This window comes from Nuphar pumila, chromosome 5 (assembly GCF_984573655.1).
Source record: "Nuphar pumila chromosome 5, dmNupPumi1.hap1.1, whole genome shotgun sequence".
Classification (NCBI taxonomy): domain Eukaryota; kingdom Viridiplantae; phylum Streptophyta; class Magnoliopsida; order Nymphaeales; family Nymphaeaceae; genus Nuphar; species Nuphar pumila.
In genome coordinates, this window is record NC_143253.1 from 98,360,327 (window position 1) to 98,432,415 (window position 72,089).

The following is a 72,089-nucleotide window of genomic DNA, read 5'->3' on the forward strand; positions in this document are numbered from 1 at the left end:
AGCCTATTCTGACACATGAAAACATTAACTAAATATGGAATAACTGAAGATCTAAAACAGAAGAAATGAACACTTAATGTGAAAAAGATAAAAGCAGCACGTGGCCGCAAGTGCTACAACACTAAATTTTCCTGTTCTATTGTATGAAGCTGTCAGTCCTTGGCTGAATGCCCACAGGCCCGACTGGGTCTGTGTAGTGGCTGCCAGGCCAGCCGACTCAGTCGGCTGGGCTGGAGCAAAACCCCAACCAGTCGGAAAAAAAGAAAAAAAAAGAAAAGGGGAGAGCTTGTGTAGCAGGGGGTGTGTCCTGCTACAACCAGCTGATTGGGTTCAGCTAGGTGGGGTTTGAACCCCAGCCGACAGGGACGACTTGGCCTGCATCAAGAACATGCACTTTTAGCACTTGGCTTGTGAAATCTGGAATTTTAATCTCTATGCATGTTAAATTTCAAGAATGTGTTATCTACATGTACTTATGTACTTTGCTACATGTTAAGATTGGAATTGTTTATATGTTTGATGTGACATGCTTAAGCATCATACTATGATAAAGTTTGCTTCAAGGGCATCGGCATAGAGTATGCTTTGTATGTACATAAATGCATGAATGCTCGCTTGTCCAAATTAAGATGATTCATGAATGGAAACATGTTTGTGAAATAGTCACATAAAGGTACACGCACATGCATGCACAGGTTAAATTTGCATATATGAATGTGCATTTAGAAAGCATGTGGTTTATTTCCTATATGGCGTGTTGTTATGGTTTTTGCATATGGTGCATCGATAATCGAAATGAATCATCGTGGGTTGGGTGGGCCTCGAGTTGTGGCTTGCTCTTTTATTTATTTTAAATGCATCGCAAAAATCACATTAATATTTTGCACTGCATTGCAATGTTCTATGTGTTTTCACAGGCGAGAGTCCCGTGATGGCTCTCGTAGGGGTAGATGTGAGTTGTTGTCTTTGTTTGTATGCTGAATTGCAAATTAAAGAAATAAGATAATAATAATCTAATAAAAATAAAAGAACAGTGTAATGTATTTTCTAAGATATCTCATCGAGAGTATGAGACTCTTGGAGTTGCGGCTTTGGGAGACCACGAGGATACAAAAACTCAGTGTGCGCTATTGTTACCCTGAACCCGATATTGAGGTTCATTCTCCTAGCCACGGTTTTATGGAGAGTTCGTCAGTTTGCCTGGGGGTGGTGTGTAGATACAATTATTGTTTTGGTATACCAAGAAAAGTGACACTTGTGAATGGGTGGTCCCTGATGTCCCCGACAATAGATGGCTGGTCTAATATTCCGAAGACTGTTTCGGTCGAGAGTTAAGTTTGAAACCCATTAATAAAATACAAATTGTGTGCTAAGCTTCCCTGGGAACCTAACTTGACCTCGAGGATTTTACCCATTTGATGTATCCGCGGGCAACGGTAATTAAAAAGAGAAACTTAAATTGTATGCATTTAATATGGACATGCATATGAAAATAAAGTTCTAATAAGCGGTAATAATTTACTCATGCATTGCACTAAAGTCATGCATATTCCTGCTATGCATTAGATCATGCATGTTTACTTGTTCCCTTAACTGTTAAATGTTGGTGAATGATACTGTTGTTTCTTAATATATGTTAAATGATTGTGTTGCTTAAATTGTGATCCCTGTTATTTATTAAATGTTTTCTCATGCTTAATTTGTCTTTGATGCATAAATGTTTAATTGAATTACGCATTTATCATAATGGCATACCTCTAAGATATTGCATGAATTCTTATATGTATTCTTTATGCTCATTTGATTCATTAGAAAGATTCGTACGCAGAATTCATCGAATTTATAACACCCTACTTCTGTGGTTTTTCGCAGCCGCGGGGGATTAGTGAAGTGACTCGCTTCTGAAAAAGCTACGAGTGCTACGTGTTTGCTAGACAGCTTCACAGATGGACAACGTGGCTCAACTTTCCTTTACTTTGCTTTACCTTTAAATTATTCATGCACTCTGAATTTTCTTATGCAATTGTCTCAATACCTCTCATTAATTATCCAATAAAGGTTTGGTTTGGTATGGATGATATATGTAAGATCCCTTGTAGTTGGTTGGGTTATCCAATGGTGAGTGAAACGGTAAAGGCCCCGGGTCTCTTGGAATGTTTTCACAATGATTAAAAAAAATCGCATTTTCAAGGGGTATGAGTTGGGGTCGTTATAACATTAGTTTTCTTAACAAATAAAGTTGTATCAATCAAACAAACTATGTCTCAGGGACACAACATAAGAGGCGATGTACCCGTGTCGACACAACCCAACACACATACGAGTACCGGAAGCGGCACAGGTAAGTGGGCCTAAGGGTTGGGTTGGGTCGGGTCCAACTAAAACCTAACTCCAAACCAAAAATCTATTTTTTGTTGTCTAAACCCTCCCCTTCCCACCCTTGATAGTAGGAGAAGAAGATAAAGAAAAAGAGAGAGACAGAGAGAAGTAAGAAAAAGAGGAGGAACGAAGAGAGAGAGAGGTGGGCGTTACGAAGGTGCAAAGGGAGAGGCAGTGTGGGTAGGGATTACGAAGAGAGAGGGAGAGAAATGCAGTGGGGTGAGGGTTATGAAGAGAGAGAGAGAGGTGGTCGGGTGGGGTTAATAAGAGAGAGAAAAGGGGAGTTTGGGTTTGGTTCTAGACCCAAACTCTCTCTCTCTCTCTATGTATATATATATATATATATATATATATATATATATATCATCGTGTCCCTGTACCTGCAAAATTTTATATTGTCGTGTCGTACCCTCTGTACTCGTACCCATGTGACACAGTAAAAAAAATATAAAGTCAAAATAAAGCATAACCTTACTAAACCTATCATAGCATGCTTTCGGTGCTTATTTTAGACCATAAAATGCTTTATTTAAACAAAAAACATTTCCCTTAGGAATGTTTACACCAAGAGGTGCCTCCATGTATACTACTCCAACTAAGTTTTCATTAAGGAAAACATTCTTGACATCCATTTGATATATAGGTCAATTTCTAGTGGTGGCTACTGCTACTAATATTCTAACGGTGGTCATCCTAGTGACGGAAGCAAAAGTTTCCTCATAATCTATACCATATTCTTGAGAATATCATGAAGTGTCACATTTGGGGCAAGCTAAGATACCGTGACATGGCACTTTCGGTGTCATACCCATATCGACATGGGTACGGGTACTAGACACGACATTTCGAGTGTCCTACATTATATTATATTATATTTTCAATATATAATATATATTTTTAGTATATATTTATATATATAATATATACCCCTTACCCATATTTTTTTGGAATTGTCGTGTCGTACCCTCCGTACCCAGGTGACATAAGGGGCAAGGGATTGTGAGGGGCTAGTAGATGGATCTGATCCCGAGCCTAAGCTAACTCTCATCAAAGTGGAGAACAGAAAAGAAGTGTCCTTTTTGGAGAAAGAACCAAAGTTATATTCGACTACGAGAAAAAAATGAAAAGAATGGAGAATGGGATATGCAAAAATTCTGTATTGGCCTATCAATAGTGTAGACATCAAAAAATGTTCGCATCTTGCAAAATTTGACAAGTCAATCTTCAAAGAGAGATATACGAACACACAAACATGTGGTTGTCAATAGTCAACAATCAAGAGCACTATGGCTATGATACCATGTAAGGAAATGGGAACCTTCAAATACAAACAAGAATGTCCACCAAAGATCCAAAATGGACAAGCACAAAGAGGGCCACAAAGGGCACTCACAAAACCCACAAAGCGCACACACGAGGAAGGCTCAATATAAAAAATATAATATTTATTCAAAGTATTCATAAATATGCAAGCATACATCAAATAAGGGGAACACCCCTATTTATATACAAGAGAGGGAGCGGACATGAGAGAGTAAAGAGAGGGAAGAAAAAGGCCTTATAACCTTATAGACTAGGTCTAACAGCTAGTTTGCCATTAGACTAAGGCTAGAATAGCTATAGTCTTTAGACCAGCTCTAACGGCTAGCCCAGTCAGCCATGTGTTGACTGCTTACAAAATAAATAAATAAAATAAAGAAATATATTTTATATATGTATACATATATATGTATCCATAGACATACGTATGTATGTATACAACACACATATAATGATATATATATACAATGTATTTATATATTTTAACATTATCATCACTATATATATATATACATAAAAAGTTTCTAGATGCAAAACCTGGAACATCATTGCAATGCTTGATTCTTTAGAAGAGAGTGCAGAAAACTCAAACTGCTTCAATAGCTTTTTTGAAATGCTATTAGCTGGACCTAGATTTTTTTCATCTTAAAATGAAAGTCAAGCTACAAAATCCGCATCACATCATTGCGGGAATATGCCCAGTAGTAGGAGTGAAGATGGAATTTATTTGTGCAAGTTCAACATATTCATACTAAACAAACTTTATATGAACAGGCCAAATTATCATAATTCCAAAATTATTATGGAAGAAAGAAGGGAAGAAAAAACAACCTCAAGACAATAACTGGACCAGACCATGCTAGAAGACCTGCACGAATCCTCATCAAGTTAGTTCCGTGAAAAGTGAAATTTGGATAGGCAAAATTAACTAATTTGATCAATTTTCCTCAACTCTGGTCTACATGAACATGAGTTCTCAACAGAAATTGTCAATTATCACTGAAACTTGTACAAAACTGCCAGCCTCTTTTCGAAATCCACTTTCCTGCAGTATGGTAGTATACACATTTTGAGTTGTGACTCTTGTGAATCATTAGAACCAATTTTCACATGATATAATCTGGGAGCTTTAGATTTTTATTCCATTCATGAACATATATCTGTTTTACGTGCAATCTAATCATTTGTCACAGTAAGGGATTGGCATGAATAATGAGCATTTACACAATTGATAAGATTACTTTATCTTGCTATAGTTATCTGGAGCTTACCAATATGAATCCATATCCAGAAATCCAGCAAATTGCTTCCAATTTTTTCTCAGACAAAACCAGTACCACAACATGGGCTTAAGTACCAATGATACTTCTTCAACTTATCAATCTGATTTCATACTCCCACAGCATAATCAAGCAACAAAGAAAGCAATCACGCTGTTTCTGAGAAAGGGAACTTGAAGAACCAGCTATTGTTGAAAACAGAAGTCAACACTGCAGAGTTAATTACCTTCCTTTCTTTTCAACTTGATTTCATTTTCCACAGCATGATACAAAGCAATAAAGAATTCATTTTTGCTATTTATAAAGGACAAAACTTTATATAGATTCACTAAATTACCCACAGGATTCAGATTCCAATGCTAAGAAAAGAGTCAATAGGAAGGGTAGAACGCATGGCATCAGCATAGACTTCCTTTGCCTCAGTACCATTCTGTAACCATCTAGGACCACAATTAGTCAGCACTGAAATGTTATCTGAACCTGTTGAAGCGACAGGTTGCTCCAACTCAAAATGTGAGAATGTTAGAGGTGCCATTTCAAGATTATATGGTGCCAACTGTAAGTTCATCGATTGGGAAGATGATCCACTTTGGACTGGAAGAAGCTCAGGATAGGCATAAGGTGAAACTTTTGGCTGGGCAAACATATGATTGGCACCCTTGTAATATGATACTTGTTTCGACGGCCCCACAGTAGCATTGTAGCAGTAAGCATCCTTAACCATGCTGCATTCAGGATCCCACCATCGACAAACTCCAGTATCCACAACATGATTTTCTGGATAAATGTCTCCTTCAAAAAAGTTAAACAACTCATGTGTTTCAGGGATGTCCTTCACAATGTTGGCAAAGTATTCAGCATGTGTATGATCTACATGAAATCACTAATCATCATCAGAATTTCAAATTTCTGAGCACTACCATGGTGTAAGGAAATGGAATTTTTGCATGAGAAACGAAAAAAAAGAGACATATACCTTTTCTTATATGATATTTCATAACAGGGTTGAACATGGGCTTCCAAAGCAAAACTGTATCAGCAAAAATCATCATATTCAAGTTCCTGATTTCATTTCTATGTGATGGCTCTAAAGGTTTAAAGGAAAAAGCAGTTTTCCATGTCTCCAACAAGTCAGGGATTGCAGGTATTATCAGCTCCTCCACATGTAACAAGAAAAGCATCTGCAAAAATGAGTCATTTATATAATGAGGAACAATTGACAAAATTTTGGCTTCAAAAATAATAACAGCACAATTGTGCAGCTCCAGAACTGGTGATTCCACAACAAAAGTGCCATTTACTCTCTTCTGCTAGAAAGGGCTCCAAAAAGAATCTTATTCATGCATGTCCTAGGCTCCTAGCATTATATTAGTTTTGCTTAGAAATTTTTAATTGCAGTAATTAATTTTAGGTAATTTACAAAAAAAATGTCTAATGTAACCCATAAGCAAAAAACTGCCTAACTCATTGGTTATTAACCACCTCGGATTTTGCCCCTTACAACAAAAAAAAGCTTTGCCTTGTAATTATTCAGTTGATCATTATTTATTCAAATAAAATGGCTAAAATGGCCTTAACATTTATTTAATTAGAAAAGGAAGGTTTGAGAACTATTTAAATTTTCAACGACCAATGGATAAAAAATAATTTCACACCCTAAGTTGGTATTTGAGGCTCAGTCATGAAAAATGCAGGCAAAAAAAAGGGGGGGGAGATAAGGCAGTTACATTAAAATAGGGAAAAAGTATATTTAACAAGGGTACGGCTGGAAGGCCCAAGTATTCATGTTGACACAAGTGGATGCTATATCACAGGGATTCGGCCAACTAGGTGCCGCACACGCATCGATGCGATGCGGGTGCGGCACCCGGTGTGGTCAACCTGACCCTGGGTGCGGTCAACACACCCAGGGTCATTTATGTCCAACTTTTGAACTATATATATATATATATATATATATTTTTTTTTTTTTTTTTTTTTTTTTGCCGCACCCCTGCACCCAAGTTTTTTTAAAGTGCCGCACCCCCAAACCCGCACCCATGTGACATAGAGTGGATGCGTATATGGGTATGGGTCGCATCAGGCCTGATCTAGTTCAACTACAAACCAATTTTTCTTAGATTTTTTCTTTTCAAATCAGTTCTTCTTTATATATATATATATATATATATATATATATATATATATATATATATATATATAGAGAGAGAGAGAGAGAGAGAGAGAGAGATAACCCCATACCCACACTTTCAGAAATTTCCATGTACCCTCCGCAACCACACTGGTACCCATACCTATGGCACTGTTAAAATATATATGTGTGTGTACATGTTTTGTCTAGATTGTCTGATAGGGGTATTTTTGTTTTTTTACATAGTTGTTTATAGAAACAACTATTTAAATAGGTTAGATTTTTTTTGTTTTATTTAAATATAATTTTTGCCTTTTATTTTTTTCCTTTTTGTATTACATTGGGGGGAGCTTCCAATGGTCTCTCACCTCTCCTTGTTGTGTATAAATAGGGGATGTCACACCTTGTTATTTGTATTCTTCTCAAGCTCTCTTCAATAAAGACTTTACATTCTTTACTTGTTTATGTTGCCTTTTTTAAGGCTTTTGTAATGTCCCGTCGTGGACTTCTTGATTACAGTCTCCTTGTGCCATTGTGCTTGTCCATTATTGGACTTTGTTGATGCTTTTGCATCCTTGGGTTATATTTCCACATACTTCATTACATGGTATCAGCTCTTGATTTTGTTAAAGGTATCTATTGATAGATTGTGATTCGAGAATCTCTTCCATATTTCTTGCTCATCTTCTCTCTAAGTCACTATGAAAAATGAGCATAAGATCGATCTTTCCTTCAAGTTAAATAACACCAACTATATAATGTGGGCATCCGCCATGGAGAATAACCTCAAAGGCAAAAAACTTTGGGGATATGTGATGGGCTTCATTCCGGAACCACAACTCAAGCTTACCAAAATGAAAGGAGGACAAGAAAAGGCTCTAGAGGAAAATGCTCACACCAAATCCATTGAAGATCACCAATCCAAGATAGAGTATTGGGAAAGTAAACATGCAAAAATCCTTGCATGGTTTATGAACAACGTGAAGCTCAAGATATGTACAAACATAACCAAATTCCGCAAGGCAAACGAGGCATGGTTTTTCATGAAAGGTAATGTATACACAAAAAGACCTTGTAAGACAATTTTTTCTTCAAGAAAAAATGCGTACTATTAAGCAAGGGGACATGAGTGTCCTCGATTATTTTAGTACCCTTAGTCCCTTATGAGATGAATTATCTCTTTTTGAACCAAAATGGGTTGCTAGTGAAGATGTTGAACTTAGAAGAAAGCAAATGGAAAAAGAATATTTTTTCAATTTTTACATGGGCTTAGGCTCGAATATGAACAAGTTAGATTTTTCCTCCTTCATAGATCTAAGCCTATTCTCTTAGAGGATGTCATTGCCAAAATATGCCAAGAGAAAACTCGTCTTGGCATAATAAAATGAGATGAAGTATTAGCCATATCCAAGCCCGACAATCATGTTAAAACTTATAAGCCTCCACACTTTGGGAGGCAAAATGACTATAATGAAGGCTATAGGAAAGTCATTTGCCATCATTGCCATGAACCGAGTTATATACGGCCTAATTGTCCCAAGTTATATGAAACTCTAATGAACAAAGTTACTTTCGTCGAAGAATCTACACCAAAGAAGGAAGAACCAACCAAAGGAAATGATTCTTTTCGCTTGCTCAATTATCGGAGGCACTTCAAATTCTACTCAAATCTCCATCCACATCGGGTGCCACAATTGTCTCATTTTTAACTCCAGGTATGTCTTCTTGGATCCTTGATTTGGGGACCTCTTTTCATATGACACATCTTGAGAGTGGTTTATCCGACTTATGCACTAATTCAAAAACATTTTATGTTTTAACTGCCGATGGAACATCTTTATAAATCAAAAGTGTTGGAACTTTAAATTCTTCTAAAAACTTTTTTTTGCCAAATATAAGAGTTGTTACACAACTAAATTTAAATATTTTTTCCATTTTACAAATTTTCGATCATGGATGTGGAATCTGCTTCTCATCTAAGGGTTGCTCTATTCAGGATCTCCAGTCCGAGAAGCTAAATGGGCAAAGCCATAGAAAAGGAGATCTCTACTACATGAACTATTTAAATATTCCTACCAACTCTTTTTTGTAATTATGTTGATGATAAAAATATTGAAACTTGGCATAAAAGACTTGGACATCCAAGTTTCTCTAAGATATACCTTTTTTCTTTTGGGAAAAATTTTTATAATGAGAAAAATTTTGCATGTAAAGATTGTATCTTTGAAAAAAATGAAATTCACTCCCTTTTCAAAGAGACCGTTTGAATTAGTGCATTCGGATGTTTGGGGACCTTCTCCTGTCATATCAAAAGGAGGATACTCGTATTATGTAACCTTTATCGATGATTTCACTAGATATGTATGGATATACTTTCTTAATTTCAAATCCGATGTCATGTCCTTCAAAAAAATTTATATGATTGTCAAAAATCAATTTTCAAGTAACATCTCTATTTTTAGATCCGATTCGGGTGGTGAATATTTATCAAATGAGTTTCAAAACTATTTAGAATCAAATGAAATTTATCACAAAAAATCATGTCCTAGAACTCTCCAACAAAATGGATTAGCCAAAAGAAAATATAGACACATCTTAGAAACTACTAGGACATTACTTATTTCTAAAGACATTCCAAAAAGTTATTGGGCCGAGGCCACTCTAGCATCAACCTATTTAATAAATAGAATGGTCTCATCGTCCTTACAAAACATATTCCCCTATGAAAAATTATTTGAAAGAACACCTGACTTCAATAGGTTGTGGATCTTTAGTTATAAGTGCTTTGTGCTTTTTCATAAAAGAGATAAATTATCTCCAAAAGCCATTGAATGTGTTTTCTTGGGTTATGGAGAAAACAAAAAAGGATATAGATGTTTTGATCCTAAAAACAACAAATTATATGTTTCTTTGATATGTCTGACCTTGGTTTTCTAAGGTATTTTTTAGGGATTGATGTTGCATATTCTCCTAGGGGGTATGTTCTATCTTAGATGAAGCTTGCATCAGACATTATTGTTCGGTCTAGATTAACAGACGAAAAGAAAGTGGAGACTCCAGAAGTAATCAACGCCAAGATGAGAGCCAATGATGAAACTCCTTTAGCAGATCCCACTCCTTATCGTCAGTTGATTGGTTCACTAACATATTTGTCTATTACCAGGCCAGATATTACCCATGTTGTTCACAGTGCAAGCTAATTTCATACTACTACTACTTCGATTCACATGGCGACGGTTATGAGAATTATCAGATATTTAAAGGGAACCATAACAAAAGGACTATTCTTATCCTCCTCTTCATCTCCTAATTTACTTGCTTATACTGAGTCTGATTGGGAGGTAACCCCGATAATCGTATTTCTACAACATGTTATTGTGTTTTTCTTGAAGTCATTAATTTATTGGAGATGTAAGAAACAACAGAAAGTTTATCTTTCTTCCACACAAGCTGAGTACAGAACGATGGCCACCACTACCATTGAACTTGTCTAGTTGAGAAGTTTGCTAAAAGATATGGGCGTCCTTTTTCTACTCCTTCGAAGTTGTGTTGCGACAACAAGAGTGTTATTTACATTGCTAGCAACCACACATTCTATGAACGAACAAAGCACATAGAGATAGATTGTCACTATGTTTGAGATGAATTCTTACGGGGTACCATTCAACTACCCTATGTTACTTTAGAATATCAGCTAGCGAACTTCTTCACCAAAGCATTGTCATTGCCTCGCTTCTACTTTCTCCTCAACAAACTCTCGATGATTTCCGCGTGTGTTTGAGGGGGGGGGGGGGTGTTAAATTGTATTAATAATTCCTATATATATTTAGATATATATAGAGACACACACACACACACACACACACACACATATATATATATATATATATTGTAATACCCACTAGGGGTAAAATAGTCATTTCACATGTAACACGCATATCCATTTTGAATATGCCTTTTCCTTTTTCTTCTTTTCTTTTTTATTTTGCTTTATTGCATCATAGGAGGAGTCCACCATAGAGTCATTGAACCCCTCCAACGATCATAAATATGACCGTTGGAGGGGCTCCAACGACTCTATGGGAGGCCCTCCTTGGGTCCCATTTGTGTATAAATAAGGGGCTTTGCCCCATGTATTTGTGGAGCTTCTTGAAGCTTTTCTCTATAATTTTTTTTATATTTTTTAGCTCTCTTTCTCATTTTATGTTTGTTAATTGCCACTTTGTGGCTTATTGTATTCTTGCCCATTAGTGGCCTATTTCTTGTGTGCTTGTGCATTTCCTAGTCACTATGTGACATTGTCTTTTCTCTTTAGTATTTTGTGACACTGTAACTATGTACATGATGAATATCTGAGAGAAACTATTACTTTGCCGTATGTCACATCAGAGTACCAATTGGTGGATTTCTTCACCAAAGCTCTTCTTGCTCCTTGCTTTATTTTTCTCCTTAACAAACTTTCGGTTATTTTTTCATAAAGTTTGAGGAGGGGTGTTAAAATATATGTACCTATATATATATATATACATGTTTTGTCTAGATTACCCGATAGGGTATTTTTGTCTTTTCAGATAGTTGTTTCTAGAAACAACTATTTTAATAGGTTAGATTTTTTTGTTTTATTTAAATATAATTTTTGCCTTTTCTTTTTTTCTTTTTTTCTTTTTTGGATTACTAATTTACATTGGGGGGCCCATCATAGAGTCGTTGGGAGCTCCCAACGACTCTATGTGGGAGCTCCCAATGGTCTCTCACCTCTCCTTGTTGTGTATAAATAGGGGATGTCTCCCCTTGTTATTTGTATTCTTCTCAAGCTCTCTTCAATAAAGAATTTACATTCTTTACTTGTTTATGTTGCTTTTTTTAAGGCTTTTGTAATGTCCCAGAGTGGACTTCTTGATTGTATTCTCCTTGTGCCATTGTGCTTGTCCATTATTGGACTTTGTTGATGCTTTTGCATCCTTTATATTTCTGCATACTTCATTACAGCAACATAGCCCTTCTGATTTTTGCTAATTTATCCTCAAGTTTTATAGCATCACAAAAACGGTAGAAGAACATCTTTTCCCTTCCCTCAGGAAATATCAGCTTTTGATATTAAAGGTGACAGTACTAGGGCAAAGCACTGGACAGGAACTTCATAGGACTGAATCTCCTGGCCTTAAAGGATTTACCCACCTGATGCATGCAACCGACTAAATATTAATGGGTAAACAAGGTGGAACGATATCAGGAGGATTACTGCTATTGAGGGCCTTCTCAGCTTCAATCTCAGTATAAATGATAGCAAATGCAGAATTATGCTTTTTAATGTTGATAGCCAGGTTCAGCAATTAGCCCTAAACATTTTGTTGTGGTTTGAGAGAGCCGCATATGGAATAAATAGGCTTGTCCCTCATTGTCCTCAAAGGCAACTTGGGAGATTCCTTGTGGAATAGAGCGAAGGAGAAAGAACTAGAGAAGCTGGAAATTGGAAGGCTAATTATCCGTCAATGGCAGGGATGGTAACGTTGATAAGGTACATATTGTCCTCCATTCCTTTTTTTGTAATGTCTATTTTTTATCTGCTGAAGAATTCAAAGAAGAGAATTACAAAGAAGTTTGTAGAATTTTTGTAGAAACTAGAAGGGAGAAAGGATTCAAGAGGTTTACTTGGTTTTAGGGATAAAATCACCTTACTTTAAAGCAGGGAGGATTGGGTATAGCAGATCTAAGGTGATTGAATATAATTCTTAAATTCTGGTGAATATAATATATATAATAATATATATTATATATATTGTGAATATATATAATATATATGGGAATAAAGTCAAAGCTAGTTTGACTTGATCCCACCGGCTAGAATTCTAGCCGTCCGGAGCTCTCTCTCATTCCTTAGTGAGAGAGGACTTCACCTCTCAATGCTACTTCTCTTCTTCTCTCATCTGCTTTTCTCTATAAATATGGGTGGGTGGGTGCCTTTGTAACGTGTGAGAGTCATAGGTAGTTCTAGATATTTTTGAGTGTTTTTTAGTGCATTTTGTAGTGAGGTTTTTATGTATTTATTTTTTATGTATTTTATTGTTCATTATGAATTCAAATGTATTTTGATTTGGCATTTGGATTACGATTTGGAACGTCTTGGGTTCCGCACCATTTTATTACAATTATTTCACTAGAATGGAGGGCCAAGTCATTGAAAAGGAAGTACAGTGTCATAGGGTCGCCATGGAACTAGAAAATAATGGAGGCTTGAAAAACTGGCTCTGGTATATGGGAAGGGATGGATGAAACACTTTTTTGCAGAGAATGTGAAGACCAGTTTGGGCAAGCATACGACCTTGCTTTTAGGAGTGATTCATGGTTATTGGAATTGTGCTTTAGCAAAACTTCCCCTCCCTCTTTTCAATTCCTAGATATTGCATCCCTTCAGTATAGATGTGTTGGAATGAGGTCAACTTGTTCGAAGATCATATTAAGGAGACAGCCAGATGATAGAGAATTGTTGGAATGGACATACCTTATGAATTTACCAAAGAATACACAATCAAATGATTTACAGGAGAGACCGCAACGGAGAAACTCTAGAGCAGGAGAGCTCTCGGTGGTGGTCAGCTACTTTGTTATGGTTCCACCAGCCAATGACCCTAGAGCTAGATTGTTCGCTTGGTTTTGCAACAGATTTCTTATATAGGTTCTTTTAAGAAAGAGGGATTTTGTTTTGTTGGTCAGTGTAAACTCTGCAAATACAGATTAGGAATTTAATCTACATGGGTCAGCATAAGGGAACCCAATGGTATTTCATTTGATGTGGGTGGCCTTCTCAGGCAAGGTGGACGATCTGGAAAGAATACTCTATGAGATTGATTGAAGGTAATAGATGTGAATCCAAGATGATTCATATAAATCTCCAACATTGCCTACAGATTTTCTCATTGGACAGTTGGGTTCAAGGGGCATGTCATGGATTGGATCACAAAGTATAGGAAGGCACAATTTGCAGTTATTTTCAACAAACTTGCTCGTGTGATTGCTTGTTATTTAAGAAAGAGAGTTTTACTGTTTTTAATAGAATTTTCCTTCTCAAAAAAGTAAATGGCAGTACCAGATTGGTAGTTACTTGCAGCCACAACGTTAGACATCAGTAGTTCAATACTTCCAGCCACAACATTAAACATCAGCAATTCAGTCAACCAGTTCAAAACTTAAAAGAAGTTAAAAAGATGTACTTCTTCAATGGCACTGAGTAGACGACGGCACATGCCCTGCCGTCGATATGCAGGCCGTGTCCCAATGAAAGGCATCTCCGCCAATCGCGTCCCATGGAGCCTGTAGTCATTACCCATGTTATTTAAGTTACAAGCAACTAAGGTTTGAAAATGTTCAATAAAAATATCAACTACAGAAAGAACTAGCAAAACAAAACAATTAGAAAGAAAAACTACAACATTTTAACTACAATTTCATGTTCGTAAATAAAAAAGATTAAAAGATCAATTTATGAATGCTTTTACAAGAAAAATAAAAAAGAACAACCAAATCAAGGATAGAAGCTAATAAACAAATTTGCTTTTCTCTGAGAAACTCATATTTATGAAATTAGAAAATAGATAATTGTGTCCACAATACAAGTAGGCTTATTGACAAAACTCACCAAACTCCAAAGATCTAACATACACAAAAATTGTCAGAATTATTTGTGAGCACCTAACTAGTTGACATATCTAAATATTCAAGTTTTATTGAAAAAAAAAATCTAACTATTCAACCAACAACACTAGATAGGTGATACTAAAAGATGAAAGAGTATAGGATAAAAGATGCACACCTCAATGATGCCACTGAAATGATTTCACCATCCTTCTCTAAAATCATTGTGTAAAACCCTTGATAGTTCAGGCGGTTGTAGTTGGACCTAGACAAAAATTTTGAATTTAAGAAAGGAAATGCAACCAATTTATCACAATTTTAGAAGTAGTCTCCATAAAAATAAATTTGTTACCACACTACCGGCCAGAAAAGATATGGAGCATATGTATCTATCATAGTCACTAATATGGTATTTTTCCATGGAATGCAGTCAAGTCTAAGGCATGCATAATATTTTAGTACACAGTACACACATAATCACAATAATAATACAGCATGAAGATACAGGAAAAGAGATAGAAAGCTTAATTAAATGGCTTGTGAGGTCAGCAAAATAAAAACAAACCAATTCACTTAGACCAACTCTTAATCTATCTGATACAGTAACATCAAATTATCACGTTAAAATAGGCTGCCATACAAAGATAAAAAATATATAATGTTGTCAAATCTATTTTGAAGCTCAAAGTAACAGGAAAAACAACACAGGAATATCATATGATGAACACCCCCCCCCCCAAATGTAGTTGAACAAAATACTAAAGCCATATAATGAAACTTACCCACAATTATAGATAGTCTGAGAAATCATATCTATGCTTGTCCTTGGATCCACTAAAGGAACAAAACACTCATCCATCACAGAAAGAGCTACAGCAAGCTTGGTGTTGCATTCTATGATAGAGGCTAGCCTTTGATCAGAGCTGCTCCAATTGTCATCATCAAGGCGTTTTAACAGAGTACAAGAAAATCCACCTTCAATAAGCTTTGATACTCCAAGCATGTTTGACAGTCCTTCAGCTACCTACAGTTTATAATTCATGAAATATTAGAAATGTTGATTCCCCTCTAAAAGCATCATAGCCAAATTGAAATGTTTCGAAACCCTCTCCATCCCTCCCTCCCTCCCTCTCACGTAAATGTGCACCAAACATATTTACAGAAACCAGTATGCACGAAGTGTCAAGATTGAATCGCTGACAGAAATGCTACAAGAATTATTACCAAAGCTTTCCTTGACTTTACGTCTAGGCAATCATGAACATGTAACCAACACTGCACCCAGAAACATGCACACACATATACATAATCCTTACTTGGAGGAATACAATAAGAAAAAACTAACAAGTAGCAAGAATACACGTTTGCATATCTTTGAATGAGCTAAAAAATTAGTACAGCATGGGCATTCTATAGTCTTTCATCATAATGGAAATACGTCAGTTTTTATTTGCATTTTCTATTATTTTGGACATTAAAACATTTGTGCAGGCTTTTTTTAACAAGTTGGAGAAAATACTAGAAAATTTTTATCGGGTAAGTAGGTGCATTTAATAGATGCCTAACAAGGACTAAATATCCTTTTCATGTGTGGTACATTGCAGTCGTGAAAAGACCAAGACACTGTTAGTCTCAACAAAAAAATTTAGCAATCATTTCCTAATGACTAAATGCCATAGGAGAATCAAGAGACAAGGAGAACCATCAAGTGGCTCCCTACCCCCATCTTAAGAAGGAGAAAAGTACTCTTTTCTATTATTAATTTATTATATACCATGAACTATACTTCCATTGTAATGGGACTGACTTGTAAGACAATTGAGCTAAAAACAAATGACCAAAAAATTGAGTAATTTAAATTGATTTTCAAGAAAATGTGAAGTGTTCAAGAGCAATCGTCAACTGGGGACCAGACATTGAATACATATTTAGTTGCATTTTTTTTTGGAGTATGTCGTCCAAAAGTTTGCCAAACATCACTGGATAGGAAAAATTAGTATTTTGATAATTATAAACGATCTGTCACACTTGGTACCGGTACCGGGAGTTTGGGCCATTATCTTGGACCCAAGATTGGCTTGGATCGAGATTACGCCCATCTCACAGAAAGAATAGACTGGGCTTGACCGGTGCACAGTGCATCTAGGGGTGTCAACAGGTTGGGTTTACCCAGACCCGACCCGAACCAAACCCAATATTCCGGATATGGTGATAAATAATAAGACCCGATTAAGACCCAGGTCCGGACCCGAAGGTATGATTAATACATGGACCCAGGTATAGTTTGTGAAATTATATACCTGACCCGAGTTCCGATCGAGACCCACAAATTTTCAATGTAAAAATGATAAAAAATATGGTTTTACCGGGTATGGTCTGGATCTAGTTCATGGAGTTCTTATCAGGTCCGGGTATGGTTTTTCTTGTAATGGACCTGATTAGACCCGGGTCCGGAGCCGATACCATACCCAAAAATCAGGTCAAAGTCTGGTTCCACCTGGGTCTGAACCAATCCTGACCCATTGACACCTCTAGGTGCATCAACGGGCAGATAGAGTCTGCCCAAAAATGGACTGCACAGCTTTTCTTATTGCAAATCACATCTTTTTTTCCTCTATTCTTCGGGAACAATACAAAAACATTATTCCGAATTTTTCTTCCACCTACGCATTTGAATGAAACCAGGGCAGATGCTGACATGGCACGGGTGCTAGAGACATTATTTTTCTGCCTACATTACACACACACACACACACACACACACACACACACATATATATATATATAGATAGAGAGAGAGAGAGAGAGAGAGAGAGAGAGAGAGAGAGAGGCAAGAAACTGAAAACATTATATGTTGTTTTTGCACCAAAACAGAAACATACTAAAAGAAAAGTAAAAATGTATTTCAATATACGACAACAAAATCATGTTATCTTCCAGTCTTCTTCAATTTTTTGTCTTATTTTCAAGATTTAACATCATCTTGCAATTTTTATGTGTGAACTTTTATTTTTCTGGGAAATAAAAGCAGTTCTTTTAAATACCCTAAGAAAGATGAAAGGGGCCACATAATTTTTACTAGTTTTGCATGACATGGATTGATGCTGAGCTACTCGAACAGCCGCACAATAGGAGAAAAACAACCAAAGAGGCCTCAATCTTTTATATATACAAGTTAAGTAGTATCTGAATATCAAAATAATTAGAGATTAAATTCACATAACCCATCAGTAATCTGGTGGGTAATGAAGAAGGTATAATTTGCTTCACAAAAACAACAGCAAGAACAAAAGTATGGCACTTTATAGAGTTAACATCAAATCCCATACTGATTTCAATTTGTCGAACATCCTAGATAGACATTAATCCAAAGAAATTAAGACCTATGCCACATGGATACGAGAAAAAGGTTATAGGATACACTATTATGGTGTTATTGTTCATCAAAAATAGTATATTAGGGAACATGAAAAAGAAATAAATTAGAATAATTTCCTGACATAGCTTAGGGCACTCAAATCAGAACATTTTACAAAATCCAAAAGACAATAGCCACTGAATGATAATTAATGAAAACAATATCAAACAAAATCACACCTTCCGACAATTTTGTCCACAAAATGGAATTGTATCAAAGTATGTCCCATTTTGGATGATGTGTTCATGAATGCATTCCTTGTGATCTACAAAAAAAAATGAGTCAAGTATCTGTATTGCCAAACAACCTAGTATACAAGAATATAATATAACTCAGAGATCAAATTTGCAAAATACAGAAACCTTGTTTTGCTTACATTTGCGTCCACATTGACCACACAAACACAGAGTGCTACAAGATGGACCTTGAGGATGCTCAGGGGCCATACAGAATGCACATCTGCAATTAGGACAATACCAAGTACCTTCCGGGAGCACCTGGAAAAAATTAGCGATCCAACTCAGCAGTAAAACCAGATTCGAGCACACCATAAAAATCTTGACAAGCACATGCACAGAACAGAAAAAACGGGGGGGGGGGGGGGGGGGGGGGTTAATTTGATCATCATCAAAAGCTCTTTCTCTTAGAAGAAACCCATTAAAGTAAAAATCACTCAAGGGCTGAAGGGCCTTGCATATAACTTTCTAAAAGAAAGACTTTATACAGCCAAAATATTCCCGCCATTGCAGAAAAAAATAGAATACATAAAATGCATAGATATTGATATTTTCAATTGGGGGAACACAGTAAAGCAGATTCATATGAACAGTCCAAACCTTTATGTAAAAGTTGGCAGGTTCAGAATGCCTGATCAACCAAAACCAGCAACCCGAATTTCTTTATAAAACTCTTTCATGCAAGGTTGTCAATTTCAGGTCAAATTAGGATTGAAGCTTAAATAATACTGCTAGACACAGATTATATCTTGTCGATTCCAACTACATTCTACTTAAACTTGGACAGGCATCCAATCAAATCTAGATTATGGGATTGGATATGCCATAAAAATAGGCGAATCATGGTCATCACCCAGACTTTGCCAAGCCTACACTCTATAACAGTTTTGCTGAAGGCTCTTTAACAGAGAGTAAATGAGTAATTAATAATTCAACTGAGCAAGGCCTGCTGCGACATGTTATTCATGAAGGTTCTAGTATATCTGCCTCTGCTTCTATTTCACATACATGTTTTGTGCAAGTGCCCTGTTTTTAGATTCTAATGTGCCATGACATGACATTTAATAGATCTGTCATTCTCAGTACTTCACATGTATTCTAGTACAAAAAGGCTGTTTTAACTTTTACCACCTCCCATGTACACTTCCAGTTATTTCACTATTCATCATGTTCATCAAGTTTCAAAATTATCAATCGATCTGCATTTTGTTTCATAATTAGCAAAATCTATAAACCATTATATGGATCTTCCATTGGACCCACACTATATATATATATATATATATATATATAGCCGTGTCCTCGTACCTGTATTTTTTTAATATGTTGTATTGTACCCACACCTGTACCCGTACCCATGTGACATAGGCTGTAGACCAGCAATCTGCACTTCATGGATGAACTACATCTTTGGTCTCCAGTGCCTCATATGATAGCTATTTTACATAGGGACACTTGTTTACTTTGTGGAACTACAGCTTGACCACAAATTACTACTAGGCTTAAGAATCTTATGTCAGCATGATCTGTTAATCTCATTTAGCACCTTGCTAGTTGATTTATTTAATGCAATGACAATTGAAATCCAATAAATTAATGATCAACTACATGTGCTGTTACATGTATGAATCTGGTCAGGTTGGGATGGTTCAACCCGCGACCTCCAATGCATGTGCAATAGTTCCATTCACACTTCAAGTTGAAGATTTTAAATTGTATTATACTTCATCAGTAGTTTAATCATGTGTAGTACATTTTTAAAGACATTCATATCTTTGGTGATTTTATTTGCATGTGGAATAATGATACACTAAAGCACGTAAAACATCAACAATACTTTGGTGCATATATGGATTTGGGCTTCTAGCATCATGTAACAAAGAAACAAAACCAAGTACAAACTAGCAAGATTTAGAAATTTTAAGCAAAGTTATTGTTTCTTTCTTGAACCAATCCAACAGTAAATACAGATACTTCACACACTCCTCAGAGTAGGGTCAAAATAAATTTTATAACAATTCATGCAAAATCGAGAAATAGAATCCACAGATCTTTTGCAATTCACAAGGTTCAGATAGAAGTGTAATCCTTCACTGGACTTGTTTTGGTCAATCCTATTGATGAGATAGATACATAAGCAAAGAAAGACCATGATCACAATTGATCAGAAGTTCATAGACTCTATGGTATATAAGCTGATAAATCAGAACCCCTTCAATCATAAGATAAGCTCGTACATACATATAGACAGAGAAAGCCACACCATAACATCAGTCAGCATTATAGAGCTTAATGGTCAGAATTGTCCTTATATTCTGTTTGGCTAAAACTTACAATATAATAACACATTATCAAGTTTTAATTGCAATGACCTTGACCTCTATGCTAAACATAGCATTCCACACGACATAATAGCTTACAGAAGGAAAGAGGAAAGCAATGAACAATGAAAACCCAAGAATGTTACAGATAATAACCTTAATCATCAAACAATCAAGATGAAACGTTGATGGGCAATTATCACAGCATATCAAGTTACCACCATCCGCACAGATTCCACAGGTATCATCACTTCCATCAGAATCATTGACACCAACAATTCGGAAGCCAACATTTCGTCGCTTCTTTTCTTTTTCCCATGCCTCTCTCTGGCATGCAAATAAGGATTTACCAGAATCAGTGCAAATGTTAATCCATGGCTGACGAAGATTGCTGCCAGCATGGGCCTCAAACTCCAACAAGGAGACAACCTTGTTGCAGCATTTACACTGAATTCCCTCTCTAGTAATCCAGCCCCTCAACATGCAAGTCATACCATTATTTAGTCGGTATACAACTTTTTCATTTTCGCCTAAGGAACCAGAATCAATCAACCGTGACAATATAGTGCACTTTCGTTGACATGACAGTTCAGATGGATTGTTACCCTTCAATAACCGTCTAACCAACAGCCCACAACCATGACTCCTCTTTTTCTTCTTCTCATTTGACTGCAGATGAGCAGCTGACGTCATTTTGCTCAACGAAGTTGGTGAGCTTTTATCATGGAAGGGAAAAAACCTATCAGGTTTTTCAAACATATTATCATAACTTGATAAGATAGCCTGTCTCTCACATTTCTGCTGCATTTCATGCCTCTCTACAGCCCCTGGGTCCGACAATTGCAGCATTTCACCTTCAACATTATGGAAGTTGAGTGGCAAAGCCGTTTCTTTGGTTCTAGAATAATTTGTTATTCCCTTGATAATGCATTTTGGTGAAGGAAAACCAGCACTAGGAGACTCTGGGTCCTCATAAACTTCAACTCGTCTCCCACTGATGCGTTCAGACTTTCTGGAACCAAGCAGCTCGATTTCTCTAGGTTGCACCATATCTATATCACCCTTTTCAGTCATACCAACCCAAAGGCTGTTGGTTTGAGAAATGTTCAGGGAATTTTCAACACAAGCATGGACTTGTCTTCCATTGCAACCAGATTTATCATAGCCAGAAGTAGTATTTGGACTTTTATTGAGTGTTTTCTGTTTCTTGTCATCCATAGATGGTAATGGCTTTCTCCCTCGTTTTCGGATAGCTGTTCCATTTTTCACCTCTGCGGATCTCACATCATTCTCACTGTTGATTGGGTTCTTCGACTGTGAATCACCATCAGCCAATGTACAGCCGGTTTCTTGAGTTACTGTGCTGGTCTTGCTATTGCAGGCAACAAGATCACTTTGCCATTCAACCTTGCTTAAGCTTGAATTGCTAGGTTCTACATTGTTTGCTTTCACGTAAGATACACTACTCTCTATTTCTCCCCTTCGAGAAATTTCCTTTATGTAAGCTTCCCAAGCTACAGGAAGAGACCTGAAAGCCGAACCCAATGGAGATATATAACCAGAGTCAGTAACCTTCCATCCTGCAGCCTGAAGACGGCCTTTCATATGGCAATGCTGTGGATTCTGGTTCTTGCGTTCGATGGGCGTGCAAGATGATCTTGCAGGCTCCGGCAGCAAGCTATCAGCAGCCGGTAACCACTGCCAAACCCGTTTTTCTGGCCCCAATTTCTTATCTTCACACTTTGCCTTTCCGGTAACACCTTTGCTTTCCCCGCCCTTATGCTTCAAAGTATCTGCTTTGTCCAGCAAAACATCGTTATTCACCAGCTCATTACTGAATTCATGACTAAACCACAACCTCCTCCCGTAATCGAACCTGACCCTTTTGGGCCCCGACCTACTCTTCCCCGTCATCGCTTTCTCAGGATTCGCATTGCCCATCTCATCATTGAGATTGAAACGCAATCCAGATGAGCTCTCGACGTGCTTCAATTCGCCATTGTGCTCCCATCGATCCGCTAAGGGCCCAACCATTGCCGGATGCGATTGCAATGTGTCTCCAATAACCATCCCTAAAGAAGCCCCGCCAACAAACCTAGACACTTCCGGATTTCTCAGTTCACATCCGGCATTGGGTTCCTGTCTCCCCGCATTCGGATCCGTCCCTCCATTCACCAATGCAGGAGAAAAACCATCAATATTACCCACCTTCACAGGGACCCCATTCTCTCCCGTTACCATCCCTCCCGACCTCTCCGAAAAATCACGCCATGTCGAAAGCATAATTCCAGAAAGCAAGAACAATAACAACAATCACAACCCTCGTCAAAGTGGTGTTTCAGAAACAAAACAAAACGCCTCAACCCTTCTTTTCCCCACGCGAAGCAATCAACCATCAACCGGCGATCCCTCTCAGAGTCCGCCGACCAAAACAAGGCAATAAAAGAAACCAAGAGGCCCCAACAAAGCCACCACCGATGGAACCCCAAAATCCAACCATTCAAGTGAGAAATCCCACGGCAATTTCCACCACTTACCTTCAACAAACGAAGGGATATCCGTCTGAATGAGCGAAAGAGAGGGCAATGGCGTTGGTGGGATCAGAGAAAGAGGGTCCTTATTGCCCTAGAAGCAGGAAACTAGGGTTTTTCTCTCTCGTTTCTTCCCCCTTTCGCGGTGGACTCTCGCTCGGTTTTAGAGAGAGATAGAGAGAGGTGTTGCCTTGGCGTTTGCTCATTGTTATACACAGGCTAGAGAGAGAAAGAGGGAAGGCGGAGAGGCGTTATTTCGTAATGTTTTAATTTTCAAAAAGACACCTCAATTTTTAGGTATCAACAAGGACCGCTTAATCTTACAGTTATTACATTTAACTGCCTGCTTTCGGTAAATGCATTTCAAATATCTGCTTGTAATATAAAATGGCATTTTCGTCTTTTCTGACAATACAGCTTGTTTTTTTTTTTAAAGACAAGATGGGGTTAGGCAGACCCTCTACCAGTTAGTTATACAAGGATATCATTCGGATTTGAACTTGCAACGTCCCAACACACAAGGTGAAGTGCAATAGAACAAGTGTTTGCTAACTTTGCTCAACTCAACTTGTATAAATATTATACATTATTTAATTAATAATGTAATAAATGATGGCGCACTTGGTTAGCAAGTAATAGGTTTAGAGATAAAACCTCAAGGCCTTGTTTGAGAACTGGTGTTGGAGAGGAGTAGAGAAGAAAATGGGAGAAGTGGTTGGAATTGTCAACTATATTCACGTGAGGATGCAGTTTAAAGTAACCACGTCTCCACCTGTTTTTTTCACTCACAAACATTGTTCTCATCTTCCAAAACAAAGGTAAATCAAGTGATACTTCAAAACACAAATTTCTTGTGTTTTGAATTCAAAACATCAACACTTTTGGTGGGCCCCACTATTTGCGCATGCATGCATGGTTCATCATGGATGACGGTGATTTAAAATTACAAAAAGTTTGTGTTTTGACATATTACTGATCTGCCTTTCTCAAAATAGGGTTTTTCAACTACTTTTAGTATAGGTGGTATTAATTACACCCTCATTAAATTTCATAAATTTCATTTTCTCTTCCATCTCTAGCTCTCACAAAGTCTTAGCTAGGCTTTATATGAGAATGGACACTGATTTTTAAAAAGTGCTATCAGCTGAACTCATGTGAAAGTTTTTCATGTAAAAGCTTTCTAAGAGGAGAGATATGAATGAATTAATGTATAAAAAGTAGTTAATAGCGAAAAAAAAACCACTTGTGCCGCACTTTTCCCGACATTATGATTTGATGTTTGTTTCATTCATGATGGAACAGGATTACATCTCCTTGCCAACTCAACATTCTTGTATGTAAGTTGCATGAAACGAACAGGGCATTTTATTGTTTGCAACTATGAAACTATTTTTTTGTAATCCCATTTTTTTTTTTTGTATTACTGAGCACAGGCTCATTGCGAGCTTGAACTTGTCTTGGTTCATCAAAAAGATGACACACGCTTAAACATTTCAAGCTCGGCGCATTTAGCTTGTTTTGCCAGCCGCCAATACAAATCTTATAATCTTTTATCTAAGGCTATCAATGGTCAGATCTCAGGCCTAGAAGCTGTTTGAATCTCAATTGAGACCCATATATATATATATATACTTGCTCTAACTGAAATTTAACAATAGCCAAGTAGGGATGCAAATGGGTGGGATCTAGGATGGAGGTTTTGCAATTTTGGGCTACTCCGGATCTGATTCCCCGCCTATTCAGTTATTCCATATCCGACTCATTTGCATCCCTATGGATGTCTTTTCATGATAAGATGCAAATCTAATTATGGATCCCGACCATTTTGAATCAAATCTATTTATAATCTCATTACCCTTACAAACGGTTTGCTTTCAATACCAAAACTGGATAACGTAGCTTGATTACTTAAAAATAATTTTAGATTATTGCAAATTCTCCCATTCGATATTAGAATCTTACGATTAGTTTTGTAAACAAATATATTTTAAATATCAATAAAACTAAATATGAATAAAACTCGCCATACATTGTAAAAGTACATATTTCTTCTCAATTTAATCTTTTTTAAAATAATAAGCATATTGAACACATGCACATGCCTTAAAAATGAATATTGTGCCTAAACAGGCTTTCTCCAATCTTAAATTTGGGGATATAGAGAATTTTAAAGGGTTGATAAGCTTTGATGAGAGGAGGCGGTTTCGTTGTTTTGAGATTCCTTGATTTATTGGTACCTGGGATGGGATGGGTGATCGGCATTTAGCTTTTGGCCAATAGAGTGCTGCATGGTTCAAATAATGAAAGGAAAATGTTTAAGACAAAGGGTGGTTTATCCCAATTGTCTAAAAAAAAATGTCACTTGGGGGCACCACCATTCACCACATGAAAATTTCTTTTGATTGATGTTTCACCGCATTTCACGAACAAATGATCACCATTGGGCTAACAACACCAATAAAAATTTGTGCTGAAAAACCAGGGAAACCAATTAGAAAAGTGAAGAAGGAGATCTTAAATGGATAGAAATGCAAACAGATATTTTAATCTTGTTCCAGTTAACAGCCTAGGAGACACGACTTATAATCCCTCTGAACTCGCCACATTAAAACTGGACAAGAAACAAAACTTCCGGAGCAACTTCAAAATGGAATAAGTTACTAATTATGCTCATATTGCTGCAAAGTATTCTTTACTGAGTTTAGGATCTGGCTTCATAGACTTCTCCCCGGGCTTCCATCCAGCTGGGCAAACCTCATCAGGATTCTCTTGGACATACTGCAATGCCTGTTGAAAGAAACAGTATAGATGAGTTCCGTTCAATTGTATTCGAAAATACTAACGAGCACAAAACAGTGACTTCCTAGCCATGATCCTCACCTGAAGTGTCCTTAATGTCTCATCAACACTTCGACCAATTGCAAGATTGTTTATTGTGGAATGTTGGATAACTCCTTCCTTGTCAATGACAAAGAGCCCTCTCAAGGCAATACCCTAGCAGAAACAAAAAAAGAGTCCAGTGATTTGTGTAAACCATGCTAGAGAGTGAACGAGACAACGGTGGGAGCAAATGAGCAGTACCTGCTGTTGAATCAAAACACCATAGGACTCTGCAATTGATTTTGTCACATCAGAAATCAGAGGATACTTCAAATCACCAAGCCCGCCTGACTTTCTGTCAGTCTGAACCCATGCAAGGTGGGAAAACTACAGCGAAATAAATTTAAACGGGATCAGGTTCTAAAACCTATCAGAACACTTCAAAGAAAATGTGCCTAACATTGGAGGGAAAAAGTGTTGCACACAATCAGAAATTTCAGGTCAGAAGAACAATGTGTGCACAATATAAGCCAAGAGATCTAGAAAGGGGAAGGGGGAAGAAGAGAAATCTTAGCATTTGTTTAAAACTTTACATATCTGTAGCTGTTTCGAAAATATAAAGAAAACTTCAGATCAACGGGGTAACAACATGGCACATGCTGAAGATGAAAGATTAGGAACTTACCACACTGTCAATTGAAACTCCCAGTATTTCTGTGTTCAACTTCTCAAATTCAGAGTATCTATCACTGAAGGCAGTTATCTCTGAAAATGGAAAGTCAGTGCTTCAGTGTGGTTAAACTGGCCTAACATTTTGCCAAACCAAAAATCATACCAAAAGCATCATAACTAGAAATTAGGTTGTTTCAATTCACCTGTGGGACAAACAAAAGTAAAATCCAATGGGTAGAAGAAAAGAATGACATACTTCTTCCCAATATAATCAGAAAGCTTGACCTGAAAATAGTAACAAGCAACTAATCAGGTTTCATCTAAGATAAAAAAACAACAGCTCAATGTTATGATACCAAGTTGAAATACAATATGAAAACAAATGCAATGTAATCATGGATCCATGTATTTTCTTCAAGTCCAAACTTACAAATATTTATAGAAGAAATGCATAATAATTGCAAAGACAATGAAAACACACAAATGGATGGAGAACTGATTGTCGTCCAACTAAATTCAGATATCAGAGAGTAGGAAGGCACCAAAACTCATGCTCTTAGACAAATGAATAATTTATTGTCCCCCTTATGTTGTTAAATTATATATATATATATATATATATACTGATGTAATAAGTAAAACCCATTAGGGGTATTCTAGTCATTTCACCTTATGTAATTTGTTGTGCCCATTAGGGGCACATAAGCCTTTTTCTTTTTTTTCCTTTTTCTATTTATTTAACATAATTCCCTTTAGCTAAAAGCTAAGGGCATTATGGTCTTATCCCATAGAATCGTTGGGACCTCCCCAACGGCTCTATTTCTAGCCGTTGGAGGGTGGTCCCAATGGCCTCTATGCATGTGTGTGGTGTATATATAGGGGGCAAACCCCTCTTGTATTGTAAGCTTGTTCTCAAGCACTCTATCAATAAAATCTATATATTTTTTATGCTTTCTCTCTTGCCCATAAGTGTCATTGTGATTGTGTTTGTATCTTGACCCATAAGTGGTCTTTGTTTGTATGTGTTGTACTGGACCATAAGAGGCATTTGTTTGTGTTTCTTTCTATTCTATTACATACCTATAGGGTTTTTTTTACCCAATTTAAACACATAAATGGAGATTAATTTTGGTTTTCAGAATAATTGAGATGCTGGTAAAATTGAGACAATTACTAACCAAAAGAATTAAATTGGGGCCTTCATGGATTTCCAATTCATTATTTGACTTTAATTTGATTAATCTTAGCTTTCATTTAGCGCATCACTCCAACAAAAGAACTCCCAAATTTGGCCCCAGAAAATTCTGATTTGTTTTCTTGATCATTCTGATTGGCTTTCAGATGACCTGATACCCATATAATATATCAAAACTTGTATCAGGGTTTGAATTTTTAAACAGTTGGAAAACTCATCAGTCATAATATTTTCCAAGGAGGTATAAAAAGAAAAGAGTTATCATGGAAAACAGTTATGTTATGCTGATAATAGTTCAGTACCCGACTGGAAAACATGCAACTATAGGAAAGTGAAAATCCACAAAAAAATATCAAATTACAATAAAACCAGTTCTTGGACATCCTTAATGACCTAGCTACAGATCATTATTTCTGGCAACTTCTCACCAAAAGACACCTGATGACCATGGCAAATAAGATCATTGTGTATTCAGTTATATCTCCACAACTATGATCATCAGATTTCTTGGTTAACGTAGACTGGTCCAAAAGTTTGGCATGTGATGGAATGTGCTGGTTAGCAATACAAAGATGAAGATATATACAGACCAAAGGACATAATGTTAGAAGGATAATACGGTTTAGCCATCGTAACCAGCTGACACGATCATTGAGATGCACAATGCATTTTCATATTCAGCACAGAATTTTGGATCCAACCCTATATCAGGAAAGGCCAGCAGAACTCTTCTAAACAACAGTAATTTTGGCAAGAAAACTGGCAATAATTTCCCTTAGCTCAAACATGCTTGATGGCATATGGAGCTCTTGAAACAACACATTTTAACTACTTGAAATGGAAGCATTGCACTGTGTGTGATTCATCTGAATGGAGAAACAACTATATATGAGAATATTAATACATCAGCATAAAAAACAAATGGTGCATAGATTACTTTTCATTGAGAAGGAAAAATAGATTTCTTGGTTAATATAAGAAATTAGTATACCTTGATAAATTCCTGATCAAAAACTGCCTCGGCCTCAAAATCTGGTGCTTTATTTCCAACCAGTGGAGCTTGGCTCTATCATAATTTCAAGGTTAGCAGATTAGTAAAGTTCAACAACTAATGACGAACATAAATACATTAAAATACCAACACACAAACACACAGACTAAAATTTTCATAAACATGCTGGATGTGATGGCAGATCAGTCATGAAGCATCTTAAACAGGGAATCTTGAGATAAAACTGTAAATTTTCAAGTTTAAGAGGGAAAAAGAAAAAAAAATGAAACATATTTTTGTTCCCTTCACAACCCAAATGTTTTATATCAATTCCAATGAATGTCTTTTCCTTTCCCTCCTAAACTTTCAATCACATTCTGTGTCTTTTATTGAATTGTCTTCATCTTCCATTGTCCATTGTTTCACTTATTTTCTTAGTCATTAATGTTTTCATGAGAACTCTGTTATAAATATCACCAAATCCAAACCCATTTCATAAATGAACATCACCGTGAGGGAAAAAAAAAGAACTGTACTTTTCAATATGCTCATCAATACAGCCTTAAACAAGTCTTCTTTATGAAATCATTTTGCCATTTCAAGTAGTAATTAGCTACAAAAATTATTCCTAATTCGTACTTACACTTCATGGTTCTTTCTCTATGCTGTTTTTGAGCACTCATTATCACAAACACTAATCCATCTGGTTCATCATAAGCTCGTATTGTCAATCCCAAAGCTTCATTAATGCATCAGGTCATTTTCACCTTGACAAGTGAGATAATGGTCATACATGTTAGATAAATCGTGTGGGCCTACGTATGTTTAATCACACATTATAAATTTATAATGTCTAAGGTTAAGGCCCATATAAAGTTATCTTATACGGTTGGGCCATATGTAGAGTATGATTATATTATGTGTAGAGACCTCATGTGCCCTCATTTATCAATTTTCGATTTTATGACGGGCTAAATTGAAAATAGACTATAAGGTGGTTACAATTAGGTTATGGTCCCCAAACCATATATAGTGGTTGTTCTCTTTTGCCTCCCATCAAGAAAAAAATTTGTCGCTCTCTCATAAGGTTTAGAGAACAAGAAAATGCTACGTATAGAGGTTCTCGAAGATCATAATCATAAAGATCTACCAGAGCAACAATGGATTCAGGTACGCTTCCGCATCAAGTTTTGTTTCTGATCTTTTCAATGATTTAGTATGAACAAATTTAGGGATCAAGAAATGTGATTTCCCTAATATGGAATTCAACAATTGGTATCAGAGCCACTTGTTCGTGTTGAATCATTGAAATATTTGATTTTTGCCAAAAAAAATTCGTTGGGGATCAGCGATCCTTTGCGGTCCGTTTTTGGGACAGGTACCGTTGGGTGTAACATGGTTTTCGAGGAAAAGAGAAGGTCCGAATCTCCTTTCCCAGCGTTTTCTTTTCCGATCGGTAGTAGGGTGTGGGCAGAAGAGGGTTGATCGACCCTCCTTGCGCCATTCGGCAACGTCCGGACGAGAGGGAGGGTCGTTCGAGCCTCCACTTTTGTGACACCGGACAGGACGGAAGGGAGGGCCATTCGGCCTCTCCTTTTGGATTGCCGGAATCGACAGACGGGAAGGTTATGGTCCTTCCCCTCCCTTTTCTTTTCAGGGTACCGGACCGAACGAGAAGGGCCGATTGGCCCTTCCCCCTTCTGTCGGGCGGGCGGGAGGGCCGATCGACCCTCCCCCCTTTCTTTGTTTGTCGGACGAGCAGTCGCCCACTCAGATCATCGGACGAAGGGGGGGTTCACCCTTTTCTGCTCGCCAAACGGGGTTCATTTTTTAGACCGTTCGACGATAGGGGTGGGGTGTCGCCATTCAGTTTGCCGGACGAAGGGGATCACGATCGGCTAGTCAAAAACTGTCGGTCGTCTGGGGCATACGGTTCCCCCTAGCCACCGTCGGTGACCATCTGGGGCCGATTGTGTCCGACGATGGTGCGTGGAGCATCCGGTTCGTCCCAGCCACCATCGTCGGGTGTTTCAAGGCCGACGGCAGCCAACACCTTGTTCAGGTTCGGCCACTGACAGTCGGGGCCGATTCGGCCTAAAGCCGACTCAGTCGGGTGGGCCGGTTCATCGGCCTTCAGCCAATTCAGTCAAGTGGGTCAGTTCGGCCATTAGGCTTGGGCCGGTTTGGGGTACAGCCAACACAGTCGGTCAGGCTGAGTTCGGCCTTCTAGGCTGACCCAGTTCGGTCTCCGTCAAATTAAGGGGACCAAACCGGCTCAGATGGGGGCCAAACCTGCGGGTTGGGCCTCGTTGGACCCACCCCAATGGCCCAGTTATTTTTTTTTTGTGATGTGTTGGGGTGTGACCCGGACCGGGTTAGGCCTATTTTGACCCACTAGTTGGGTCTGGCCCGACCCCGTGGGTCGGACCCTCGTATGTGCCACGAAACTCGTAAAAATTTTTTAAGGGACATTTTATTATTGAATTAAGGGCCATTAAGTATGCATTTTGGGTCCCTCTAGAAGGTTGACTTCAGTTATTTTTCAACCCTATACGGATTATGACTATGTTTTATTTTTGTTTATATGCATGTATTCACATATTTGAACCATGGTATTTTTTTCAGTACAAGGGTGTAGATCGACTTGTTTGAAATATTGAGATGTTTATAAATTTGGGTTCCATGCGAATAGTGATCGGCCTAAAGAAAGATTACTATTTGGTCGAGCCCAAATATATATTTTTTCAGTAATAAATATGAAAAGATTATCAAGTTTTCCATGTGAATAACGAGTCGATCCAAAGAAAAGCTTTTTGTTTGACATGATTAATTGTCTATGATTGATTACTGTGATAAAGAGTACCACTTACAAGTTGATATTTTTGTGCAAAGACTAAATGTCAATGTGTGATGGAGTTCACCACAGTTTAAATATATTAATTTGTATTAATGCATGTGCATATGTAATTTAATTATGAGTTTGTTGTTGTTTGTTTTATTCTTGATTAAGTTAATACTTTTGTTTCTACGATATCTGCAAATATAAATTTGATCCCTATTTTGAATGGCTCTAACTTCAAAAATTAGAAAGAGAACATTATGATTATTCTTAGATGTATGGATTATGACCTTGCACTTCGAGAGAATCAACCACTTGCTCTTACAGATAGAAGTTTCGCTGAGGATAAAAGGAACCAAGAGAGGTGGGAGCGATCCAATCGCATGAGTCTTATGATCATGAAACGTGCAATTTCGAAAACCTTCAAGGGCACTATGTCTAAAGAGGTTAATGCCAAGAGGTTCCTTGAGGAAATTGAAAAACGTTTTGCTAAAAAACGAAAAGGATGAGATAAGCACTCTCCTTTCAAGTCTTTTTCAATGAGGTATAAAGGTAAAGAGAACATTAGAGAGTACATTATGAAAATATCTCATCTTGCTTCAAAACTAAAGGCATTAAAGTTAGAGTTGTCTGAGGACTTACTTGTGCAGTTAGTTTTGATCTCTTTCTGCATAATACAGTCAGTTTAAGGTCAGTTATAACTACCAAAAGGATAAATGAACTCTTAATGAGACCATTTTAGACGGTGTGTAAAAAGATAAAAGGATGAAGAAAGAAAAGACATAAAGTGCTCACTTGACAGTTGACTCTAAAGACAAATTTAAGAAAAGAAAAAAGAATAAGGAAGCTGCAGTGGACCCTCAATTACAAAAGAGACATCAAGAAACAAAGTCCAGTTTTTTATTTTGTAAAGAGGAGGGTCACATGAAGAAGGATTGTACCAAATATGATGTTTGGCGTGAAAAGAAAAATACCCTCCTTACTTTGGTTTGTTCTTAGGTTAATTTAACTTTTATACCTAAACACACTTGGTGGATGGATTTTGGTGCTACCATTCACATAAATGCGTCTATTCAGGGTTGCCTTAAGTTGTCGAACACCAATTGATGCTGAAAGATTCATCTATATGGGCGATGACAAATCAGTTTAAGTTGAGGCAATAGAGACCTTTAGGTTATTATTAAAGATTGATTGTTATTTAGATTTGAAAGAAACATATATTGTACCGTCATTTAGACAAAATTTTGTTTCTATTTTCGCATTAGACAAATTTGGTTATTCTTGTTTATTTGAAAATAGTCACTTTAAATTGTTTCTTGATTCAAAGTTTATTAAGACTAGTTCTTTATCTGTGGTTGATAACCTATATTTACTTAATACTGTTACCTTAAATCATGAAACCTTGCATTCAAGTTCACGTGATACAAAACAAAAATTAGCCAATGAAAATTCTGCTTTATTATGACACAAGTGTTTAGGTCACATTTCTAAACAAAGAATTGAAAGGCTTGTGACAAGTGAAATTCTTGATTCTCGTGATTTCATCGACTTTCAGGTTTGTGTTGAGTGCATAAAAGGAAAACGAACAAACATAAGAAAAATATGCGACGACAGAAGAACAAAAGTCTTAGAACTTATTCATACGGCTATTTTTGGGTCATTCCCTATGGCTTCTTGGAATGGTCAACAATATTTTATTATGTTCATAGACGACCATTCTCGTTATGAGTACCTATATTTGATTCATGAAAAGTCTTAGTCCCTAGATGTGTTCAAATCATTTAAGGCTGAAGTTGAAACCCAATTTGGCAAAAGGATTAAGGTCGTCAGATCTGACCATGGTAGTGAATATTATGGTAGATATGATGGATTAGGTGAACAACGTCCAGGACCCTTTGCTAAATTCTTAAAGGAATGTGGTATCGTCCCTCAATATACCATGACAGACACTTATAGCATGAATGATGTTGCTAAGAGACGAAACAAGATTTAAAGAATAGGGCAAGGAGTATGATTTATCATTCTACCTTACTAGAGTTTCTCTAGGGAGAGGCACTAAAGACTACAACTTATGTACTGAACAGAGTACCAACTAAAGTAGTAACCAAGACCCCATATGAAATGTGAACAGGAAAAAAGCCTAATGCGAAGCATTTTCATATTTGAGGATGTCCAGTTGAGGCTAGGCCAAATAAGCCACATGAAAAGAAACTGAATTCAAGAACGGTTAGCTGCTATTTTGTTGGGTATTCTAAAATATCTAGGGGTTATAAATTTTATAACCCTATGAATAAGTCCTTTTTTGAGATGAAAAACACTTGTTTCTTTAAAGATGCTGAGTTTAGGGGGGTGATAAGGTAAAAGACATTGCTTTTAAAGAAGAATCTGTTTTTCTTCCTTCAGTTGTTGACAATGATCAAATTTTCATTTTCAACATTGTTCAAACAAATCCAGAACAAGGCAATGTTCAAAATCTCCCTATTCAGAATCAAGTTTTTACTCCTATAGTACAAACTCAACAACCTCAAGAAACACCTTAAGTAACTTAAGAATAAGTGTCATTAAGGAAATCCACTGGCGAGAGGAGAAGGGCAATTCCAGATGATTAGATTGTTTTTCTCCAAGAACATGAGAGTGATACTAACTTAAGCGAAGATGATTCAATCAACTTTCATCAAGCTATACAGAGTTCTAATTATCAAAAGTAGATAGATGCCATACATGAGGAAATTAAATCCATGAAAGACAATGGCGTATGAGATCTTGTCCCATTACCTGAAAATGTGAAGCCCATTAGTTGCAAATGGATATTTAAAACTAAGAGAGAGATTCAATGGATAATGTGGAAAGATATAAGGCCCATCTTGTTGCAATAAAATTTACTCAAACGGTAGGCATTGACTATACAAAGACTTTCTCTCCAGTTTCTACGAAAGACTCTTTCAGAATTATGATGGCACTTGTGGCTCATTTTGATTTTGAGCTGCATCAGATGGATGTAAAGACTGCATTCCTTAATGGTGACATTGATAAGACAATATATATGGTGCAACCAGAATATTTTGTCTCAAATAAAATGGTTTGCAAATTAAAGAAATCCATCTAAAGTAGGCTACCCGTCAATGGTATCATAAATTTCATCAAGTTATCCTCTCATTTGGTTTTGAGATGAATGCGATTGATGAATGCATATACCATAAGTTCAGTGGGAGTAAATATATTTTTCTAGTTTTATATGTCGATAACATATTAATTGTCAGTAATGATATAGGCATACTGCACGAAACTAAGAGATTTCTGACAAAAAAAATTGAAATGAAAGATCTTGGTGACGCCTCTTTTGTATTAAGGATCTAGATACATCGAGATCGTTCTCAGAGTATTCTTGGATTATCGCAAAAGAGCTATATCGAAAGGATTCTTGATAGGTTTGGCATGAAGGATTGTAAACCAAGTGACACCCCTGTTGCTAAGGGAGACAAGTTTAGTGTTGCTTAGTGCCCTAAACACCAATTTGAAGTTAAGGATATAAAAAATATTCCTCATGCATCTGTTGTGGAAAGTCTTATGTATGCTCAAGTGTGTATACGTCCAGATATAGCATATATTGTTGGGATGTTAGGCAGATATCTGAGTAATCTAGGTATAGATAATTAAAAAGCAGTCAAATGGGTTATACAGTACTAACAAAGAATAAAAGATTACATGCTCACATACAAGAAGTCAGATCAGTTAGAGATCATTGGATATTTTGATTCTGACTTTGCATGATGCCAAAACAGTCGCAGATCCATGTCAGGTTATGTTTATTTGTTGGCCGAGGGAACTATCTCTTGGAGGAGTACTAAGCAGACACTCATTGCATCTTATACTATGGCAATAGAGTTCGTAGTCTGTTATGAAGCATCCAATCATAGAATATTGTTACATACACTAGGCTACGGATTTTGGATAATATTGAAAGACCACTAAAGTTGTTTTGTGACAATAATTCGACAGTGCTATATTCCAACAACAACAGGAGCTCGTCGAAGTAAAAACATATTGACATCAAGTTCCTTGTTTTTAAAGAAAGAGTGCAGACTGCAGAATGATCATATATCTATAGAATATATTGATACAAACACCATGATTGTGGATCCGCTTACCAAAGGTTTACCACCCAAGGTCTTTCACGAGCATACTGCTCGAATGGATGTTATATCATTTAATGATATGCTGGTTTAGTGGGAGTTTGTATGGAGTTTGTATTTGGACGTTCCATGATATAATAAAGTTCAGGTTTCAGTTTCATTCTTTACTCATTTGTTGTGATATCACTAAAGAATAAGGCATGATCAGTTGAAAATAAACATGTTTGGATCATATTACATGTAATTTCTATGCTTCACATCCATACTTGATCTATATTATTTGGTTATGTCAATATACGTAATCATTGATGGGTCTAATTACGATGTTTATATTGAAGACTGCTTTGGTTCTATGTTGACATGATCAATGAACCAGATTGTTAGAGATGTCATCTAATAAGACAATGTTTTTTGAGCTCATAAGGTTATAATGCGTGATTGTAAGGTGACATATGTGGCCGAAGTGGGAGATTGTTAGATAAATCGTGTGGGCCTACATATGTTTAATCACACATTATAAACTGTCTATGGTTAAGACACATATAAAGTGATTTTATAAGGTTGGGTCATATGACATCTCATAGAGTATGATTATATTATGTGTAGAGACCTCATGTGCCCTCAATTGTCAATTTATGATTTTATGATGAGCTAAATTGAAAATAGACTATAAGGTGGTTAGAGTCCCCAAAACCATATATAGTGGTTGTTCTCTTTTGCCTCCCCTTCAAGAAAGAAATATGTCCCTCTCTCATAAGGTTTAGAGAAGAGAGAAAGGCCACGTACAGAGGTTCTAGAAGATCATACCCGTAAAGATTTACCAGAGCAACAATAGATTCAGGTACGCTTCTGCATCAAGTTTCGTTTCTGATCTTTTTAATGATTTAACATAAACAAATTTAGGGATCAAGAAGTGTGATTTCCCTAATCTGGAATCCAACAATACACCGATAGGTTTCTATTGATTTATTCAACTTAAAATCCACAAGCTTGGTGACAGCTTCTATTTAGACTCTAACTTCGTTAGCCTTTGATCACCAACACATGTTTATGTTCATTCACCTTGAAAAGTGGGGAAAACAGGTCACTCATTTTTTCTGAAATAGATGGGTAAGTTGTAGGAATCCACTTTTGAAAAGCACATTATGGAACTACAGAAATCCACTTTTGAAAAGCACATCCTGCAACTACTATGCATCTATAAAGAACACTTGAGCCACAAAAAAGTATGAAAAATCAACGACCATGAAATTGTTGAACCTTCCAAGAAATTAGGTAATGCAGCAGAAGAAAACCAAGAAGTACTCCTAGTTTCAATTGTTTGTGTGTTTTCTGGAAAACAATTCACCCCATAAAAAATTCATCCACAAAAAGGATACCGAAATGCATAAGATGATGCCACCCGGAAGCTTAAAAGGAGTAGGGCATCTCTCTCTCTCTCTCTCTCTCTCTCTCTCTCTCTCTCTCTCTCTCGCACACACACACACATATGCACAAGGTTATTACCAGGAAATATTCCTGTCCACCTTCAAAGAAAATTTCTTTCTTCATAGAATCATCACATTCCATAGAAAAAACTCCTTTTTTTGGACCTCATTTTTGCTTCCAACCCAAAGAAAACCGTGAGTAAAAATAGAAATACAATTGCGATGCTTCAAATTGAAAATTTTAACAGTAAAATTGTGCCATATGCTCACGCAAAACATTAAACTTTTAAGAACTTCTCTTTTCGCGACTTCTCAGCTAAAACCCTCAAAACCGAACTTCATATGACAATAATCAACAGTTCCGTACTCAAAACGAGAAATTCCAAGTTCCATACATCGAATTCCACCATAATCAGCGCTCAAAACATGAATAAATCACTCAAGTGAATGTCCCTAACTACTCAAGACGAACAATTCACGAGATTTCCATTACCAGAGACAATGCACACCAGAATCGGCGCGCTGAAGACGCGAAAAAAGACCGATACTTACAGCGCTCACGGAGAAACCTCTTCGCGAAGATCTCGGCGTCGAAGCCGGGGAGCGGATCGAGCAGGAGCGGAGGCTGACGGCCTTCCGGAGGCCATGGAAGGCCTTGGGGTTGGGGACGGCGGAGGTCCGAGGGGAGAGCTTGGCGGAGGGAAGATCGGCGAAGGAGATGTGGGAGGACGACGCCATGGCCGCCATCGGAGAGCCTCCAAAAAACCCTAACTCCGAAGGGAAGGGGACTCGCTGCGTGGGCTGAGTGACCGTGAGAGTGAAGAACCGAAGCGAAGGGTGAGAAGATAAAGCAGCGAGATCACGGGTGCCATCGATTCAGACATCGGTTCAGATTACGGAAACGTCCCTGTTCTTTTGAGAAAATGACAACGTATTCACTCGTTCGGGGAGACGGTTTGCGGGGCGCTCACCGTTCATCTTGAGATGGACGGACATGGTGACTTAGCGGGTTGATGATTGAGGCGTATCATGAGATGGACGGTCGTTTTTTATGCTGTTCAATACGTCACGCTGTATCGAAAAATCTGAAACTGCTTTTTGGACTCCTGCAATCGTGGAGGGTGGATCGCAAATGGGTCGGGTCAAGTTTGAATCGACAATCTATCAGTAAAAAGGACTTGGATGCGATACAAATATCAAAATGGATTTTGGATCCGGATTAAAAACAACTATACAATTGGGTTTGGAACCTGCAATGTCTCAACACAAGGTGACGTGCACTAGCTGCTCTTTAACCCCCGTTTTTGAGACGGGGTTCGTTTTAGTTGACTAGATTCAACTCGGTAGAACCCGATATGAATCGGTTTAATCCGGTTTACCTAGTTTCCATCATATTCTACCGAATTTAGTTTCTACTAAGGGTTTTGGGGATTTGACCAAGCTCATGCTTTGGTCAAAATTAAACTTGGCCAAGCTTCAAGGTCTGGGTTCATGACTAGACTGGGTGAGATCTCCCCAAGAAGTTGGTTTCAAAGTTCGGAAAAATTTCAAAATAGTTTTTGATGAAATTTGAGATGTCTACAACTACCGGCGCGAAGACTGTAGGGATGGCAGGTTGAGTCAGTGCGATCAGGTCTTTGTGCCAAAGTAGTTTTTCAGGTTATAAATTTAATAAAAAAATGCATTGAAACAAATATTAATAAAAAATTCTTTGCCTTTGATCTAACAAATATTGGGAATGGGAACGCCAGACAAAGTTTGTTGGTGGTAGCTAAAGAGTGTGAGATGCCCCCACTTCCCTTTCCCGCCCAACATGTTGGAAGCACGGTTTGAAGGATGAAATTTTGACAAGTTTTTTTAAGGGAAAAATGTTAGCTACACTCTAGAGTATCGTACTCTCTAGTTGGAACTCGTATCTACAAGCTTTTTAATTAATTTTACCTTAAAAAGTATTGTATATAAATTCAAATTAATAATATTTAGTTTTATAGAACTATTGTATTTTATTTTGAAACGTTGTGACAAAATCATGACTTCTGATTAAAGGGTGTTTTATGGGAGAGTGTTGTGTGTTCTCCATGAAACACAAATTCACATGTTCTGATGTGTACGGAGGAATATCTTGGGACCCATGATAATTCATATGCCAATGTTGCCCACGATGACTTTATAATAAAATAACATATAAAAAAGGTAGATATGCTTTTGACGAAAATGTTATTCCGTAAGATAGATATGTGTTGAACGAAAATGTCCTCCCGCTCTTCATATATAGATTTGCACATTCCGCCTTTGTTTTTAGCTTGTGCTACAACACATGGTCGCTTTCTCGTTCACTACAAGAAATCAATGAATTAGCGACGACCCTACTCTGTCGCTAATCCGTCACTAAAGTGTTTAGTGATGGATTAACGACGGAGTAACGACAGATAAGTTTCATCGCAAAATTATAGTCGCTAATTAGAGATGGACACTATTTGTCGCCAGTTCCGTCGCTAATTTACGATGAATTAATGAATTACAAGTTTCATCGCAAAGTCGTCGTTACTATACGAAGATTTTGGTTTTGCGACAGATTAATATACATCGCTAATATAGCGATGAACCCAACGACGAATTAAGATCCGTCGCAAAAACAATGACCAGCTGGTAAATAGCGAAGGAATAAAATCCGTTCCTAATCCGTCGCTAAATTGCATTTCGATACCAAATAGCGATGGATATTTTCGTCGCTAATCCATCGCAAAAAAGGAAAAAAATAAAAAAATTGTTTAAAACATAAATATCGAGAAAAAAAATTTCGTAATACAATTTTTATTTTATGTACAATTTATATTTCTTGTCAAAACACATATAAAAGGAAACTAAAACAATTAATCGATCCACTACAAAATTTGCAAGTTATAATTATTTGCAATTGAACATTTAAATTTTTTAAACAAAAAGAAGGTACACCAAATGCAACACATGAATCTAATCATCACCAAGATTCTGTGCATCCTCTTCTTCATTGTCTCGATCTGCGCCTTCAGCTCCACTACGTTGATTAGCGCCAACAACCTACACAAGAAAGGAAAGGTTAGTATTGATAAACAAAATATACTGAAATAAATTATATGCAATGCACCTAAGTTAAGGCAATCAAAGTTACATGAAATTTAACGACATACAATACATAACATGAAACTTTCATACCTGAGATTCATCTGCAGATGAAGTTCCCCTATTCTGAAAAAAACTGCTCAACTCATTACGAACAACGTCGGAAATTGCTTCATGTAAGTAGTCATGCATTGTGTCCTTAACGAGCTGGCGTACACCATCCCAAGAATTAAGTGGGTCAGTCGGATGCTTGGAACTGATGCTAACGGGAGAACTCTATGAGCCATGACTGGAGGAAGCAACGAGTGGTGAGGTGTTCATATTACTCCCAAACTCGAACACACGACCCTTTTTGGGTTCACTTGTTGCAGTCACCCATGCTGCAGGATCAAAAGGTGGATGCTGAGTGGAGTCATCGCCACATCGCTCTACCATCTGTTGCTCATATGACTCCTATAAAGTAATGATTACAGTATGACATAATAATTAAGAATTATAATGTTTATGATAACTTGTATATTACAATGATTATTAATACAATAAATACATATTGTTGTCGTTCTCGCCTTCTCTGATACGAACTCTTCCGTGGTCTTACGTTTATGTGTTTCAACAAACACATCATTGTATGGCACAATGCCTCCTTTTTCTGCTTCCTGCGAAGTTAAATGATAAAAGAATTATTTAACAGGTTTGCAACAATACTTATAAAATTGACAATATATATTGATGAGTTATCATTTTCTTCATGTGGCTCCCAAAAGTCCTAGATCCACCTGTGTGTTGATGGGCATCAGACATTTTCGCTCAGTTTTGTGCAGCCTTCGCTCAGCGGTTTTGAAATTCATGTCCCGCCCACTTGTCGCACATTGCATCCCAAACATCTAACTTGATAGTAGGAGGTCCATGGCCCTTCCATTGCTGTGGATCATTTATCTCGCTAGATGTTTTTTTTGTTGCAGTCTTCATATTATGCAGCATGTTTGCAAATCGATTGACATTTACCTTCTGACACATATTTCTTGCATCATGTTTCTCTATCGTAGTCGCGAAGTGATTCGAAGCCCACAAATATTTTCAGAAAGTTAGTAGACATGACTATAACAAAAAATTAAATATGAAACACATTAACTATAAGAAACAATTGTATACCGTGAATGAGGACCACAATCTGTCCAACACCTCCTTCGGGTACTCTTTCCATTGAGCGACTGGTCCTGATAGATGTTGAAGTAGTGAATTCCTAATATCTTGTATTACTCCTTGTGGCTCGAAGCGCGCGCTGCACGTGAATTGGTACATATTAACTATCAATATACAATATTTATAAGATAAATAATATGTGAAAATGAAATACTTAAGGTCGATTATCGATATACACTATTTGAATGAGTCTTCTTGTGTGAGACTGAGAAAACCCTGCATCATGCATTGGCTCGTGACTTGTATGAACAACTGGTGTAGGTGGGTCATGTATAGGCGAAACATCATTTGTAGAAAAATGCGTTAGAAATTCTCAGAATACGCATTTAAACTAATCAAGTATACAATTAGTTAAAAGATATACCTACTAGAACTGCCTATGAAGATGAAGGCTGAGACTGACTACCACTGGATGAACGACCATTGTAACCTCCACAAACCATATTTTAACAAATAAAATATGTCATGCAATACATTCAAATAATTTGAAATCATTCACATCAAGTATTGCAATACATTCAAATTATTTAAATATGTTACAATACATTCAAATCATAACTATATATGTATCAAAGATACATAATCAAAAAATAAAAAATGTAATGCATTACATTCAAACATTGGAATACCTTCTAATCATTCACATCATTGCAATATATTTCAATACATTCAAATAATTTGAAATCATTCACATCAAGTATTGCAATACATTCAAATCATTCAAACACGTTACAATACATTCAATAGAGGTTTGTATTACAAGATTTTGCTCACTAGCTTGAGAATTCTTCCTCATCACTTGTTTGACTTTCATATTCTTCTTCTTTCTTCTCTTCTTCATCTTCATCTTCTTCTTTTTCATTCTTTGCCTATCCACTTGGTATATCATTTGGATCATCTGATTGATAGTACTCACTCTCCTCAGTTACCTTGTCTTTCTGTAACTGATCGTACTCAGGGTATAGTTTGGACTTCACCTTGCAAACTGCCCACCATTCATTTCTATTTGACTTCTTTGTACTTGGATATAAAGTATAGTAAACTTGTTGAGCTTGCGAGGCTAATATGAATGGTTCATATGTTCCAAACCTTGATTTATGATTCACCTCCATAATGCCTGAGGCTTTGTCAACTCTTGTTGCAGTTGGATCAAACAAATGACACTTGAATAAAGTTACCCTATTATTTATGCCTAAGTAAGTCAACTCCATTATTTCTTTTATAACATCGTAGTAATCATGTTCATTTTCACCATAGTTGCTACCCTTGACACACACGCCACTATTCATCATTGATTTGTTTATACTGTAGTCTTTTGTATAGAATCGGTAACCATTTACGATGTACCCGTTGTAACATTGCACAACTTTGGTCGGCCCGTTTTGTAAATCACATATTTCTTGATCTTTGACATCACCACGATGAACCTACAAACATAAACAATGATTGTGATCACGACCAATTAAGTAACTTAGTGTTGTTTACACGTAGACAATTTATGGCATCGTCCTTACCAACTCTTTCAATCACTCCACAAACTTAGTTTCAGGTTCTTTTTGCACTTCTGCATCAGTGAGATGTGAAACTTCTCTTCGCAACTGCAGATCAAATCGTCTGCACTTAACAAATACTTATATTACCGAACCATGTATGCATGTGAAGAACATAAAAAGATTTAGATTTGTTTTGCGTCTACATATACTTACTCGATGTATGGGTCAATTGCTGAGCAATTAAAAGAATATAGATTTGTGTTATGTCTTGTTCTCGATCTGCCAAGAGTCTTGATCGACAACTACCAAATGCATGCCCAAGTGGTTGAAATATCAACAGTTTGTCAGCTACAGTAAATTGTTCTCCATCATTGTTACAAGGTGGACATGTGTAACATGTTGGAATGTGAGGTTCAAAGTACATAGATGAGAAATTTGAAATCTCTTCTAAATTATACGCCTCACAAATAGAGCCTTCTACTATTGCTTTATTTCGAATATTTTTTTTAGGTCAAACATGCATCTGTAAAAAATATACATCTCAAATTTGAAATATCTATCATTGAAGAGAATAATATAAAAAAAAATATACCTTTCAAATAGGTACATCCACCGATATTGCACAAGACCACCAACCCTTAGTTCATATGGCAAATGTATGATCAAATGTTCCATAACATCAAAAAATGCCGACGAAAATATCTTCTCTAGCTGACAAATAGTAATGATGATAGAATTCTCGAGATTCTTTACCTCAGATACTATGACTTCTGATGCGCACAATGTTCTAAAAAATCTACTCAACTCAGATAATACCCCCCATATAGGTTTGTCTAACATATCATGGAATTCTAGAGGTATCAATCGTTAATAAAAAGATATGACAATCATGGTTCTTCAACCCATATAACTGTCAATCATCGATCTTCACAGCCCAAGCAATGTTAGAGACATATCCATCTGAAAATCTCAACTATCTCAACCATTGACATACCTGATTTAATTGATCAGGTCGAAACACGTATCTTGCCTTTGGTTTCAGTACTTTGCCATTATACTCTTTAAGTTCCAATTCTTGTCTTTTATATATTACTTTTAAATCCATACGGGCCTTCGGATTATCCTTCATTTTTTCTTTAACATTCATTACTGTATTAAACACATTATCAAACACATTTTTCTCCACATGCATCATATCCAAATTATGTCGTATCAATAAGGTCGGCCAATATGGTAGTTTTTAAAATATAGATTTTTTTGTCCAATTGTGATCCTTCCCAAATCTAAGAAAGGGCGTCGAACTACGAGCATCTGTTAATACATCTGAAAAGTATCGCAATCTTCTTAAAATATCTATGTCAGACAATCTTGTCGGTGAACCTTCCATTTCAGTTGTGCCTACTCGAAACACATTCTTTTGTCTTCGAAATGGATGGTCGCTGGATAGAAATCGACGATGACACTCAAACCAGCACGACTTCCTTCCATGCATCAATCTAAATGATTTTGTGTCCTCCATGCAATACGGACATGTCAACCTTTCATGTGTGCTCCAACCAGATAGCATACCATATGCAGGGAAGTCACTGATTGTTCATAGAACAATGACCTTCATATTGAAATTTTGTTTTTTGTGGGCATCGTACGTGATAACACTGTCATCCCACAGTACTTTTAGTTCATCAATCAATAGCCTTAAATATACATCAAGATTTTGGCCAGGTGAGGTCAGACCGGGGATCAATAGAGACAAGAAAAGATTCTGACGCTTCATACACAAACTTGGTGGAAGGTTATATGGAGTTACAAATACTGACCAACATGAGTATGGAGTTGATCTACCCCCAAATGGATTAAATTCATCTGTACATAGACCGAGTCTAACATTTTTCACTTCCATTGCAAAGTTCTGATGAGTACAATCAAAGTGCTTCCAAGCTTCCGCGTCAACAAGATATGTGATCTTGTCTTCATCATGTCGAACTTTATTTGCATGTCATCTCATGTGTTTAGCTGTCCTTGAAGACATATACAATTGTTGCAATCTAGGGGTGATAGGAAAGTAGCAGAGCGACTTGTATAAAACTTCTTTTGATCTCGTGCTACCATTGCCTCTTGTCTTTGGCTTGAACCGAGGATGCCTACATGACGGGCATGATATACTATTTTCCAGATCCTTGAAATACAATATACAGTGATTTGGACAAGCATCTATCTTTTGATACCCCATACCTAGAGCGTTGACCATAACCTTTGCACGATAGAAATTCTGTGACAATTTCTCATCTTTAGGAAATATACTCTTCACTATCATGCACTAACGGTCAAAACATGATTGACTCAAATTATACTCGAACTTCAAATTCAGTAGTTGAAGAACTGCAAACAAGATAGTGTGACTCTCACAACCATTCCAAAGTGGCTCATCAACATCTCTAAGTAAATAATAAAATCTACTAGCTGCATCGTTTGGTGTTTCTTCCTCTACCCTAATTGTTACATCACTAGGACCCGTAGCAGAACCCAGTTCTATTCCTGCGGCATCAAATATCAAATTTATATATAGATTATCGTGTACCACATCCACCCGTGCATCAAAATTGTTCCTAAATTCTTCACCATGAAAGGTCCACTTACGATAATCACTCACAAAACCCTTTCTGTATAGGTGATGTCTAACGCCATGAGGTTCTACAAATCGGTTGTTCTTACAAATCTTGCAGGGACACCTAATCCGATCTGTGTGATCCACTATACTGACACTTGTCATTGTAAATTCAATAAAACTTTCAACACCATCCATATATTCATGCGATACCTCATTGTCAACTATCCTACAGTATATTCATTCACGGTTTGCAGTCATTTTGTCGTATGATGTTACGAACAGTATCCTAACCAATTAAAAAAGAATCATCAGAATGCTAACCAATTAAGCATGCTTTCATTATACACTTTCAAATGGAAGTCATAATCAAATTTAAAGTAACTACATGCAAGCATGAATACAATCACATCAAACATTGCAATACATCCAAATCATTCATATAAAAAAAAGTCAAATATGTACCTACAACAAAGACACTCCAATATCTCGCTAACTACTATCATTACTAGCATGAAATTCGTACTCCAAAAATAAGAACATTTTTATTCACATACATTAAAATCATGCTCAGCATGATCTCCAAACTCCATCAAAACAGTCCTAGATATCAACAACTAAGTGAGTGTGTGAATAGAAAAGTGTTGCATCCAAAAAATTAAATAACATGTTATGCGCTTGCATCACTTACTCACCACGGGTATTTACCCGATTTGAATTGCTTTTGCCTTTCAATTTTTTTCTTATTTCTTTTTGCATTGAAGATTTTACAGCATGTGATGCTTAGCAATAACGATCATGTAATTTGCTCAGCAACGTACCTACAAAGAATATATATACAAAACAATATAGGGAGGAGGTGACAAAAAAATTAATAGGGAGCTGGATATATATATACAAATCATGTTTTTTTTTCTACTAGAACTCTCAATTTCTCTAATTAAACAAACTGAGTAGTCTGAAACTTTCAGAACCAGAATTAGAAGCTTACTCGTTCGACGAAGGTGGTGAAATTTTGCTATAGGGGCCCATTTGATCTTCAGTTAACTTTGTGATGTAGGCAAACCCAAGGGGTTTAAGGTAATGGGATGGGGTTCAAATCCCATGGGCATCACCCTCCTGCGCACAAGCGGAGCTGGAGGGGGGGGGGGGGGCAGGACTGGGTTTAGGGATGGCAGTGGGGCGGGGCGGGGCGGGGGACAAGGTTTCCACCCCCGCCCCGCCTCAAAATTTTATCCTCCACCCCCGCCCCGCCTCCGCGGCGGGGATGGATTTTATCCTCCACCCCCGCCTTCATCCCCGTTTCATGTCCTCCACCCCCGCCCCGTCCCCGCCCCGTCCCCGTCCCCGCCCCGCCCCCGCCCCGTCCCCGTCCCGACCCCGCCCCCGTCCCCGACCCCGCGGGATGAGCGTGCTCGTCACCGGCGCAGCTGGCTTTGTCGGCACCCACGTCTCGCTCGCCCTCCGGAAGCGCGGTGACGGTGTCGTCGGCCTCGACAACTTCAACGACTACTACGACACCTCGCTCAAGAAGGCCCGCCGTCGAATCCTCGGCGACCACGGCGTCTTCGTCATCGCCGGCGACATCAACGACGCCCGGCTCCTGGCCAAGCTCTTCGACCTCGTCGCCTTCACCCACGTGATGCACCTCGCCGCCCAGGCCGGAGTCCGGTACGCTATCGAGAACCCGGCGTCCTACGTGCACAGTAACGTCGCCCGGCTCCAGGGTTAGGAAATTAGGGAAGGGAGTTAGGGTTAGTAAACAGTTCATCTGAGTTGGGGGTGGGGATGGGGCGGGGCCGGGACGGGGATGGGCCGGGGGCGGGGCGGGGATGGGCCGGGGCGGGGATGGGGCGGGGCGGGGCGGGGCGGGGGAACGTGCCAGTCCATCCCCGCCTCCACCCCCGGACGGGGATGGATTTTAACCTTCATCCCCGCCTCCATCCCCGTTTCATACCCTTCATCCCCGGTCCAAACGGGGCGAGGCGGGGCGGGGCCCCGCTTTCCCCCGGTCCACTGCCATCCCTAACTGGGTTGTAGCCCAGTCCTGCCTCCCGAAACAGTTAATTTTTTTTTTAAAAGACCAATCCTAGCCCAACCTTGATTCCATATGAAATAGATTTTTATCCATTTTTGTAGCCCAGCCCAGTCCTAGCCCAGCCCTGACTGCAGCAAATAGTTTGATTTGTCCATATGAAATAGATTTTTATTAATAATTGTAGCCATTTTTTATTTTATCTAAAAAAAAATTTGGGGGGCGCTGCTCCGGAACCACCGACTATCAAACCTGTTTTTTTTCCTACACCCCTTTTTGCCCCCCCCCTCACATGAATCCTAGCTACACCACTGCTCCTCCGTATGCCCAGAGGGTTTCTCCGAGCCAGTGCAGCTAGGTCTCTGTGCCTGGGGCAGATTCTCCAAGCAAAAATAAAAAAACATAAACAAAGAGGATTTTACCTCAGAGGTCACGACAACGGTGGTGACGGTTGACGAAAACCGAGAGAGGGGCCCAAATCCAAGGTAGCTGGAGAGAGGGATGGGGCAGTCAACGGAGAGCGGGAGGGGGGCGGTCGTCGATAGTTAGAGAGAGGGATGGGGCGGTCGACAGAGAGTGGGAGGGGGGCCGTCACCGGTAGCCGGAGAGAGGGAGGTGTCAGCTGCCAGAGAGCAGACGAAAACCGGCATGGTGCGAGAAAGAGAGAGAGAGAGAGAGTAAAAAAATTTGATTTCGTACCCTAGGGCATTTTACATCGACATTTAGTGACGGATGGGCGAAAAAAAAATTCTGTCGCTAAGGGTGACTGGTTTTGTGACAAAAACTTCAGTTGTTAATCTGTCGCTACTTAGCGACAAAGTGGGCGATGAAAATATTTTCGTCGCTAATTTCGTAAAATTTTTGCAAGTTAGCGACAACTGGTCTTCTCTCGCTAATCCGTCACAACTTTGCGACGAAAAAAATCCGTCGCAAAGTTTCGTCGCTAACTAGCATTTTTCTTGTAGTGGTTCTTGCCTTATGTTAGATAGAAAACTTTTCCTGGTTCGTTCCTTCCTCGTGGAGATAACTATAAATTGAACGACTGATTTGATCATTGGTGGGCGTCAAAGGAGAATTTGTCGGCCATCTGTTTTTACAGTCTTCTCTTCTTCTTCGTTTTCGTTAGGCAGTATGGAAAAAAGCAATGATGCACAAACATTCTAACAAGTGCCATTAAATCGTCGTGAGTACCTTTCCATGTCATCATGTTATTGTTGAAGAACGTATGTCAGTGTGAGTGTCATTAAGGCATTGTTTTGTAATTGCAGGTAGATTATATCGTTTCAATGCTTGAAAACTTGAAGATATTTGTAAGGCGGTCAGATCTTCTAACAAGAATGCTTGGTTACAGATGCGAGTAAGGGACTCTACCCCATCCGGTACCGTTCATTCACTCAGTATATGCAATGTAACCAAATCACGGTTGTAGTAACATGTATATCGATTTATGAGATATTTTTTTGTTTGTTAATATCAATTTGTAATATATTATGCCAAATTGTCGTATATCGATTTGTAAGATATTATTGTTTTTTAATATCGATTTGTGAGATATTATTTTGTTTGTTGATATCGATTTGTAATATATTATGCTGAATTGCCGTATATCGATTTGTAAGCTATTATGTATTTTCTAGTGACAATTTGTGAGATATTGTTTTGTTTGTTAATATCGATTTGTAATATATTATGCTGAATTGCCGTATATCGATTTGTAAGATATTATGTGTTTTCTATTATCGATTTGTGAGATATTATTTTGTTTGTTAATATCGATTTGTAATATATTATGCCGAATTGTCGTATATCGATTTGTAAGATATTATGTATTTTCTACTGTCGATTTGTGAGATATTGTTTTGTTTGTTACTATCAATTTGTAATATATTTTGTTGAATTATCGTATATCGATTTGTAAGATATTATGTATTTTCTATTGTCAATTTATGAGATACTGTTTTGTTTGTTAATATCGATTTGTAATATATTATGTTGAATTGTCGTATATCGATTTATAAGATATTTTGTGTTTTCTATTATCGATTTATGAGATATTATTTTGTTTGTTACTATCGATTTGTAATATATTTTTTGAATTGTCGTATATCGATTTGCAAGATGTTATACTGAATTGCCGTATACCAATTTGTAATATATTATGCTGAATTGTCGTATATCGATTTGTAAGATATTATGTGTTTTCTTGTGTCAATTTGTGAGATATAATTTTGTGTGTTAATATCGATTTGTAAGCTATTATGCTTAACTAATCGGTAGCCGTTGTCATATGCATCTTGAATAAATCGTAGTAAACGTATGCGCTGGCTAACACAAATTGATATTTTGCTTATGATAGTGTTGAACATATCAACTACTTGCAGTGAATATGATGTATCTCAATCATTGGGAAGTCATGGAGCAATGGACATTCGTACTATCGACGCACCTGAAGAATTGAATATGTGCACTAATGATGCACATGATAAGAAGGGTGCAAGCATTGGATTCACTCTTGACTTGAATATTCCAGCAGATGAAATGCAATTCGATAATGAGGTAGACGATCATGACAGTGCACTTGACAAAAGTGCAGGCACCTCAAGTCTATATGATAGTACACTTGATTCTATTCTCGTAGAGGAAATGCAGTTTAATAATGAGGAAGCTGCATACAAATTTTACAATAATTATGCCTTAAAACTTGGCTTCAGTGCTAGAAGGTATTCTTAGGCAAAAAATGCACAAGGTGTTGTGGTGAGAAAGCTATATGATTGTTCTAAGCAAGGTTGGAAGAAGTCAAGTGGAAATCCAACAAGGAGCAAGCCAGATTCAAGATGTAATTGTCCAGCGAGAATGATGTTAAAAAGACTTCCGATTGGGAAATATATAGTTCATACTTTAATTAATGATCATAACCATGAATTAGCCACTTCATTTATAACTCCTATGTTAAAGCCACATTGTAAAGTAACTGAAGCGCATGTTGTAATTGCTAAAATAGCTGATAGCGTCGGCATTGCACCAAGAAAGACATACAATTTTGGCGCACACGTAGATGGTGGTCGCGAGAATGGAGAATGGAAGAGGTCAAAAAATATGAAGAATGAAGAAATATGTTCTTTGGTTGATTACCTACAGAAAAAATCAAACATTGACCCTGGTCTCTTTAGTGCAATGCAATTGAATGAAGATGGGTATGCTGTGAATATGTTTTGGGCAGATTCAAAGTCAAGAGTGGATTATGAATGCTTCAATGATGTATTTATTTTTTATACGACAGTGAAGATTAATATGGAACAATATCCATTTGTGTAGTTTGTCGGAGTAAACCATCATTCACAGAGTTGCATATTAGGCATTGTTTTTTTGTATGATCAGACCAAGTAAACCTTTGAGTGATTGTTTAGAGTATTTACACAAGCAATGAATGGGAAGCACCCTGGAGCTATACTTACAGATGGTGATTATGCAATTGCAGTTGCAGTGTCTCATGTATGGCCATATGCACATCATCGCCTATGTTTGTGGCATATCTTTCAAAATGCAGCAAAGAACATATGACACATTTTTAATCAGAAGACGGAGTTTGATAAAAAGTTTAGACAGTGTGTACTTGAGAGCATAGACGAGGTCACCTTTATGTCTGATTGAGAGCAAATGATTTAGATGTACGACCTTGAAGACTGTGTGTGGTTTCAACATTTATATGCAGACAAAGAAAAGTGGGCATTGGCATATGAAAGACAATACTTTTGTGCATGTATGATAAGCACATAAAGAGCTGAATCTATGTATGCCACACTGAAAAAAACCTTGTATTCATGTTTAACAATGTTTCATTTCATGAAACAATATGAATTATTTGTAGACGGTCTTAGACAAAATAAGTTTGAACAAGATACGAAATGCTTCAACACCCGCTCTGTAACTTTTGACATAAAAATATTGTCACAATCTGCAGATCTGTATACACTAACTGTATTTGAATGGACTAAGAAGGAGGTTATACAGGTCATGAATTGCAACATAGAAGGATGTATGCAATATGGGAATATGCATAAATACCATGTTATATGGGAGGGCGAAGAGTAGGGGTGGCAATTTCTGACACGACCCGCCAACCCGACCCGCCAACCCGCCTCTTAGGCGGGTTCGGGTTGGGCTTAAGCCAACCCGTTTAATAAACGGGTCGACCCGTGTAACCCGTTTATTAAACAGGTCGGGTTTGGGTTGGGGGTATGCCAACCCGCCAACCCGGCTGACCCGTTTAATAAACGGGTTAGGCGGGTGGGTCAACCCGCCAACCCGACCCGCCAACCCGTCTGCCTGACCCGTCAACCCGCCAACCCGACCCGTCAACCCGACCCGCCAACCTGCCTACCTGCCAACCCGATCCGTCAACCCGCCAACCTGACCCGCGAACCTGAAAACCCGTTTACCCGACCCAACCCATTTATTAAATGGGTTGGCGGGTCGTGTCGGGTTACCCGTTTATTAAACGGGTCGGGTTCGTGTTTTCCACAGCCGACCCGTTTAATAAACGGGTCGGGTTCGGGTTGAGGTATGCTGACACGCCAACCCGACCCGATTGCCACCCCTAGCGAAGAGCATCCAAAAAAGGCAAGAAGAACATGTTACGTACAATGTTGACAACAGAACAATTGAATGTACATGCAAAATGTTTGAATTCAAAGGTATTTTATGTCGTCATGCATTAAAGACACTTAATTAAGAGAAGATACAAGAAATACCTGAATCATATATAATGTGAAGATGGACGAGACAAGCAAAAATTGAACTACTAGATACAAATAATGTCAGTTCATCTAGTGTTGATGAGAAGTGCCAGATAACCTCCCGTTACCAACAACTATGTAGGTCACTTATGCATGTTGCAGATTTGGCATCGAAAAGCGAAGAAGCCTATGTATGTATGATAAAAGTGTCAAGAGAATTACTTGAAAAAATGCAGTTAATTTACCATGAGTTCGTTGCAGCTCGTGAAGACCAATATAAGAAAACGGGATCAAACAACATAGGTGAAAATCACGCTTTTTGTGACCCTTGTGAGAAGTTGCGCCGAAGTGTAAACATCATCTTCGACAAGTCAGGAGTAAATATTGTAAATTATGATAGAAATATTCACCTAACGAAGGGTATCAAAAGGAAACCTGCCTCTAATCGTAGTTGTCGGAGGACAATGGGTGTACTGGAATTGGTTGGCAACAAAATGTCTAAGAAACAACCAACGCTTAAGCAACCAAGCCCTTCGCATGAACATGTATGCAATACAGTATATTGCTTCCCATGTAAATTGTATTACGTGCAACCTATCAATATCTAACTTGTGTAATTTCCAACATGCAGCAATACCATACAGACGTGCACTACAATGTTGAAACTTGCAATCTACCCAACCTGTTTGAGTGGAACAATCGCATGAGTTTGAGAAGTCTTTTGGTATGTAACAATTTTGGGAGGATGTTTGCATTTCTTGCTGAACTTAATATACTGTCTGATATTGTTCTGTTTTATGACAAGCTCTGTTCAATTCAAAATTGAGCAATGCAACACAGGAATTGTGTGTGGATTCTTCAACTACAAAATAGTTGTAGCATTTAAATTTCGTATCTTACAAATCGTTGTAATGTTTAGCATTCTATAATTCTTTGTTGTAGTTCTATAATTCTTTGTTGTAAATCGATAATTTTTCGTTGTAATTCTATAATTTTTTGTTATAAATCGACAATTCTGTGTTGTAATGTTATAATTCTTTGTTCTAATTCTACAATCGAAATCATACTACAAATATCATAAAAATCGACACTAGAAAATACATAATATCTTACAAATCGATATACAACAATTAAACATAATATCTTACAAATCGATATACAAAAAATCAACATAATAGCTTACAAATCGATATTAACAAACAAAACCATATCTCACAAATCGATACTAAAAAATACATAATATCTTACAAATCAATGTACGATAATTCAACATAATATATTACAAATAAGTATACAACAATTCAGTATAATATCCTACAAATTGATACATGACAATTCATCAAAATATATTACAAATCAATAGTAACAAACAAAACAATATCTCACAAATCGATAATAGAAAACATATAATATCTTACAAATCGATATACAAAAATTCAACATAATAGCTTACAAATCGAAATTAACAAACAAAACCATATCTCACAAATCGATACTCGAAAACACATAATATCTTATAAATCTATATACGATAATTCAACATAATATATTATAAATCGGTATACGACAATTCAATATAATATATTACAAATCGATAGTAACAAACAAAACAATATCTCATAAATCGTCACTAGAAAACACATAATAGCTTACAAATCGATATACGACAATTCAGCATAATATATTACAAATCGATATCAACAAACAAAACAATATCTCACAAATCGACGCAAGAAAACACATAATATCTTACAAGTCGATATACGACAATTTAACATAATATATTACAAATTGATATACGATAATTCAACATAATATCCTATAAATCGATATACGACAATTCAGCAAAATATATTACAAGTCGATAGTAACAAACAAAACAATATCTCACAAATCGATAATAGAAAACACATAATATCTCACAAATCGATATACAAAAATTCAACATAATATATTACAAATCGATATTAACAAACAAAACAATATCTCACAAATCGATAATAGAAAACACATAATATCTTACAAATTGTTATACAACAATTCAACATAATATATTACAAATCGATATACGACAATTCAGCATAATGTCCTGTAAATCGATATACAACAATTCAGCAAAATATATTACAAATCGATAGTAACAAACAAAATAATATCTCCCAAATCGATAATAGAAAACACATAATATCTTACAAATCGATATACGACATTCAACATAATAGCTTACAAATTGATATTAACAAACAAAACCATATCTCACAAATCGATACTAGAAAACACATTATCTTATAAATCAATATACGACAATTCAACATAATATATTACAAATCAATATTAAGCAATTCAGCACAATATCTTATAAATCGATATAAGGCAATTCTGCATAATATGTTACAAATTGATATACGATAATTCAACATAATATATTATAAATCAATATTAACAACCAAAACAATATCTCACAAATCGATACTAGAAAACACATAATATCTTACAAATTGATATACAACAATTCAACATAATATATTACAAATCGATATTAAAAAACAAAACAATATCTGACAAAAATCGATATAATATCCTATAAATTATAAGATGTGTCGATTTGAAAGATATTTGCATTATGATTTTGAAACGAGTGCCTGCAGAATTTACATTGTTGCGATTTGGGCACTTGCGGTGGCGATTTGTATATTCAACACACGTGTGCCAGGTTCATAATTTTGGTTTATGGATCAATGTGAATTTTGTATACAGTCTTACGAAATTTGTTATAAATGTTTGTACACAAAAAAATTAGAAATTGAAAGTTGAACAAAAAATTGCTATCTCTTTCTCTCTCAGCAGTAGAACGTAACCCTCTTCACGTTATCCTTGAGAACAGGTAGACGTTTAAAATGACTTCCTCTTACTCCTGGGGTCCGCACATCCTTCATAGCTTTCTAGGTAATCTTGCAGTCTAGGTTTTTGTATCTTCCTGAACTAGAAAATCCTTCAATTTTTTCCATAGTTCTTTGCAAAATCCAGGTATATCATCCTGAAAAAAAAAAACTCGAAAGTCAGATCAATATAAAAATGTAGTCACTAATAATATAGGATAATAAAACATGTTTAAGTGTACAACATACAACAGTGAATTCTGGTGCTCGTCCATAGTATATTGCTTCAATATACTTTATTACAAAGATGCCACATTCAACGCCATTATTTTGTAAAGGAGCATCCTCTGCGACGTGAAACCTCCACGGGCCAATGTCGACACCCAACATGTCTCTAAAAAATCCAACTTGTGGTTTATGCAAAAGCAAGTAAATTTCGAGCTACGGTACAAGTTACGATAATCTTAAAGATAAAAACTTACCAAATGCATAATGTTGCGGTCTACACCAATGTCATAGTCCAAGGAGTTGTATAACCATATTTTTTGTTCTCATACATCCAACACGTATAAGACCCAATGCTTTTCCGATTGCCACAATGTAGGAATTAATATCTGCAAATCAATTTTAAAATATCTTAAAAAATGGATATGAAAATGCATACTGATACCATAAAAATTGATGTTAAGAATCAGAACAAGATCTTAAATAGATTTAACATCTTATAAATTGCTATGGTCACAAACCTTTTCACTTGAACAAAAGTCTGCCATTTGGTCATCATTACCCCAGTATTGTATTTTATCTAGAAATCCAGCTACGTATGGCATTCGACAGACAATACTTTGTTGAATGAAACAATAATAATAGTAAGTCTAAAACACGAAGGTACATTAATAAATAAAAAAAAGAAAATAAACATATAAGATAACCGATATACAATAAAATAAGGGGTGACAATGCGGACCGACATGGTTGTTCTCTTACTTTGAATATACATGACGAAATTGTGTATAGTCTGTTTACAATAAATATGCACTTGTTAATATACATACCCATGGCATACGTAAATGTATAACTGATAATGGTTTTATACGTACAAAATTACTGATAGTGTGTCTTGCTGCAAATTCATCTTGCATCTGGTCGATGTTCTCTTTGAGCACTTTGCTGAGTTTTCTGGCACCTTGTTTTGTAGATGTTGCACTGAAATTAGTAGAATATTCAGTAAAATAACTGTAGCTTTATATTCAGTAAACGAACTGCAAACGACGTAAAAAAGATGAAGCAGGTTATAGGAACCGAAGGTACCCTTTTTTGTGGATGTTCGACTGAATCGTAGCATCCTTCTTCAACATCGATACAACTTTTGCAATGAAGGAGGTTAGAGGAAACGTCATTTTTTTTGTGCATTGCTCATGAAGCGGGTTATAGGAAAGGCTCATTTTATTCTTTAAATGAAATGCCGCCTATTCCATGCTTTTAAAGGAAATGTCGCGTGTTCCTTACAGAACATGACACTTCAATCATTTATTCTTCACGTCGTTTTATATCCCGTCAGTTTTAAAAAGGTATGCAAAAAGAATATTAACAAATAAATAAATTACATTGCACATTAATTAAAAGACGTTGTTTCATTTGCTAGTATCATCAAAACGATGTTAGTATGTGTGAATGAATAACACATTGCATAACATCAGTAGCGTGTCAGATGACGTCTCCCTAAACTCTAGACCCTAAACCCTAAACTAATGTTATGCGACATTCTTTGCAACTAAATGAAACACTATAAATAATAAACCCTAAACCAGTAATCGCTTAACGATTGAACAAACCTAAGTACAAATCGTGGTAACTTCATAATCACTATATATAGTAAGCGCTATTACAGAAATCGCTATACAAATTAAAACTCAAAACTAGTAATCGCTATAGGATTTAGCAAACATAAGTACAAATCATGGTAACATCATAATCGCTATACCTATTAATCGCTCTACTAAGTAATCACTATCACAGGAAATACTATAAGTAATAAAACCTAAACCGGTAATCGCTATACGATTTAGCAACAGTAAGTACAAATCATGGTAGCTTCATAGTCGCTATACCTAGTAATCGCTATTATAGTAATCACTATACATAATAAACTCAAAACTAGTAATCACTATACGAATTAGCAAACATAAGTATAAATCATGGTAACTTCATAATCGCTATACCTATTAATCGCTAAACTAAGTAATCACTATCACAGGAAACACTATAAATAATAAACCCTAAACCAGTAATCGTCATATGATTTAGCAAACGTAAATACAAATAATGGTATATTCATAATCGCTATGACAAGAAACACTATAAGTAATAAACCCTAAGCTAGTAATCGCTATACAATTTAACAAACGTAAGTACAAATCGTGGTAACTTTATAATCACTATACAGAGTAATCGTTATCACAAAAATCACGATACATAATAAACCCTAAGCCAGTAAGCGCTATACGTAAGTATAAATCATGAAAGAATTATATAATTACAAACCTAAGTTTATGTAGTCTTGTCGATTTTTCAGTGGCACTTCTGTGTTACACTTATTAAGGAAAGAATTATATAATTACAACAAAGAATGACAAAATTACAACATAGAATTATCGAGATACACAAATCACATATGTTTATTCACTTGCACTTGACGACTCAGATGGACATAGAAATCTTCTCTTTCTTGGACTTGGTGGAGTCTCTTTATTCAGTGGACTCTTCGTTTCCTTAATCTTATAAAACCCACTGGTAATCATCTCAACCAGTGACCCAATTTGTTTACTCAAATTCTGCACGTCCTTTCTTAACTTTTTATTCTCACTTTCTAGCATTGCTAACCTTTGGTCAGATGATACCTTCTCGAGCTGTGTTTGCTCTTATCGTGTACTGTAACAAAGAGAATCGTAGTATTCGCCAAATGGACATAATGGACGTTACATCTATGTTGGAGGATGACATGCTCGATGACAAGAGATAACTCACTTTCTAGTTGCTTCTTCTCAATCTGTCGATTTTCATGCATGGGTTGGGGTCATATTGTCGTTCTTTATAATCATATGGTATGACACGAACACCTTCTTTGTTCCGGCTATCCAATTGTTTCCTAAAGCATTCGTGCCAATTCACGTTTGTGGCCCCACCACTATTCATCTTCCTTTTCAATGCCACAGGCAATTTTGGTATCGACTGTCCCAAGCCAGCTTGTAGGAGTACTCAACTACCATGTTGTAACTCAGCTTCACATTTGCTAAAGAGCCAAATATTGCAGGCAGACAGTCTCATAGCCTCGGCAATAACCTCGTCGTCCTCGTCCTCCCCATCCCTATAAGGTCTCCATACAACTTGTACAATCAAGATTGTGATTTAGATATAGACATAATTATTCATGCAAAATGTTGAATGCGATAACGATTTGTACTAAAGAAGACAAAATGCTGAATGAGATTATTAGTTAAGAATATGAAACATTACAACAATTTATGGTAAAGAAAGTTAGATGCAAATGCGATGACGATTTGTACTAAGGAAGATGAAATGCTGAATGCGATGATTACTTGAGAATGCTAAACATTACAATGATTTACGGTAATGAAAATTAGATGCAAATGCGATGACAATTTGTACTAAGAAAGACAAAATCCTAAAGCAATGATTATTTAAGAATGCTAAACATTACAATGATTTATGCTAATGAAAGTTAGATGCAAATGCTATAATGATTTGTACTAAGAAAGACAAATTTCTAAAGCGATGATTACTTAAGAATGCTAAACCTTACAATGATTTATGCTAATGAAAGTTAGATGCAAATGCGATAACGATTTGTAATAAGGAAAATAAAATCCTAAAGCGGTGATTACTTAAGAATGCTAAACCATATAATGATTTACACTAATGAAAGTTAGATGTAAAGGAGATAACGATTTGTACTAAGGAAGACAAAATCCTAAAGCTATGATTACTTAAGAATGCTAAACATTACAATGATTTTAAACCATTTACCTCATTTAATTGCAGCCCATCTAAAATGAATTGAGCATTTTTCTCCTTGACATTTATTGAAGCTCACTCGCCGATCTTGGGAAAACTACAAACCGCAGGGCCACATTGAGGACGCAAGATGACAATATGCTCCCACGCCCAGGCCTATAAAAATAATATATTAGTATGATTACAACCTTCAATGAGTTTAGTCCACAAGCACAAAATATGTAATAAACAAATACCTGAACAAACGGCCAAAACCCCCTGACAGCTTTTGTACCCCTACTCGCACGGTAAAGTTAACTGTACAAGTGTGCGAGCATAGCAACACCCCATGCCTAGTTGTCGACTTTATCTAAGTCTTTCAGGAACTGCAACCACAAGTAACTTATTCTCGAACTAGAATAATTGAAAAATAAAGTAAGTCTAAACAAATAAAGAAAGAAGTCGCGCAACTCTTGGTCAGCTGCTTCAGATACACATGCAGCGGACCACCCTTCCCATTTATTACAGAAAAAATGAACTTTCATCATTAAGGAATTGCCACCACCAGAAATACACTCACGCCATTCCTCCATCGACATTCCTAGAAGGGCTGTGCAATTGTCCCTTGGGTTATAGTTTGAATCTCGTGTTAGGACAACACTTCCATGTCACTTAAGACCCGTAATATGTGCCATATCTTCTAGGGTCATGGTGATCTTAAAACTCCCAAACTGGAACGTGTTCGTCTTATGGTTCCACTTATTGACCAGCACTACAACAAAGTAGTAGATTAGCGACGACCACATTCCGTCGCGAATCCGTCGCTAACCATGTTAGCGACGGATTAGCGACAACGAGGCGACAGTATGCTTACGTCGCGAATATTTCGACGCTAACTGGCGACGGAATAATTCCGTCGCCAGGTCCGTCGCTAATTGCGACGGAATAACGAGCGCTATATTCCGTCGCCAATTCGCCGGTACTAAACGGCGACCACGGCTTGGCGACGGATTTAATTCCGTCGCTATGCCGTCGCTAGATTAATATGAATAGCGATGGATGGTTCCGTCGCTAAGCCGTCGCTAGATTAATATGAATAGCAATGGAATCATCCGTCGCTAATCCGTCGCAAACACGAAAAAAAATAAAAAAAATTATTTAAAAATTAATTACCGAGAACTGTACAATTTCTATTTCCTGTACAATTTATATTTCCTGTAAATAAAAAACAAACCACACAAAAAAATTCATATAACAAGTATCTATAATAATTAATCGTTCCACCTTAAAATTAAAAAGTTTAATTATTTACAATTCAACAATTACAATTAGGAAAAATAAAAAAAATAGAACTTCTTCAACACAGTCCTCTAATCATCGCCAAGATTTTGTGCATCTTCTTGTTCATTGCCTTTATCTGTCCCTTCAGCTCCACTACCCTGATTATCGCTAGCAGCCTACACAAGAAAAGAACAGTCAGTATTGATAAACAAAATATAATGAAATAAATTACACACTATATGTGATTCTATCATGTGCTCATGTGTGATCTAAGGCAATAAAAAAACTCTATATGTGATTCTATCATGCTCATATGTGTGCTAAGGCAGTCAAAAAATTGAATATGTGATTATAGCATGTTCATATGTGTTCTAAGGCATCTAAAAAAACTCTATATGTGATTCTACCATGCTCAGATGTGCTTTAAGGCAGGCAAAAAACTATATATGTGATTCGATCATGCTCGTATGTGTGCTAAGGCAGTAAAAAAATTGAATATGTGAATATAGCATGCTCATATGTGCTCTAAGGCAGGCAAAGCCAAAAATTTTATATGTGATTCTATCATAAATGATATATAACATGTTCATATGTGTTCTAAGGCAGTTAAAAAACTCTATATGTTATTATAGCATGCTCATATGTGTGCTAAGGCAGTCAAAAAACAGAATATGTGATTATAATATGCTCATATGTGTTCTTAGGCAGTCAAAAAACTGAATATGTGATTATAGCATGCTCATATGTGTTCTAATGCAATCAAAAAAACTTTATATGTGATTCTATCATGCTCATATGTGCTCTAAGGCAGACAAAAAGTTAAATATATATATATATATATATATATATATATATATATATATATATATATATATATGATTCTATCATGCTCATATGTGTGCTAAGGCAGTCAAAAAATTGAATATGTGATTATAGCATGTTCATATGTGTTCTAAGGCATATAAAAAAACTCTATATGTGATTCTACCATGCTCAGATGTGCTTTAAGGCAGGCAAAAAACTATATATGTGATTCGATCATGCTCGTATGTGTGCTAAGGCAGTAAAAAAATTGAATATGTGAATATAGCATGCTCATATGTGCTCTAAGGCAGGCAAAGCAACTTTATATGTGATTCTATCATGCTCATATGTGTGCTAAGGCAGTAAAAAAATTGAATATGTGATTATAGCATGTTCATATGTGTTTTAAGGCATCTAGAAAAACTATATATGTGATTCTACCATGCTCAGATGTGCTTTAAGACAGTCAAAAAAATTATATATGTGATTATACCTGAGAGGGACCTGGAATCGAAGATCCCCTATCCTGAACAACGGCCTTGATCTCATTTCGGAGAAAGGGGGCGACGGTGTATTGGAAGTAGTTATTCAGTGATTCATTAATGATCTTGCGTACATCATCACCGGAAAGAATAGTCGGCTGCTTGGAGCTTATGTCGGCGCAAGAAGTCGGTGAGCCGTAACTGGAAGAACCAATAACTGGTGAAGTGTTCATATTACTCTCAAACCCGAACACGCGACCTTTTTTGGGTTCACCTGCTGCAGTCACCCATGCTGTAGGATCAAATGATGGATGCTGAGTAGCGTTTTCGCCATATCGCTCTACCATCTGTTGCTCATATGCTTCCTACAAAATAATGTTTAAAGTATTCATTAATAATTAATGATAACATTATGATAACTTGCATATATATTGCAATGATTATTAATAGAATTAATACATACCGTTGTCGTTCTCGCCTTCTCTGATACGAAGACTCTCGTGGTCTTCCGTTTATGTGTTTCTACAAACACATCCTTATATGGTACACTGCCTCCTTTTTCTGCTTCCTGCGAAGTTAAATGACAAAAGATTTAGTACACAAGTTTGCAACAATACTTATAAAATTAATATTATATATTGATGAGTTACCATTTTCTTTAGGTGGCTCCCAAATGTCTTAGATCCACCTGTGTGTAGATGGGCTTCGGGCATCTTCGATCGATTTTGTGAAGCCTTTGCAGAGCGATTTTTAAATGCATCTCCCGCCCACTTATCGCACATTTCATCCCAGTAATCTCTCCTGATAGTAATAGGACCATGGCCCTTCCACAGTAATGGATCATCTACTACGCCAGATGCTTTTTTTGCTGCAGTCTTCATAGTGTGCAGCATGTCTGCAAATCGATTGACAGCCACCTTCTGCCACACCTTCCTTGCATCATTTTCTTCCACCGTAGTTGCAAAGCGATTCGAAGCCTACAAATATTTTCAGAAAGTTAGTAGACATTGCTTAAATAAATTAAATATGAAACACATTAACTATGAGGAACAACTGTATACCATGAATGAGGACCACAATCTGTCTAACACCTCCTTTGGGTACTCTTTCCATTGAGCAACTGGTCCTGGTAGATGTTGAAGAAGTGAATTCCTAATCTCCCGTACTACTTCTTGTGGCTCAAACCTCGTGCTGCACATGAATTGTTACACAGTAAATATCAATATAAAATATTTAAAAGATATGCAATAATTGAAAACAAAATACTTACGGTCGATTATCGATATACACTATTCGAATGAGTCTTCTTGTGTCAGCCTGAGAAGACCCTGTTTCCTGTGTTGGCTGTTGACTTGTGCGATCAACTGGTGTAGGTGGGTCGTGTACAGGCGCAACATCATCTGTAAAAAAATACATTAGAAATTCTCAGAATGTGCATTTGAACTAATCAAGCATCTAATTAGTTATATGATATACCTATCACAGGAGCCCGTGAAGATGAAGGTTGAGCCTGGCTACTACTGGATGAGCGACCACTATAACCTCCACGAACCATATTCTAACAAATAACATATGTCATACAATACATTCAAATAATTCACATCAAGTATTACAATGCATTCAAGTCATTCACATCAAGCATTGCAATGAATTCAAATAATTCAAATCATTGACATCAAGTATTGCACTAATTCAAATCATTCGTTAATTGCATAAATTATAATACATTCAGATAATTGAAATCATTCACATCAAGTATTATAATGCATTCGAATCATTCGTATCAAGTATTACAATACATTCAAATACAATTTTTAATCATTCACACCAAGTATTGCAATACAACTCACATCAAGTATTACAATGCATTTAAATAGAGGTTTGTAGTATAAGATTTTGCTCACTAGCTTGAGAATTCTTCCTCGTCACTAGTTTGACTTTCTTCTTCTTCTTCTTCTTCATTGTTTGCCCATCCACTTGGTACATCATTTGGATCACATTCCTCTATGAATGTTTCATCAGCCAATGGAGATATGACATGCATATCATGCGCAACATCGTGACCATAAGCGAAGTCACAGACATCATCTGATTGATAGTAATCACTGTCTTCAGCTAACTCATCTTCATGTAACTGATCATACTCGGGGTATAGTTTGGATTTCACCTTGCAAACTGCCCACCATTCATTTCTATCTGACTTTTTTATACTCGGATATGAAGTATAATAAACTTGTTGAGCTTGCGAAGCTAATATGAATGGTTCATATGTTCCAAACCTGGATTTATGATTCACCTCCACAATGCCTGAAGCTTTGTCGAGTCTTGTTGCAGTTGGATCAAACCAATGACACTTGAATACTGTAACCCTGTTATTCATGCCTAAGTAAGTCAACTCCATTATTTCCTCTATAACACCGTAGTAATCATGTTCATTTTCACCGTAGCTGCTACCCTTGACACACACACCACTATTTATCGTTGATTTGTTTATACCGTAGTCTTTTGTATGGAATCGATAACCATTTACGATATACCCGTTGTAGCATTGCACAACTTTGGTCGGACCATTTTCTAAATCACATATTCCTTGATCTTTAACATCACCATTGCGAACCTACGCACAAACATAAACAATGATTGTGATCACGATCAATTAAGTAACTTAGTGTTGTTTATAAGTACAAAATTTATGTTAGCTTCTTTACCAACTGTTTCAACCACTCCACAAACTTAGTTTCACGTTCTTTTTGTACTTCTGCATCAGTGAGATGTGAAACTTCGTTTCGCAACTTTAGATCAAATCGTCTGCAAACCACAAATACTTATATTACCGAGTCATGTATCCACATATAGAACATAAAAGGATTTATAATTGAGTTGCATATACATATACTTACTCGATGTATGGGTCGATCGCTGAGCAATTAAAAAGAATATAGATGTGTGCTGCATCTTGCTCTCGATCTGTCAATAGCCTTGATCGGCAACTACCAAATGCATGCCCAAGTGGTTGAAATATCGACAGCTTGTCAGCTACAGTTACTTGTTCTCCATCATCGTTACGGGGCGGGCATGTGTAACGTGTTGGAATATGAGGTTCGAAGTACATAGATGAGAAATTTGAAATCTCTTCTAAAGTGTACGCCTCACAAATAGACCCTTCTACTCTTGCTTTATTACGAACCTTTTTTTTTAGGTCGAACATGCATCTGACAAGAATATACATTTCAAATTTTAAATATCTGTCATTAAAGAGACAAATATAAAAAAACATATACCTTTCAAATGGGTACATCCATCGATATTGCACAGGGCCACCAACCCTTAGTTCATATGGCAGATGTATGATCAAATGTTCCATAACATCGAAAAATGCTGGCGGAAATATCTTTTCTAACAGACAAACAGTGGTGATGACAGAGTCCTCGAGATTCTTTATATCTGATACAATGACCTCCGATGCGCACAATGTTCTGAAAAATCCGCTCAACTTAGACAATACCCCCCATATAGGTTTGTCTAACATATCATGGAATGCTAGGGGTATCAATCATTGCATAAAGATATGACAATCATGGCTCTTCAACCCATATAACTGTCCATCGTCAATCTTCACAGCCCGAGCAATGTTAGAGACATATCCATCTGGAAATCTCAGTTGTCTCAACCATTGACATACATGTTTTATTTGATCAGGTCCGAGCACGTACTTCGCCTTTGGTTTCAGTACTTTGCCATTATACTCTTTGAGTTCCAATTCTGGTCTTTTACATATTAATTTTAAATCCATACGGGCCTTCGGATTATCCTTCGTTTTTCCTTTAATATTCATTACTGTATTGAACACATTATCAAACATATTTTTCTCTACATGCATCACATCCAAATTATGTCGTATCAATAGGGTCGACCAATACGGTAGTTTCCAAAAAATAGATTTTTTCGTCCAATTGTGTTCCTTCCCAAATCCACGGAAGGGTGTAGGACTGCGGGCATCTGTTAATACATCTGGAAAGTATCGCAATCTTCTTAAAATCTCTATGCCAGACAATCTTGAGGATGGACCTTCCGTTTCAGTTGTGCCTGTTGTAAATGCATTCTTTTGACGTCGGAACGAATGATCGCTGGGTAGAAATCGACGATGGCAATCAAACCAGCAAGGCTTCCTTCCATGCCTCAATCTAAAAGCTTTGGAATCCTCCATGCAGTACGGACAAGCCAACCTCCCATGTGTGCTCCAACCAGATAACATACCATATGCAGGAAAGTCACTGATTGTCCATAGAACAACGACCTTAATGTTGAAATTTTGTTTTTTGTGGGCATCATACGTGGTAACACCGTCATCCCACAGTACTTTTAATTCATCAATCAATGGCCTTAGATATACATCAAGATTTTGGCCAGGTGAGGTCGGACCAGGGATCAACAGAGACAAGAAAAGATTTAGACGTTTCATACACAAGCTTGGTGGAAGGTTGTATGGAGTTACAAATACTGGCCAGCATGAGTATGGAGTTGATCTACCCCCAAATGGATTAAATCCATCTGTACATAGACCGAGTCTAACATTTCGCACTTCCATTGCGAAGTTCTGATGAGTACGATCAAAGTGCTTCCAAGCTTCAACGTCAACAGGATGCGTGATTTTGTTTTCATCGTGTCGAACTTTATTTGCATGCCATCTCATGTGTTTAGCTGTCTTTGAAGACATATACAATCGGTGCAATCTAGGAGTGATAGGAAAGTAGCGGAGCGACTTGTATGAAACTTCCTTTGATCTCGTGCTACCATTGCCTCTTGTCTTTGGCTTGAACCGAGGATGCCCACATGACGGGCATGATATGTCGTTTTCCTGCTCCTTGAAATACAACATGCAGTGATTTGGACAAGCATCAATCTTTTTGTAACCCATACCTAGAGCGTTGACCATAACTTTCGCACGATAGAAATTTTATGGCAATTTCTCATCTTTAGGCAACATACTCTTCACAATCATGCACAAACGGTGAAAACATGATTGACTCAAATTATACTCGGACTTCAAATTCATTAGTTGAAGAACTACAGACAAGATAGTGTGACTCTCACAACCGTTCCAAAGTGGCTCATCAGCATCTTTAAGTAAATCATAAAATCTACTAGCTGCATCGTTTGGTGATTCTTCATCTACGGCAGTTCTTACATCACTAGAACTCATAGCAGAACCCAGTTCTGTTCCTGCAGCATCAAATATCAAATTCGTATATGGATTATCGTGCACCACATTCACCCGTGCATCAAAATCGTTTCTAAATTCTTCTCCATGAAACGTCCAGTTTTGACAATCACTCACAAAACCCTTCCTGTATAGGTGATGTCTAACGCCATGAGGTTCTACAAATCGATTATTCTTACAAATCTTGCAGGGACACCTAATCCGACCTGTGGGATCTACCGTACTGACACTCGCCGTTGCAAATTCAATAAAACTATCGACACCATCCATATATTCATGCGATAACTCATTGTCCACTATCCTACGGTACATCCATTCACGGTTTGCAGTCATTCTGTCGTATGATGTTACGAATAGTATCCTAACGAATTAAGAAAAAAACAATCAGAATGCTACGATGAAGAAAATATCAAATTTATCATGCAATATACTATGTCAAACAATAACAAGAATTTTGATGCATGCATTGATAACTTAATATTTTCATGTGCAAACTATTAATGACACGATACAATCATTTGAAGCATGCTTTTATTATAAAATTTCACATGGAAGTCAAAATCAAATTGAAAGTAACTATATGCAAGCATGGATACAATTACATCAAACATTGCAATACATCATAATCATTCATTTCAAATAAATGGCAAACATGTACCTGCAGCAAACACACTTCAATATCTCACTAACTACTACCATGCTTAGCATGGACTCCGTACTCCAAAAATAAGAACACTTCCATATTTCTACATTAAAATCATGCTCAGCATGATCTCCGAACTCCAACAAAGCAGTCCTAGATATCAACAACTAAGTGAGTGTGTGAACAATAAAGTGCTGCATTCAATAAATTAAATAACATGTGATACGTTTGCATCACTTACTCACCACGGGTATTTACCCGATTTGCATTGTTTTTGTCATTTACTTACCACAGGTGGCCGAGCACGAGTTGGTTCCGTTGAAAAATCTGCACAAAAAAAAACAAATTAAGTAACAAACTAACTAATCATGAAACAAGATGAAACACTAACTAAAAAAATTAAAACAACTCTAACTAATTGAAAGAAGAGAAAAGAAAAATAGTATATATGTTAAGCCAAATCTAACTAGAAGATGCTAATTTAACAAACCAGCTATAAAATGCTGAACCAGTCGACTAATATAAAGTCATAGACAATTTCTAATCTGAACTACTTAGAAAACAATTTTGAATGTTCTTCTTCTTGGTGTTTTCAATTTGTTAGTTTCAAGAAGATCAGAATCAATTTTGAATGTTCTTCTTCTTGGTGTCACCCTGTCATTTTGTTCCTCAAATCTAAAAGATAGGCAATTGGAGGTACAACATGTAATTCTTGTTGATTACAAAAAGTTCAGACCAAAACACTTTGGTCCCACCATTTCTTAATCCGAAGTTGGATTTAGGAAATACTATCTATTCAACAAAATAATGCGGTATTGTGACATCTCGCACTTCCACCTCAAATATCTATGAAAAATAGTTAGTTGATTAGGTTAAAATGTGAGGCAAGAATCAAGATACTGAATGAGTGAGGTATTTATGCACATTGTTCATAAGGGCACGTTTGTTGATGCGGGTGAAATACCCCCCAAGATAAAACTTTTCCTTTTCTGCTGTTGTCCATATGAAACATCAAACACATCAGAAATTCCCCCATGTTTTCTGCCACTTTTGGGGAGATGTTCTCCTAAAAAATTAGGGTAATAGACAGTTCTTTTGCTGAACTTTTCTTTTTATGCCCTAAATTAGGTCTGGATAATGATTGATCCAAGCTTGCTTTGTTCAAGCATGGATATTTTTCATTCGTGCAAGCTTGAGAGTGTGAAGTGGTTCATCGGGAGCTCAAGTGAGTCTGAACCAGCTCATTTGGATAAGTTTCCTCTAGTTATTCTAATAAAGGAGATGTCTTATCTAATCTTTTCTTTTTTCTTTTGCTCCCCTTTTGTGAACAGATTTTGCTCATTTAATTTATGATGAGAATCTACCATCTAATTTAACCTGTGGTTGTCTGTTTTTGGGCCATCATCTTTTTTGAGTTTTGGTTCCAACAAAGTGTATTTTCTCGGTTGCCTCCACACAGATAAAATGCATAGCTGAACTTTTCAATCCTTGCACATAGGACAGGTCAGAGCAATTTTGTTTTCAATTTGTTAGTTTGAAAGCACGGCAGGGGGTTAAACCCCCTGCCTTTCCGGCAGGGAAGGGGGTTAAACCCCCTGCCGGAAAGGCAGTTCCGGCATGGGGGGTTGACCCCCCCTGCCGGAAACGCAGAGGGTCGACCCCCCCTGCCGGAAAGCATGGCAGGGGGTTAAACCCCCTGCGTTTCCGGCAGGGAAGGGGCGTACAACGTGAAGAAGAAGAAGAAGAAGAAGAAGATTACCTGCGCGTCGCCGGACGGTGGCGAAAGGTTGACGGGGAGCGGCAGCTTGCGAGCGCCGGCTGGCGAGCGGTGGACGAGGAGCGGCGGCTGGCGAGGTCGTCGGTGGCCGGCGCAGTCGACAGCAGAGAGGGGGAGACCTGGAGCGAAGCTCGGGGGCCACTGGGTCGCCGGAACTCAGAGCGGAGACGAAGAGGTGGCTGCAGAGAGGATCGTCGGTCGTCGGCGGCTGAGGACGCCGGTTGCGAGTCGCCGGCGACCGAAGGGGAGACAACACCTCCCGGCAGCAGCCACAGGGAGGAACAACAGGGAGGAGGAAGAGGTCGGCAGTGGGTCGCCGGTGCTCGGGGTCCCTGGCGCAGCCGCTAGCCAAGCAGGGAGGTCGGCAGCGAGGATCGTCGGCGAGGCGGCGGCGGCCGGACGGTGGCGAGAGCCGACGGGCGGCGGGAGGGAGAGGGCGGCGGGCGGGAACAATACAGCAAAACAGGAAAAAGAGAAAGAGGGATGGGATTAGGGATTTACGCGACATTTAGCGACGGCTTAGCGACGGAAACATTCCGTCGCTAAGCCGTCGCTAAATCAAAATACAAAAAACGCGACAGAATATATTCTGTCGCTACGCCGTCGCTAATTAGCGACGGATTAGCGACGACAGAGTTCCCTCTCTAAATCCATCGCTAAAATGGTGTTCTTGTAATAAAAAGTAGTGACAAAAAATTTAGTCGCTAATCCGTCGCTAAGTAGCGACAGATTAGCGATAAAATTTGTTTCCTCGCTAATCCGTCGCGAATTAGCGACAAATTCTATCTCTAGCTAATCTGTCGCTAATTAGCGACGATTTTTTTCCGTCGCTAATTTCCGTCGCTAATTAACAATTTTCTTGTAGTGCAGGTGGGTCATGTTGTTCCAACAATTTTTAAAATAATGTAGGTCCGGAAGGCCGCCGAAGTGCACCTTTCGTAATCGGTCCTTTTGATATTCACTCAACTTTCTGAACCACAACAGAACTATAAGCCACTGACACCGCCCTCTCAGCTTTTCACCTGCTTCTCTACTTCTCTTCTGAACTGCCTGTAGCATAAAATATCAAATTACAGTTAATCGTTATACATAGTAATCGCTATTGCATTAATCGCTAACAGAGTAATCGCTATACATAATAATCACTATACATAGTAATCACTATACAAAGTAATCACTATTCATAGTAATCACTATTCATAGTAATCGTTATACATAATAATACCTATAACAGTACATCGCGATATACAGTAGCGATTAACATACCTTGGTCACACTTTTCTTCTCTTCATCCCCTCCCTTCCTTTGCTTTTGTACTTCTTCCTTTCTTCCGTCCTTCGCGTCCATCGTATGCTTTTTTCTTTCAATTTCCTTCTCTTCCTCGTCCTGCTTCTTCCTTTCTCTTTCCTTCACTTCCTCGTCCTCCTTCTCCTTCATTTGTCTTTCCTTCTCTTCCTCGTCCTCATTCTTTTTCCTTTGCTTTTTCTTCTCTTCTTTGTCCTCCTCCTTCCTTTGTCTTTTCTTCTCTTCCTCGTCCGCCTTCTCCTTCTCCTTCCTTTGCTTTTCTTCCTCTTCCTCATCCTAATGATTCTTCATTTGTCTTTTCTCTTCCATCTTCATCATTTGGCCTTCCTTTTCTTCCTCCTCCTTCTTCTTCAATTGACTTTGCCTCTCATCCTTATTCTTTTTTTGCCTTTCCCACTCCTCCGCCTCCTTCTTCATTTGCCTTTTACTGCTTTGCTTTTCAAAATATTTTTGCTTCATCAGTTGGCTTTCCTTCTCTTCCTCCTCATCCTTCTTTTTCAATTGCTTTTCCCTCTCCTCCTCCTCCTCTTCCTGCTTCTTCCTTTGTCTTTCATTCTCTTCCTCGTCCTCCTTCTCCTTCCTTGCTTTTCCCTCTCCTCCTCCTCCTCCTCCTTCTTTTGCCTTCGCTTCTCCTTATTCTTCCTTGCTTTTCCCTCTCCTCCAACTCCTCCTTTTGCCTTCACATCTCTTCCTCCTTCTCCTTATTATTTCTTTGCTTTCTCTTATCCTCCACCTCCTCCTTCCTTTGCCTTGATTTCCTTTGTTTTTTTTTTATTATCCGCCTCCTTTCTTTCATTTTGCTTCTCTTCGTCATCCTTCTTCTTCTTTTTTCATCTGTACTTCTTTCTCATCATTCTTCATTGGGTTATCATATTCAATATCTGACGAATTAGGCTCCGCTCTATACTTTACCAGCAATTGCTCCCTTTCTTTATCATTCTCAATCTTCATTATTTTGTAGTATGCTTCTAATTGCTCATACAAAGCATACTGTTGGATGATTTCGTCAAGAGTTTTCCCCGCTGATGACGAAACATTTCTTCTCTTAGGAATGTAAGCCATTGGTAACCTGCACAACACAAAAACTTACTAAGATGGCAAAGGGTGCTCCGACAAAAGAAGATGAAGCGTTAGAATTTTTGTGGAATGTTTAAGGAGAAGTATTGCAAAGAACTTCTTTTATA

General features: G+C 37.3%; 2 protein-coding genes across 2 annotated transcripts; both read right to left on the reverse strand.

Annotated features, from left to right (window-relative positions):
* Positions 1-5,210: 5,210 nt before the first annotated feature.
* On the reverse strand, positions 5,211-23,117 carry LOC149837888 (uncharacterized). Its single transcript, XM_090006259.1, has 8 exons — positions 20,874-23,117; positions 18,537-18,657; positions 18,340-18,425; positions 15,525-15,766; positions 14,921-15,007; positions 14,322-14,421; positions 5,956-6,160; positions 5,211-5,849 (listed from the first exon to the last, which is right to left on the reverse strand). The coding sequence occupies exons 1-8, from the start codon at positions 22,998-23,000 to the stop codon at positions 5,326-5,328; spliced, it is 3,492 nt and encodes a 1,163-aa protein (XP_089862385.1). The 5' UTR covers positions 23,001-23,117; the 3' UTR covers positions 5,211-5,325.
* A 2,622-nt stretch (positions 23,118-25,739) lies between these two features.
* Positions 25,740-38,151, reverse strand: LOC149837889 (2-Cys peroxiredoxin BAS1, chloroplastic-like). The gene is made up of 7 exons (XM_090006260.1): positions 37,878-38,151; positions 28,927-29,001; positions 26,944-27,025; positions 26,754-26,833; positions 26,330-26,455; positions 26,129-26,242; positions 25,740-26,035 (listed from the first exon to the last, which is right to left on the reverse strand). Exons 1-7 carry the CDS (start codon positions 38,070-38,072, stop codon positions 25,919-25,921), a joined length of 789 nt encoding a protein of 262 aa, XP_089862386.1. The 5' UTR covers positions 38,073-38,151; the 3' UTR covers positions 25,740-25,918.
* Positions 38,152-72,089: the final 33,938 nt, after the last annotated feature.

Coding starts and splice junctions, on each gene's coding strand:
- LOC149837889 (XM_090006260.1), bottom strand. CDS start 38,072: ATGGCGGCCATGGCGTCGTCCTCCCACATCTCCTTCGCCGATCTTCCC. Junction 26,243..26,329: donor GTGTTTTGATTCAACAGCAG/GTACTGCTCATT, acceptor TGTTTCTGCTAG/GGTATTGCCTTGAGAGGGCT. Junction 26,036..26,128: donor AGACATTAAGGACACTTCAG/GTGAGGATCATG, acceptor TTCTTTCAACAG/GCATTGCAGTATGTCCAAGA.
- LOC149837888 (XM_090006259.1), bottom strand. CDS start 23,000: ATGCTTTCGACATGGCGTGATTTTTCGGAGAGGTCGGGAGGGATGGTA. Junction 6,161..14,321: donor TACTCAGTGCCATTGAAGAA/GTACATCTTTTT, acceptor TCATTTTTGCAG/ATGCTTTTCTTGTTACATGT. Junction 5,850..5,955: donor GAAATATCATATAAGAAAAG/GTATATGTCTCT, acceptor GATTTCATGTAG/ATCATACACATGCTGAATAC.